The sequence below is a fragment of the Panthera tigris genome, chromosome A3 (genome assembly GCF_018350195.1).
Source record: "Panthera tigris isolate Pti1 chromosome A3, P.tigris_Pti1_mat1.1, whole genome shotgun sequence".
Classification (NCBI taxonomy): Eukaryota; Metazoa; Chordata; class Mammalia; order Carnivora; family Felidae; genus Panthera; species Panthera tigris.
In genome coordinates this window covers 85,026,279-85,097,775 of record NC_056662.1, presented here as the reverse complement: position 1 = coordinate 85,097,775, position 71,497 = coordinate 85,026,279, and the positions used below count along the sequence as shown (strand labels likewise).

Genomic DNA, 71,497 nt, shown 5'->3' with positions numbered 1-71,497 from the left:
TGGCTCAGGTCACGATCTCGCGGTCCGTGAGTTCGAGCCCCGCGTCGGGCTCTGGGCTGATGGCTCAGAGCCTGGAGCCTGCTTCCGATTCTGTGTCTCCCACTCTCTCTGACCCTCCCCCGTTCATGCTCTGTCTCTCTCTGTCTCAAAAATAAATAAACTTAAAAAAAAATTTTTTTTTAAAAACAAAATATATTAAAAACCTAATTTATATGCTTCTTTATTAAAGCATGACATGACGACAGCTAGTGGTGTGCCTAAAAGTTTATGGCAGTGGGAAACATAAATGGTACTTTGAGATACTGGTGACGATTGTGATGCAATATCAAAATATCTGTGACATCTATTGTTCACAATGTCACAGGTAATGCTAATACTGCTGTGAAGCGCTCACTACTTTCAAAGTGAAAAGAAACACTTCATTTCATTTAGCATTCCCTTTAAAAAGGGATTTGTCGATCGTGGAGTCAGTGTAAGGTTAGGTTGTGTATCTGAGACCTTTCTTCCTTCTTTAGAAAGGCCTGGATTGCTATATACTCCCCTCTTATAACTGCCTTTGCTGTGTCCCAGAGGTTTTGAGCTATAGTGTTATCATTTTCATTGGCTTCCATGTACTTTTTAATTTCCTCTTTAACTTCTTGGTTAGCCCATTCATTCTTTAGTAGGGTGTTCTTTAGTCTCCAAGTGTTTGTTATCTTTCCAAATTTTTTCTTGTGGTTGATTTTGAGTTTCATAGCGTTGTGATCTGAAAATATGCATGGTATGATCTTGATCTTTTTGTACTTGTTGAGGGCTGATTTGTGTCCCAGTATGTGATCTGTTCTGGAGAATGTTCCACGTGCACTAAAGAATGTATATTCTGCTGCTTTAGGATGAAATGTTCTGAATATATCTGTTAAGTCCATCTGGTCCAGTGTCATTCAAAGCCACAGTTTTCTTGTTTATTTTCTGTTTAGATGATCTGTCCATTGCTGTAAGTGGGGTGTTAAAGTTCCCTACTATGATGGCATTATTATCAATGAGTTTCTTTGTTTGTGATTAATTGATTTATGTATTTGGGTACTTCACATTTGGAGCATAAATGTTTATAATTGTTAGGTCTTCTTGGTGGATTGACCCCTTAATTATGATATAATGCCCTTCTTCATCTCTTGTTATAGTCTTTATTTAAAGTCTAGATTGTCTGATATAAGTATGGCTACTCCAACTTTCTTTTGTTGACCATTCTCATGATAGATGGTTCTCCATCCCCTTACTTTCAATCTGAAGGTGTCTTTAGGTCTAAAGTGGGTCTCTTGTAAACAGCATAGAGATGGATCTTGTTTTCTTATCCATTCTATTACCTTGTGTCTTTTGATTGGAGCATTGAGTCCATTGACGTTTAGAGTGATTACTGAAAGATATGAATTTATTGCCATTATGTTTCTTGTAGAGTTGGAGTGTCTGCTGGTGTTCTCTGATCCTTTCTAGCCTTTGTTGCTTTTGGTCTTTTTTTTTTTCTTCATCTTTTCTCCCCTCAGAGAGTTCCCCTTAAAATTTCTTGCAGGGCTGGTTTAGTGGTCACAGACTCCTTTAATTTTTGTTTCTCTGGAAAACTTTTACTCTCTCCTTCTATTTTCAATGACAGCCTTGCTGGATAAAGAATTCTTGGCTGCATATGTTTCCGATTCAGCACATTGAATATATCCTGTCACTACTTTCTGGACTGCCAAGTGTCTGTGGATAGGTCTGCTGCAAAGCTCATCTGTCTTCCTTTGTAGGTTAAGGACTTTTTTTTCCCTTGCTGCTTTCATGTTTCTTTCCTTGCCACAAATTTTTTGTGAATTTGACTATGCCTTGTTGATGGTCAGTTTTTGTTGAATCTAATGGGAGTCCTCTGTGCTTCCTGGATTTTGATGTCTTTGTCTTTCCCCAGGTTAGGAAAGTTTTCCACTATGATTTGCTCACATAACCCTTCTACCCCTATTTCTCTGTCTTCATCTTCTGGGACCCTATGATTCTAATGTTGTTCCTTTCTAATGAGTCACTGATTTCTCTAATTCTTAAATAGTGCTCTTTTGCCTTAGTCTCCCTCTTTTTTTCTGCTTCATTATTCCCCATAAGTTTGTCCTCTGTATTGCTGATTGGCTGCTCTGCCTCATCCATCCTTCCCGCCGTAGCACCATTAAAGGTTGCAGCTCAGTTATAGCATTTTTAATTTCATCCTGACTAGCTTTTATTTCTTTTATCTCTGCAGAAAGGGATTCTAATCTATTTTTCACCCCAGCTAGTATTCTTAATTCTAAATTCTGGTTCAGACATCTTGCTTGTATCTGTGTTGGTTAAGTCCCTGCCTGTTGTTTGTTCCTGTTCTTTCTTTCAGGGTGAGTTCCTTTATTTTGTCATTTCGAAGAAAGAAAAGGAATTAATGAGGCAAACAATTTTTTAATTAAAAAAATTAAAACTAAAAAATTAAAATTAAAAAATTAAAAACAACACACACACAAAAAATCAAATAAATGATGCTAGTTCCTAGGTGTGTTTTCATCTGGGTGTTGAAAGAGGCCTGATAGATTAGAGAAAAAAAGGGAAAAAGAAAAAAAAGCGTTTGAAAATTTGAAAAAATGAATACAATGAAATAGAATAAAATGAAATGATGGAAATAAAATAGAATTTGAAGAATTTACAAAAAAGTAAAAAATGTAGTAGAAAAAAATTAAAGAAAAATATTTTTAATAAAAATTGAAAATAAAAATAAAATTTTTCCCTTTCTGTATTCAAGAAAAAGAAAAGAAAAAAAAAGAAAATTGAATAGATGGACCAGCAAACAGACTTGAAATACAATTGAAATTACATTGTTTTCTTCTAGAAGTCAAACTATGAAGCACTTTATAGTCCATAAACCAAGCAGGAGGAGAGATTTGCGGTGTTCCTGAAGAGCCAGGTTGGACCAGTTGGTTGGGCTTAGTGTAATGGTTCCATTCTCCACTAGATGGCGCTGCTTAGCTTACTAGGGTGGATTGTTGTGGCGCTTGTAGGTGTGTGTGCGTGCATGCGCGGGAGCGGTGAAAAATGGCGTCACCCAGCTCCCAGTCTCTAGTATTGGAACTCCGTTCTCTGCGATCAGCAATTGTGCACCCGTCCTCCGTCTCCGGCTTCCATCCACTTCCCGCTTTTCCCGCTTTTACGCTGTCCGCGACCAAGCCGTCAGGTTGCTAGGCAGCACCTCCCTCCTGAGTTTTATCTCAGATGGGGCTGTTTTCCCCACCGGGACTTCTGAGGGACTGCGGCTATGACCCGTTCTGCCCCTCTACAGGAGGGTCTCATCGAGCAATGGGCAGGTGCCAGCCACACCCAGGAACGTTTGAGACTGCGCAGCTGCCAATACCCAGAAACTGCGGCTGGCTGCGAGCCCGCCCCAGAAAAAGTTCACACGATCGTCTGGCAGCAGTCTTTCAGGGATTATGGAAAATCACAACACACATCTGGCACCAGGATTCACTCATAAAAACCTTGTTCCACCACCAACGACTGTGGTTGTTCTCCAGGATCTGCTGGGACCTTTGCCTGTGAGGAGTACTCCCAGAAGAGGAACCGCTTCTCCCCATGTGGCCCAAAGACCCTGGACTTCACTCTGCTCCTGGGGATTCGCCCTTCTCACCAGAGCACCGCCAGGTATCGAGCTGCAGAGTTTCAGACTCTGTGCTCCCCTGTTTATTTCCCGTATTCTCCCCCACCCCATGCCCCCCTCCTCTCTCTGGATGCAAAAACAGCTCCTTGCCCTCAGAGGCTTCTGTCTCCCCCAGTTCACCTCTCTGCGCCACATACCTGCTGAGTTCTGTGGTTCAGGTTGTGCAGATTGTGGTGTTAATCCTCAAACCAGTTTTCTAGGTGTGCAGGGTGGTTTAGTGTTGATCTGGCTGTATTTCATGGATTCGAGGCACAAAACTTCCATGCTGTCCCGCCATCTGGCTCCTCCCCTGATCTTTTTCTTTATAGGACCCTGACCACACCATCTGCCACTTCATGAGTCCATGTATATTATCATCTTGGGCCACTTCTTCTTCCACACAAAGCTCAAAACACTCTCCATTAGGAGGATTACCCTTTGAGGCTGATAGTCAAGACCACCCCTGTCAGATCTATATCGCAGTCTGAAGGCTTTCTCTGCCCAACTCTGATTCTTTTTTCTTTCATCTTGTATGGGATTACCACCTCCCCTTCTCAGCAAACCTCTTCCACTCCTAATTCTGTCTCAATTTCTGCTTCACAGAAAACCCAGCTGATATATTCTCCCTTTGGATGAGCAGTGTTCAGGGTAATGGAGAAGAAAAAGCTGTGTGCATGTGCAGGATGTGAGGCTATACGTTGACTGTGAACAGTAAGTGCTTAATGTCAGGGGCAGGTAATGAGAACAAGATAGAAGGAAGAGTTCAGAACGAGAAGGGGTGAAAGAATGTAAGTCTTCTCTACCCTTCAGAAGTTTTGGAACCATTGGTGAGGTGGTTAGATTTCTCAGGTATACAGGAACAGAGTCGTTTTATTTGGATGCTAAAAGAAAAGGTAACCTTAGAAGGCTGGAGACTTCCTGCTACAGTAGATGTTAAAGGTAGCAAGAGATTTGAATGCCATCCAGAGGAAGGCTGTGAGGAATAAGAGAAAATATAACATTGATTACAAGTGCAAAATCTGGGTTTGAATCCCATCTCTGCTGTTCTAACTAGTCGCGTAAATTTGTCCAATTTACTTCACCCTTCTGAGCCTCGGTGCCCTTATCTGGGAATAACAGAAGGAACTGCCTCAGAGGGTTAGTGTGAAGTTGGAATAAAACAGTGCTTGCTAAGTACCTAGCACGGTGCTGGGCCCAGGCTACCTATTCTGTAAGTGGTTGTTTTTGTATTAAATCCAAGGAAGCTCCAAAATCACATGTGTCACTCCTCAAGGAATTAATGATAGTGTGCATCTTTCTCCAGAAGAATTGCAAAAATGAGGTTAAAACTGTGCTGCCCAAAGTGTACCAACTTTGCCTTTGCAAACAAATCTACCGTGCATAAAATAATTTCAATCCCCCATTTGTTCCCCAGGAAAGACAAAGGATGCAAAGGATGTTAAAGAAGCAAGACCAGGGTTTTTCATTATTCTCTCATACAAAAATATATTAGTGCTGTAGCTCAAGCACAACCCGTAGTTAGAGGGACTTTCAAAAAGAGGGACACACTTAGTGCATTAGAAGGTATGTACTCCTTCAACCTTACAGGTGCCACATGGCAAATTAAATACCTCATATACCCTTGTATGGCGTTATGCTGAACATGTATCATAGCGTTTCATCAGTGCTTTTGAAAATTTTTTTTAATCTTTATTCATTTTTGAGAGACAGAGAGAGACAGAGCACGAGTGGGGAGTAGCAGAGAGAGAGGGAGACACAGAATCTGAAGCAGGCTCCAGGCTCTGAGCTGTCAGCACAGAGCCTCATGAGGGGCTTGAACTCACTGACTGTGAGATCACGACCTGAGCCGAAGTCAGTCATCCAACAGACTGAGCCACCCAGGTGCCCCCATCAGTGCTTATTTAAATATGTAGGCAAGCTACCATGAGAAAGTGGGAGATCTCCAAATTGTTTAACACCCCCCACCCCCAGCCTCGTCAGGGGCATACATTTATGTATGGGCATACGTTTATTTCCTGGTTTTTATAGTTTTGATTTGCAGCTATTAACTGCAAAAGCAATTTACATTGCCTCTGGGGACTAATGGGAAACGGAAACAGAAAGCCCCAAAGTGGAGGAAGCCCCAGGAGAAACCTGTGTTCCATCCCAGGACCTGAAATTTTGCTCTGTTGCTTCTAATTTCCCACACCGAAGTCTTCATGCCTTGTTCCCCTTTGCACAGACCTTGGCTTCCATTCCTGACCATGTGCCTCACATTAGGCATGTATACTGTCTCGTCAGTCCTCCAGGGTTCTTCTCCTGAACTGTCATGCTGATAAGGATCTTCAAATTAGTTGTTTGTACGGGAAGTGGCCCAAAGCACTTGGCGAACTTTTATATTACATGCATTAAAAGTTTGTTTTGCCTGGTGATTTCTCACCCTAGTACATGTAATAATAACTTTTGGGGCTTTTATTAAAGTATTTGCATAAATTTTTAATGTAATATTTACATTAACCCTATGTAGTATTACTTACATACCTATTTTGCTGATAAAGAAATAGGGGCCAAGTTAAGTAACTGGCTGAAGGTCATCTTATGAAGAAACAAATGCTCTGCTGCTAAACTGCCTCCTGGTGATAACTCCCCGGGAGAGACTAAACTTGCAGGGAGCCTCACAGTCATTACTCAGTTTCTTCTATTATTGAAACAGGCCCTAAGAATGTGGCTGGACATTAGTGCCTTCGTACCTGCCCATAGTTCCACTTCTGAAACAGGTGTACATTCTTTTTTAAAATCAGGAAAACATAAAGATCTATAAAAAGGCAAATGTATTAAATTAATCAATAAGAAAGATCCTCTGACCTTCTGCAGGAACACACCATTCTTATTTTTTAAAATGTTTAACCCTTGAAATCCTCATTCCCTACTGCAGCTCATTACAAATTTTAATACACATAGGACATCACCCAGGGAGCTAATTAAATTGCATGGCCTGACTCAGAGATCTGGGTTGGAGCCCTGGCTTTCTGGAACAGATTGCCAAGGGATGCTGAAACTGTGGTCTGTGGATCCAGCTTTTAGCTGCACTTCCACATTTTTATGCTGCTGCAAACACCCAGCCTTTTGCCTACACCAGGAACCTAACGCCCCAGCCCCGCTCAGTGCTCTAGGGTCTTTCTGTATCCCACACATGCCCTCACTGGGTTATTCCATTCAGGTTCCTTGTTCTTGCCTTAGGGTCATTAAGGACTCTGAGGTCAAGGGCTTTTCTCACTCCATGCTCTCTACTCTCAAATGATTCTCCAAAATGTTATTCCAAACCTCCTCTGTCCTCAGGCTCCAACAGTTCCTCTCACTCAAATCCCCCTGACCAGGGACTTCATCTCTCACTTCAGAGAGACATCAGAGGGCATTCAGCCTAAGCCTTGTCTCCTTTCTTCCTTCCACCTCTAAAGGACTCTATTGTTACATGTGCCTTTATTTCCTTTTCTGTATCAGTGGTGTCCCTCCTGCTTTCCATGGAAACCCTCTCTGGGCCAGTGATCGAATCCTTCTCCACCCCCTCCCAAACCCACCTTCCTCATTTTCCTCCTCTCTTCTTCTTTCCAGCATATTCCTGCCCTCAATCTATGCCTTACAAATATACAGCCCTTCACTAGGACAGCACTTGACTCCAACCACTCCTGTGAACTCCACGTCACTTGGATGGCTCAAAATGAGTCCCGTATAAGCACAATGAAACCCCTGATCCCTACCACCATACCACACCCCATATCTGCACCTCCTCCAGTCTTCCCATATCAGGAAATGTTTTTACTGTTTATGTAGTCACTCAGGCCAAAAACCTAAGAGTCACCCTATCATCATTTAGCATACCCTATTGGAGATTCTACCACCAAAACATATCCCAAATCTGACCCCTTCTCCCCATTTTCTGGGCTACCTGGCTGGTCTAAGCCATGCTTACCCCTTTGCTGAATTGTTCAGCACCTTCTCATTAATGTGTCCAAGCTTGAACTCATGCTTTCTTCTACAATCCATTCTTCACAGAGCAGCCAAAGAGAATTTGATAGTTGTAGATCTGATCATGTCACTCCCCTATTTAAAATCCACCAATGGTGTCTGTTCTCGTAAACATGGAATAAAATTCAAAGTCCTTCCCTGTGTCTCTCTGATGTCTCCTATCACTCTCCCCCTAGTGTATCAAGCACTAGACACACAGTCCTTTGTGTTCCTTGAACATATGGTGCTCATTTCTCTTTCCATAAACAGCTATGTGCTTATTTCATGCCTCATTTTATTTTCATCAATACCACTTTCAATGTCTGAAGTTGTCTTCATTGTTTACAGACTGTCCCCCCACACTAGAATGCAAGTTCTGTAATACTGGGGATCAGGCCCACCTTATTCACCTAGCAGTGAACAAGCACATAGTAGGCTCTAATAAATATGGCCCTAGTAAACAAATAAATGAATGAGTTACCTATTATTCCTGGAAACTACAAACCAGTTCTCTACTCTATAATTCACTGTAACAAACTTCTAGAATGAATAGTCTGCAACCACTCCTTCCCCTTTTCACTAGCCCCACCCCATTTTCTCTTTGTGACTTTTCCCTTGGCCTCCTTCTGAAACTGCCCCTTGAAGGTCACCATAGTGCATTAATCACCAAGCCCAACTGCCTTTTTGAGGCCTCAGCCTCCTTAGGCTCTATGCATTTGATACTTTTGACCACTTCCTTTTTCTTGTAGAATTACCCTTCTCCCTAGGCTTCTAACAGTCTTCTATAAACCACACCTTTACCAATCCCTTTACTGGCTCACCTTCCTGCTCCCCATCTCCACCATGGTTCTTCCCAGTTGTTTGACATAAAGCTGTGTCAATTTCCTTTTTTTTTTTTTTTTTATTTACATCCAACTTAGTTAGCATATATTGCAATAGTGATTTCAGAGGTAGATTCCAGTGAATTATCCCCTATGTATAACACCCAGTTCTCATCCCAACAAGTGTCTTCCTTAATGCCCCTTACCCATTTAGCTCACCCCCCCCACAGCCCCTCTGGCAACCCTCAGTTTGTTCTCTGTATTTAAGAGTCTCTTATGTTTGGTCCCCTCCCTGTTTTTATACTATCTTTGCTTCCCTTCCCTTATGTTCATCTGTTTTGTATCTTAAATTCCACATGAGTGAATTCATGATATTTGTCTTTCTCTGACTGACTTATTTCGCTTAGCATAATACTCTGTAGCTCCATCCACATTGTTGTAAATGGCAATATTTCATTCGTTTTGATTGCCGAGTAATACGTCATTGTATATACATACCACATCTTCTTTTTTTTTTTTTTTAATTTACGTCCAAATTAGTTAGCATATAGTGCAACAATGATTTCAGGAGTAGATTCCTTAGTGCCCCTTACCCATTTAGCCCATTCCCCTCCCTGTAATCCTCAGTTTATTCTCCATATTTATGAGTCTCTTCCTTTTTGTCCCCCTCCCTGTTTTTATATTATTTTTGTTTCCCTTCCCTTATGTTCATCTGTTTTGTCTCTTAAAGTCCTCATACGAGTGAAGTCATGATTTTCATCTTTCTCTAATTTCACTTAGCATAATACCTTCCAGTTCCATCAATGTAGTTGCAAATGGCAAGATTTCATTCTTTTTGATTGCCGAGTAATACTCCATTGTATATACATACCATTTTTCTTTATCCATTCATCCATTGATGGACATTTGGGCTCCTTCCATACTTTGGCTATTGTTGATAGTGCTGCTATAAACTTGGGGTGCATGTGTCCCTTTGAAACAGCACACCTGTACCCCGTGGATAAGTGCCTAGTAGTGCAGTTGCTGGGTCATAGGGTAGTTCTATTTTTAGTTTTTTGAGGAAGCTCCATACTGTTTTCCAGAGTGGCTGCACCAGCTTGCATTCCCACAAACAATGCAAAAGAGATCCTCTTTCTCCGCATCCTCGCCAACATCTGTTGTTGCTTGAGTTGTTAATGTTAGCCATTCTGACAGGTGTCAGGTGGTATTTCATTGTGGTTTTGATTTGTATTTCCCTGATGATGAGGGATGTCGAGCATTTTTTCATGTGTCAGTTGGTCATCTGGATGTCTTCTTTGGAAAACTGTCTCTTCATGTCTTTTGCCCATTTCTTCACTGGATTATTTGTTTTTTGGGTGTTGAGTTTGATAAGTTCTGTATAGATTTTGGATACTAACCCTTTATCTGATATGTCATTTGCAAATATCTTCTCCCATTTTGTCAGTTGTCTTTTAGTTTTGCTGATTGTTTCCTTCACTGTACAGAAGCTTTTCATTTTGATGAGGTCCAAGTAGTTCATTTTTGCTTTTGTTTCCCTTGCCTCTGGAGACGTGTCAAGTAAGAAGTTGCTGCGGCCAAGGTCAAAGAGGTTTTTGCCTGCTTTCTCCTTGAGGATTTTGATGGCTTCCTGTCTTACATTGAGGTCGTTCATCCATTTTGAGTTTATTTTTGTGTATGGTGTAAGAAAGTGGTCCAGATTCATTCTTCTGCATGTTGCTGCCCAGTTTTCCAACACCACTTGCTGAAGAGACTGTCTTTATTCCATTGGATGTTCTTTCCTGCTTTGTCAAAGGTTAGTTAGCCATACGTTTGTGGGTCCATTTCTGGGTTCTCTATTCTGTTCCATTGATCTGAGTGTCTGTTCTTGTGCCAGTACCACACTGTCTTGATGATGACAGCTTTGTAGTATAGCTTGAAGTCTGGGATTGTGATGCCTCCTGCTCTGGTTTTCTTTTTCAAGATCGCTTTGGCTATTCAGGGTCTTTTCTGGTTCCATACAAGTTCTAGGATTATTTGTTCTAGCTCAGTAAAGAATGCTGGTGTTACTTTGATAGGGATTGCATTGAATATGTAGATTGCTTTGGGTAGTATCGATATTTTAGCAATATTTGTTCTTCCTATCCAGGAGCATGGAATCTTTTTCCATTTTTTTGCATCTTCTTCAATTTCTTTCATAAGCTTCCTATAATTTTCAGTGTATAGATTTTTCACCTCTTTGGTTAGATTTATTCCTAGGTATTTTATGGTTTTTTGTGCAACTATAAATGGGAGCGATTCCTTGATTTCTCTTTCTGTCGCTTAATTGTTTGTGTATAGGAATGCAACCGATTTATGCATTGATTTTATATCCTGCAACTTTGCTGAATTCATGAATCAATTCTAGCAGTTTTTTGGTGGAATCTTTTGGGTTTTCCATGTAGTGTATCATGTCATCTGCGAAGAGTGAAAGTTTGACCTCCTCCTGGCCGATTTAGATGCCTTTTATTTCTTTGTGTTGCCTGATTGCAGAGGCTAAGACTTCCAATACTATGTTGAATAACAGTGGCGAGAGTGGACATCCCTGTCTTGTTCCTGACCTTAGGGGGAAAGCTGTCAGTTTTTCCCCATTGAGGAAGATATTAGTGTTGGGTCATTCATACATGGCTTTTATGATCTCGAGATATGATCCTTCTATACTTACTTTCTTGAGGGTTTTTATCAAGAAAGGATGCTGTATTTTGTCAAATGCTTTCTCTGCATCTATTGAGAGGATAATATGGTTCTTGTCCTTTCTTTTATTGATGTGATGAACCACATTAGTTGTTTTGCGGATATTGAACCAGTCCTGCATCCCAGGTATAAATCCCACTTAGTCGTGGTGAATAATTTTTTTATTTTTTATTTTTTATTTTAATTTTAATTTATTTATTTTCTTCAATATATGAAATTTATTGTCAAATTGGTTTCCATACAACACCCAGTGCTCATCCCAAAAGGTGCCCTCCTCAATACCCATCAGTGAATAAGTTTTTTAATGTATTGTTGGATCCAGTTGGCTAATATCTTGTTGAGGATTTTTGCATCCATGTTCATCAGGGAAATTGGTCTGTAGTTCTCCTTTTTAGTGGGGTCATGGTCTGATTTTGGAATCAAGGTAATTTTGGCTTCATAGAAAGGGTTTGGAAGTTTTCCTTCCATTTCTATTTTTTGGAACACCTTCAAGAGAATAGGTGTTAACTCTTCCTTAAATGTTTGGTAGAATTCCCCTGGAAAGCCATCTGGCCCTGGACTCTTGTTTTTTGCCAGATTTTTGATTACTAATTCAATTTCCTTACTGATTATGGGTCTGTTCAAATATTCTATTTCTTCCTGTTTCAGTTTTGGTAGTGTATATGTTTCTAGGAATTTGTCCATTTCTTTCAGATTACCCATTTTATTGGCATATAATTGCTCATAATATTCTCTTATTATTGTTTTTATTTCTGCTGTGTTGGTTGTGATCTCTCCTCTTTCATTCTTGATTTTATTTATTTGGGTCCTTTCCTTTTTCTTTTTGATCCAACTGGCTAGTGGTTTATCAATTTTGTTAATTCTTTCAAAGAACCAGTTTCTGGTTTCATTGATCTGTTCTACTGGGTTTTTGGGTTTCAATAGCATTAATTTCTGCTCTAATCTTTATTATTTCCTGTCTTCTGCTGGTTTTGGGTTTTATTTGCTGTTCTTTTTCCAGCTCCTTAAGGCGTAAGGTTAGGTTGTGTATCTGAGATCTTTCTTCCTTCTTTAGGAAGGCCTGGATTGCTATATACTTTCCTCTTATGACCGCCTTTGCTGTGTCCCAGAGGTTTGGGGTTGTGGTGCTATCATTTTCATTGACTTCCATATACTTTTTAATTTCTTCTTTAACTGCTTGGTTAGCCCATTCATTCTTTAGTAGGATGTTCTTCAGTCTCCAAGTATTTGTTACCTTTCTAAATTTTTTCTTGTGGTTGATTTCAAGTTTCATAGCATTGTGGTCTGAAAATATGCATGGTATGATCTCGATCTTTTTGTACTTACTTAGGGCTGATTTGTGTCCCAGTATATGGTCTATTCTGGGGAACATTCCATGTGCACTGGAGAAGATTGTATATTCCACTGCCTTAGGATGGAATGTTCTGAATATATCTGTTAAGTCCATCTGGTCCAGTGTGTCATTCAAAGCCATTGTTTCTTTGTTGATTTTTTGATTAGATGATCTTTCCATTGCTGTGAGTGGGGTGTTGAAGTCTCCTACTATTATGGTATTACTATCAATGAGTTTCTTTATGTTTGTAATTAATTGATTTATATATTTGGGTACTTCCACATTTGGCACATAAATGTTTACAATTGTTAGGTCTTCTTGGTGGATTGACCCCTTAATTATGATATAATGTCCTTTTGTATCTCTTGATATAGTCTTTATTTTAAAGTCTAGATTGTCTGATATAAGTATGGCTACTCCGGCTTTCTTTTGTCGACCATTAGCATGATAGATGGTTCTCCATCCCCTTACTTTCAATCTGAAGGTGTCTTTAGGTCTAAAGTGGGTCTCTTGTAAACAGCATATAGATGGATCTTGTTTTATTATCCATTCTATTACCCTGTGTCTTTTGATTGGAGCATTGAGTCCATTGACGTTTAGAGTGATTACTGAAAGATATGAATTTATTGCCATTATGATGCTTGTAGAGTTGGAGTGTCTGCTGGTGTTCTCTGGTCCTTTCTAATCTTTGTTGCTTTTGATATATATATATATTTTTTTTTTCATCTTTTCTCCCTTCAGAGAGTCCCCCTTAAAATTTCTTGCAGGGCTGGTTTAGTGGTCACAAACTCCTTTAATTTTTGTTTGCCTGGGAAACTTTTACTCTCCCCTTCTATTTTGAATGACAGCCTTGCTGGATAAAGAATTCTTGGCTGCATATTTTTCTGATTCAGCACACTGAATATATCCTGCCACTCTTTTCTGGCCTGCCAAGTTTCTGTGGATAGGTCTGCTGCAAAGCTGATCTGTCTTTCTTTGTAGGTTAGGCTTTTTTTCCCTTATTGCTTTCATGATTCTCTCCTTGCCTGAGTATTTTGTGAATTTGACTATGATATGCCTTGTTGATGGTCAGTTTTTGTTGAATCTAATGGGAGTCCTCTGTGCTTCCTGGATTTTGATGCCTGTGTCTTTCCCCAGGTTAGAAAAGTTTTCCACTATGATTTACTCACATAACCCTTCTACCCCTATTTCTCTCTCTTCCTCTTCTGGGACCCCTATGATTCTGATGTTGTTCCTTTTTAATGAGTCACTGATTTCTCTAATTCTTAAATCATGCTCTTTTGCTTTAGTCTCCCTCTTTTTTTCTGCTTCATTATTCTCTATAAGTTTGTCCTCTATATCGCTGATTCTCTGTTCTGCCTCATCCATCCTTGCCACCGCTGCATCCATCCGTGATTGCAGCTCAGTTATAACATTTTTAATTTCATTCTGGCTATTTTTTATTTCTTTTATCTCTGCAGAAAGGGATTCTAATCTATTTTCGACTCCAGCTAGTATGCTTATTATCATGATTCTAAATTCTGGTTCAGACATCTTGCTTGTTGTTGTCCGTGTTGGTTAAGTCCCTGGCTGTCGTTTGTTCCTGTTCTTTCTTTTGGAGTGAATTCCTTCATGTCATCATTTTGAAGGGAGAAAAGGAATTAATGAGGTAGAAAAATTAAAATTAAAATAAAATAAAAAATTAAAATTAATAGATCAAATATACACACACAAAAGCGAATAAATGATGCCAGATCCTAGGTGTGTTTTGGTCTGGGTGTTGAAAGAGGCTTGATACATTAGAGAAAAAAAGGAAAAGAAGAAAAAAAAAAAGGAAATCATTTGAAAATTTGAAAAAATGAATATACTGAAGTAGACTAAAATGAAATGATGTAAGTAAATTAGAATTTTTTAAATTTACACAAAAGTAAAAAATATAGTAGAAAAAAATAAAGAAAAATATTTTTAATAAAAATTGAAAATAAAAATGAATTTTTTCTCCTTCTGTATTCAAGAAAAAGAAAAGAAGTGTAAAAGAGAAAAAGAAAGAAAGAAAATTGAATAGATGAACCTACTAACAGATTGAAGTAGGACTGAAATTACTTTGTTTTCCTCTAGAAGTCAGTCTATGTAGTGCTTTATAGTCCATAAACTAAGCCGGTGGTGAGACTTGTGTTCTTGCAGAGCGATGTTGGCCCATTTGGGCAGGGCTCAGTGTAACAGCTCCGCTCTCCACTAGATGGCGCTGCTAGCCTACCGGGGTGGATTGTTGCGGTGCTTGTAGGTGCACCTATGTATGCGTGTGCGCAGGAGCGGTGAAAATGGCACCACCCAGCTACCCAGTCTGTTCTCCCAGGTCAGCAATCGTGCACCCGTCCTCTGTCTTCAGCTTTCGTCCACTCCCCACTTTTTCACTCTCCGTGACCAGGCCCCAGGCAGTACCTCTCTCCCGAGTTTTGTGTCAGAGGCGGCTGTTTTCCCCGGCCCCCCAGCCCCTTACTTCTGAAGGACTGCAGCTTTGACCCGTTCCACCCCTCTGTGGGAGGGTCTCACCGAGCAATAGCCAAATGTCGGCTGCACCCAGGAACGCTTGTTGGACCCTGCTGCTCCCGGTGCCCCGAGACTGTGGCCAGGTGCCAGCCCACCCCAGAAAAAGTTCTTGAGATAGTGTAGTAGCAGTGCTTCAGGGATTATGGCAAATCACATCACACATCTGGCAACAGGCTTCACCCTTAACAACCTTGTTCCAGCACCAGCAAATGTGGCCATTTTCTGGGCTCTGCTGGGACCAGGTGGCTTTAACAGTCTCTACCAAATGTCCTTCCAGCAGTGGAACCGCTTTTCCCTGTGTGGCCCGAGAACCTCCCGGACCCCACTCTGTTCCTGAGGATTCGCCCTTCCCACCAGAGCACCGCCAGGTATCGAGCTGCGGAACTGCAGACACTGTGCTCCCCTTATTTACAGGCTTAATGGAATTTAAACCTTCTCCGTTCTCCTGTCTCCCTTTTTAGTTTAGTCCCTGCGGCTGTTTCCAATTTTCCACTTTCTCTCCAGCTGCTTTTGGGGAAGGGTGCTTTTCCCGTATTCTCCCCCCTTCCCCAGTCTCTGTCCTCTCTCCACCCACAAAAGCGGTTCCCTACCCTCCGCGGCTTCTCACTCCCCAAAATTCACCCCTCTGTGCCACGTACCTGCTGAATTCTCTGGTTCAGGTTGTGCAGATTGTTGTGTTAATCCTCCAATCAGTTTTCTAGGTGTGTAGAATGGTTTAGTGTTGGTCTGGCTGTATTTCATGGAAGCGAGACACACAAAAAACTTCCATGCTGTTCTGCCATCTTGGCTCCTCCTATATATACCACATCTTCTTTATCCATTCATCCATCAATGGACATTGGGCTCTTTCCATACTTTGGCTATTGTTGATAGCACTGCTATAAAAACTGGGCTGTATGTGCCCCTTCAAAACAACAAAACTGTGTCGATTTCTCAATTCTACATATTCTCCTTGGAGAAGGTCCAGGAATATCTCCTTAGCTCTTACTTCTTTGCTCATGAGTCTAAGCAGATCTTTGCCTCTCCCCTCTCTCCTTATCTTCAAACTCCTATCCCAAACCCACCTCACTCTATGACCTTCTTTTTTCTGTTAAGGAACTACTCTCCTCAGAGGATCAAGACACTAAAGTCCTTCCTGAGTACCTCTTAATGCTCACCATCTTATTCAGTTGGTACGATCTGTGGATTCTTCCTTTGAAATAGTTGTGTTCATCCTTATCTCTACTACCTACCTACTATTACCTCCCATAAAGGCAAACTACAATAGTCCCCAACTGATTCCCCTGTCCTTTGAGTCACTGTCCTACAAGATCCCTCTGTGCAGGCCCCCTTTAATAAATGGATCCCATTGCCTACAAGGAAAAAGAGAAAGCTCAAATTCTTTAGTTGTTCATTTGACACAAACAGAGCCTTAATTCAATTTTCTAGACTTTCCTCAATGTTTCCACTTTCTTATTTTTTAAGAGATTTTCTACAAATGGAAGTACAATCTCATCACAGTGATCATCTATGCAGTCCACAGGCATTAATCTTTATAAACAGTAAGTCCCAGAGGGCATGATCAGGTCTTGACTTTTCTGTGCCTGCATAACACCTCAGGAGATAGTCGATTAAAATTTGTTTAATCAATTTCTTTTGAAGCATGAGTCTTCTAGATTCATTATTTGCAGTGCAGAACAATCAGATAATGAGAGAAGTGAATTTATTAATAATAAATTTATTAATTTACATTAATAAATATGATTAAACCTCTGCAAACTTTAATAATATTAATAGATATGTGTACAATAAACTTTTAGCTCATTAACAAAAAGCTTTTTTCCAAATGTAGGTAAAATTCAACTACATTTTCAATTCCAGAAAGTCTTTCTCATCCTTTAAAAGTGTTCTCTTGGTTTCCTATCCTATCTAGTTATCAGCTATTGATCACTTTCCCTGAACAATAAAAAGTTTCTTGAAAGAAGAGTCTACACTCCTACATTTTTTAAAAGTACATATCTATCTAAGTTGATGTCACATTTCTTCACTTACCACATAGTGGACTCTCAGTAAATACTGAATGTATGAGTTAATGAATACATAGACTCTTGTTCTCCCTGGGCATTTTCACCCATTATTAGAATTTCAAATACCCACAGACAAGCTCTTGACTCTGAAATCTAAAAGTTTTGACCTTTCTTCTTTGCTCCAGTACTATAGATCTCTAACCACTAATGGGCAGTCATTCCTAGATTCCTAACTAGAACTCTAAACTCATTATTTTTTTTAATCTAAATGCGTCCTTTTTTCCCATTACTAGGCTGTTCTTCTTTTATTCCTTACACTCATCAATGAAGTGACCATCTTCCAGGTGCTAAGTCATAAATGGGAAATCGTCTGAGATTCTTTCTTCTTCTTGATTCTTCCCCCTAAGTATCTTTCAAATCTTTCTCCTACCCTTTTTCCCTGGCAAATCCTATTCATCCTTCAAGACTTCATTCAGTTATCACCATATCTAGGAAGGCTTCACAAAATAGCCCATTTCCCTTTCTTTATCTGCACATCATAGCATTCAGCACTCACTGGATGTTGAAATCATCTCTTTGAGGACAGAGAGTAAAACTTAGCTACCTCTTATCCAGGCACAGTTTCTGATATATGATGCACCTCTGTAAATATTTGTTCGACTGATGATTGAAATGAACTCTTACCAGCCTCACTCTCACTGGTGTGATTCTGTCATCTCTTCCCTGGATTATGACAGCAGGTTTGACTGCCACTGTTCTCCTAGCGATGTCCAATTCTATATGCCTTTCACACTGTCATCAGAATATGTTTGTAAAACCCTAATGTGAATACTTCATAGAGAGGCCCAGGGAGCAAGAGAAACAGGAAGGGAGGCTTAACTGAAAGAGTGGGCTGTTTATCCAAGGATCACTGTGACAGGAAGGAAATGACCAAACTGGGGCATGAGTCTTCTGGCCTTATGTTGACCTCATTTACAAAGGCAAGACAATCAGAAAGCTATCTTCCTTGTGTGTCAAGACACGAAAAAAAAAAAAAAAATCCAGGGCACCTGAATGGCTCAGGCGATTAAGTGTCTGACTCTTGATTTTGGCTCAGGTCATGATCTCACAGTTCATGAGTTTGAGCTCCCCATCGGGCTCTGTGCTGACAGTGTGGATCCTCCTTAAAATCCCCTCTCCCCCACTCTCTCTGGCCCTGCCCCACTCTTGCATACTCTTTCTCTCTCAGAATAAATAATTTTTTTAAAAAAATACTCTAAAAAAAAAAGAAAGAAAAGAAAAAAATCTACACAGTGATATCGGATTTGCCTTTCTCCTTCTGAATTACTCCTAGACCAGAGTCCATCTAAAAGGATAAGGAAAATTTTAAAAGATTCTGATATTTCTGGTTGTCGGTTGTGGAGATGAGGAGTCTAAAGAAGGAAAATAGATATTCGTGGAGGTTTCAGAGAATAGAATATTCAGGAGGTTCACTTCTGCTGCCTTTCCTTTTCCATGTTGACCCAATCAGAATAGTGAGGACATTAATACTACAAACAATCCCAAACCCCAGTGGCTTAAAATAGCAAACATTTATTTCTTGCTCACATTATAGATCCATTATGAATTGACTGTAGGATCTGCTCCGTGTTTTTGACATCTTCACTTTAGGAAGCATCCAGACTGATAGAAGAACTACTATCTGGAACCACATTATCCATAAATACATAATGCAAGCCACAAACGTGTGCCATGTGTACAATTTTAAATTTTCTAATAGCCATATTTTAAACAGTAAAAAGAAACACCATGAGTGCTTGATCATGGGTCAGTGAGAACTTGAGCTCCTGTGCCAGAGACTAGGGAGCTGGGTGAAGCCATTTCCACCTCTCCCCGCCCACATGCACCACACTGATCCACGCCAGTAGCTAAGCAGTGCCACCTAGTGGTCAGTGGAACTGCACCAAGCCCCACCCAGCTGCACCCTCCAAGCACATCCCCTAAAAAATCAGCACAAGTCTTTGCCCCTGCTGAGTGGATGGACTATAGAAGACTTCATAGTTTGAGTTCTAGGGGAAACTAGATGTAACTCCATTCAGGTTTCATTCTGTTTGCTGGTTCATTCATTATTTCAGTTTTTTTGCTTCTGTTTTTGTTTCAATTGTTTTTGTTGTCTTTTTCTTTCTTTTTCTTGGATACAGAAAGAGAAAAATAAATTTTTATTTTCATTTAATTAAAATTTTTAAGGGGCGCCTGGGTGGCTTGGTTGGTTAAGCATCCGCCTTCGGCTCAGGTCATGGTCTCGCAGTCTGTGAGTTCGAGCCCCGCATCGGGCTCTGTGCTGACAGCTCAGAGCCTGGAGCCTGTTTTGGATTCTGTGTCTCCCTCTCTCTCTGCCCCTCCCCTGTTCATGCTCTGTCTCTCTCTGTCTCAAAAATAAATAAACGGTAAAAAAAAAAATTAAAAAAAAATATTTTTACTTTATTTTTTAATTTTTTTAAATTTTCTATTCTATTTTATTACATAAATTTTTCTAATTTTTAAATTTTTTCTTACCTTTTTCCTTTCTTTTCTTTCCCTTTCTTCTCTATCAAGCTTCTTTCAGCAAGCAGATGAAAACACATCTAGGATCTAGCTTCCTTTATTTGATTTTTGTCTTGTTTTTAATTATTTAATTTTAATTTTTTATTTTATTAATTTTTTCTTCCTCCAAAATGACAAAATGAAGGAATTCACTCCAAAAGAAAGAACAGGAAGAAATGACAGTCAGGATCTTAATCAACACAGATATAAGCAAGATCTCTGAACTAGAATTTAGAACCATGATAATAAGAATAGTAGCTGGGTTGAAAAAAAGCATAGAATCACTTTTTGTGGAGACAAAAGAAGTAAAATCTAGTCAGGATGAAATTAAAAATGCTATCACTGAGATTCAATCTTGAATGGATGGCACAATGGCAAGGATGGACAAAGCAGAGCAGTGAATCAGTTTCCAGGCATAATCTACCACCAGCCTCTGGGCTACACAGATTCCATCAGATACAAGTCAAGGTCAGAATCTTCTTGAAGCCCTTTACAGTCTGATTGGGATAAAGGGTACTTCCCACATCACCCCCATGGAGCAGAAAGGAAAATTCCATTGCACTACAACTGCTTTCCCCAAAGAAACAATCTCCCTGATATCCAACAGATCTCTTCAACTCTTTTAGATCTTCCAGATGGGAGAAGAGTAAACAGCAAAAGAACTGGCTGTTGGCCACATGCCTTTGCAACTTTTTTTCCTATGCATGCACCCAATGCTGTCAGTAGAGTTAGGTTTTAAAAGTTTTAAGTACATATACAAGTACACAAGTGTATAAAAATCACATACACCCATGGGGTGCCTGGGTGGCTCAGTTGGTTACACATCCAACTTTGGCTCAGGTCATGATCTCAGGGTTCATGAGTTTGGGCCCTGCATCAGGCTCTCTACTATCAACATAGAGCCTGCTTCAGATCTTCTGTCCCCCTCTCTCTCTGCCCCTTCCCCTACTACCTCTGTCTCTCTCTCTCAAAAATAAATATTTAAAAAAGTCATATATGCATAGGCATATATATACATATACGTGTTAGAGAATAAAATCTTTATGAACCTCAAAACCAATATATCAGTAGGGCAGAGATATTTCCATTGTTGTATCTGACCATGGAGGTTTTCCTTTATACAAAGAAAAGCCTAGAGCCCAGTTTTGTGGTTGGCTGTGGCATGACAGGAAATGTTACTGCAGCTGACAGAGCATGGGTGGTGGGTGCAGTAAGCAGGGTGTTCCTGTGAAAATTAGATAGATAACCAAAAAGTGGTAAGAAACAAATATATCCTCAGTAACAGAGCAGAATGCTTAAGCAGACAGATTCAAATTCAGACCTGGATTTGAATCTTATTAGGCCACTAGCCCAGGGGTCTTGGGTAACTTAATCAAACTTTTTTCCTTTATTTGCAAAATGGGGATGAAACTGCCTTCCATCACTGCTGTATAAACGGTGTACAAAAGTGTACAAACACATTTTTTTAAAGAGGAAAAAATGTGTGTTATGTAGCAAAGTTCCTGACACTCATAGTTAGCACTAATTAAATTCCATCTCTTATTATGAAGAGGAAGTTTTAAGTGGGGGCTGAGCTTAAAACTCTGGGGCCAGCCAAACTGGGCTAGAACCCCCACTCTGACAATTCTTAGCTATGTGACCTTGGACAAGTTACTTTACCTGTCTGTGCCACAATTTCTTCTTCCATTAAATGGGAATAATATAGGGGCACCTGGGTGGCTCAGTTGGTTAAGTGGCAACTCTTGATTTCAGCTCAGGTCATGATCTCATACTTCATGAGATCAAGCTCCACGTCGGGCCCTGCACTGACAGCTCAGAGCCTGTTTGGGATTTTCTCTCCCCTTCTTTCTCTGCCCCTCCCCCACTCATAGTCTCTGTCTCTTTCTCAAAATAGATAAATAAACTTTAAAGGAGAATAATAGGGTATAAATTTCCTAGGGTTGTTATGAACATTAACCAAGTTCCTATTTGCAAAGTACTTAGAATGGTGGATGATAGCAGACCAGAAGTATTTGCTGTCATAGCTGCAGTGATCTTCCTAAGCTCAAGTCAGTGTATAAGGAGGCTCCTGACTGTGACTAACAATTATTACATTCACTAGCCAGCTGTTTATAGAGTACCTTTAAATACAGGCACTGAACTAGGTTTTAGGAGGACCTGAAAAAATTGTAAAACACAAACACTTTTCTGACCCCAAAGACCACAAACCCTAAAACAGGAAGGATGGTTAATGACTTCAACCAACATCGTCCATGACCATTGCTAAATGCCTGGTACGAATAGATGGGAGAGAAATTCAGAGGCATAAGGTCTACTAGGAAGTGGAAGGAAGTGCGAAGAGAGAGGGAATAGCTAAAACATTATGTTGGATCTTTAAGGAAGAATAAGAATTATAGAACCAAAGAGATAGGGAACAGAACACACTAGGCCTTGGAAGTGTGTGAACAAGAGGAGGTTAGCCATGCAATGGTCTTCCCAAGGACCAGTGACAGGGAAGTATGTGTGGAATGAAAGGCAGACAAAGGAAAACTCTGTTAGGGAATAGGTGAGGGCGAATTTGTGAAGGACCTTCATGCTAAGTTAGTGCTTCAATGTCTAAATAGGCAGTGGGGGATTCAGATAGTTTATTGGTAGTTTTTAACTTTAATGTTGACAAAAATTACCCATATATTTTATTTAAAAAAAAAAAGTAGAAGTTCAAACATATAGCCCCCTCTGCACATGAATCAGAATATGCTCTGCATATGTAATCAGAATCCCTGAAGCTGACGCTCAGGCACATGTTCAGCGAGAGAATTCCATCGGCCATTGTGACAGAGACCAAAATTTGAAACCCACTACTAAAGAGCCCTTAAAAGCTGGATGACGAGGACACCTGGATGGTTCAGTCGGTTAAGTTCCGACTCTTGATTTTGACTCAGGTCATGATCTCACAGTTCATGGTTCAAGACCCGTGTAAGGCTCCATACTGACAGTGCAGAGCCTGCTTGGGATTCTCTCTATCTCCCTCTCTCTCTCTGCCCCTCTCTCACTCATGCTCCCTTTCTCTCTCTCTCTCTCAAAATAAAATTAAGTAAATAAAACCTGGATCATCATGAATAGCTTCAAGGGCAGAGGGCTCAGAAGAAAGGAAATTAAGATTTGTTGAGTGCTCACACATGCCAGGTATCTTACAGTTATTTTTCCATTTAGTCCCAAGAACAATCCTGAAAGAAGGACATCATTATTCTCATCTTCAGTCTTAAAAGGCCAATATTTATGTTGCAAATGCAGTAAGACACAGACTGGACATTCAAACACAAGCCCCAGGCTCCAGGACCACTGTGTTTCCCACAGTATCACATAAACCTCCCAATAAACACTCGTGCATTTTCCCCTTGATACTTAACAGCTCAAATTAAGTCAAGTAGCAAATGTGGTATCATAAACACTGCTCCCATCCTCATTGCTCTCCTCCAGTGGTGTCTAAATTTTATCTTCCCTGTGTCCTGAAACTGAGCCCAAACCACTGGGGCTATCATTTCAAGCTGAGTTTATTTTTTACAAAACAAGCTTCTCCTAACTTTCTCTTTCTCCCACCCTTTTCTCTCCAATGTCCCCTAATCCACGCTACAGAGTTTTGAAACTCTTCATTCAGAGTAGAACACAAAAATGGAACCTGAAATCTTAAATAATTCCATTTGTGGTTTTCTTTTACCCTAACGCTGACGTAAAATGGCAACAGGGGGGTATTGTCCACAGTAAGCTTCACACAAAATCCAAAGGAAATGAGGTCTATATTCTGTTTAGCTTTTTCTTTTTCTTTTCTTTTCTTTTTTTTTTTTTCTGTTTAGCTTTTTCTAATGTCTACCACCAACACTGGGAAACTATTCATTATTTTAATCTAAACAAGTTCCTCATTCTGCTTTTGAAAGCTAGCCTCTGCTGGTAGAATTTTAGTCACTGTATGTGTTTATGTGTCCATATGCATCTACAAAAGACACTTAACATCTTAAATTGGTACTGTATTGTCTACGTTCATGTAAAACTCTCACCTTACAATGCTTCTTTCTATTTTTTTCCCAAAAGGGTGTTTGATTTTTCAGATTGAATGCTTTATTTTACTGACCTGCTGTCACTCACATGATGCAAGAAGATATTTCCTCTCTTTATATGCTTTCTTAATTCTTCCACAATTGATTATTTTACAGTTTATTTTTCTCCCACTGTAAATTGGAATCCTGGGTAAATGCTGAGCAGCCTTTCTTTCCAACTTTAAATGTTCTCTAAATGGAATTGACAGTTGGTACATTCCTTCATCCACATCACTAAAGGAAATGTCTGTCAGTCTGGGGCTCAGATGCATGAAGATTTTCCTATTACTATGCCTAAAAGGACCTGAGCATGATTTCTTAACCAAACAGGTTCAGATGTAAATCTATGCCTATCCTCTAAATATCACTTTGGCAAGTGGCTCTTTCATTTCACCAGGAAGAATCACCCATGTTAGGAAGCCATAATGACACTTTGAATTCTCTACATACCACTGGATACAAATCTGCAGATTGTGTAATGGAAATCCAAGGAGTGACAGTCACCTAAACTGCAATGTGAATAGTGTCTTCTGGAGTTGAGTAGTGCACATCCCACTCAGCCATACGGAGCAGCCCTTCAATGGGAAACTTCTTTTCCCCTAATGAAAATAGACTTCCTTAATAGTTAATGGCCACTTAGAGACTCTTTTGCTTGCCTGACTATTATAATCAGGTCTTATAAATTAAAAATTAGTGATACTTACTCTTCATTTTCCCCATATTTGAATTATTTCCTGGAATAGACTTACTTTGGTTTTATTTTTTTTTAATTTTTTTACATTTTATTTATTTTTGAGAGACAGAGCACGAATGGGGGAGGGGCAGAGAGAGAAGGGTACACAGAATCTGCAGCAGGTTCCAGGCCCTGAGCAAGCTGTCAGCACAGAGAAAAAGGCAGCGCTCAAACCCACCAATGGTGAGATAAAGACCTGAGCTGAATTCGGACGTTCAACTGACTGAGCCACCCAGGTGCCCCAGATTTAATTTGTTTTTCAAAAAATGTTCTGGGTCCACCTGGGTGGCCCAGTCAGTTGAACGTTTGACTTCGGCTCAGGTCATGATCTCACAGTTCGTGGGCTGGAGCCCTGCATCAAGCTCTGCACTGACAGCTCAGAGCTTAGAGCCTGCTTCAGGTTCTGTGTCTCCCTCTCTCACTGCCCCTCCTCATCTGTGCACTCTCTCTCTCTCTCTCAAAAATAAATAACTAGGGGCGCCTGAGTGGCTCAGTCAGTTAAGCATCTGACTTCATCTCAGGTCATGATCTCGCGGTCCGTGAGTTCGAGATCTCAGGTCTGTGCTGACAGCTCAGAGCCTGGAGCCTGCTTCAGATTCTGTGTTTCCCTCTCTCTCTGACCCTCCCCCATTCATGCTCTGTCTCTGTCTTAAAAATAAATAAACGTTAAAAATTTTTTTTTAAATAAATAAATTAATTAATTAATTAAATTAAATAAGATAAAATAAAATATGTTCTAAAGTCATTGAGATAACTTGAGAGATGAGAGATGGTATTATCCTCAGGAAGTGAAAGTGTGTTGTGTAAAAGAAGAGTCATCGTGGGAAGCAAAACATCAGAACCATCACACCAAAGAGATGTTAAACATGGTCATGTTTGTTTCAAAACATAAAGTTGACTCCATATCAATAAATACTTTTAACACTGAATATAGAAAAACTGTGCATGTTCTAAAAAGACAGCTTACTAAAGAATTGGAGAAAAGATAGCCTTTTACCTCTAGGCCGTTGATAAAACCATTCAGGAGTAGAAATAACCTCAAGGATATTATGTGGAATTGGGGGAGGGAAAGAGAGGAGTTGATAAAATCAGAAAGAATTTTCTGCTCTCCTTTTCTCACTATAGCCTTAAAGTTAGAAATCTGAAGTTGGAAAATGCACCTTCACATATATACCTGTTTGGGGTTTTTTTGTTTTTGTTTTTGTTTCTGTTTTTGTTTTTCTCACTTTAGGGTTAGAATCACTAATTGGTTGACAGGGTCAAAAGTTGAAACAGGTACTCAATTTGAATCTAGATCAGATCACTCGGGTTGGTAATGGGTTCACAAGGCCCCATGGAGGCCAAGCAGGAGCAGCTACAGCTTGTGTCTAAAGCTCAGGTATTACCACAATATCATTAACTGGAGAATTAAAGGTGCTGTACAATGTTGATGGCCACCTCAGTGAGCTCTGTCTAGACTTAAGTCCTCTCAATGTTATCTTTGTATAAGGCCATCATCCAATCTTCCAGCCTTTGGTCCAGTCCCTGCAGCCTCTAGAACTGGAGGCTATACATTAGCTAGCCAGGCTCCAGACCCCTCACCCATGGAGAGAACCCATGGAGGGAACCCATCTGGCTACTTTTTTCTGCAAACATTCAAACGAAAGAGAATCTCAAAGATTTGGAGCCCACCCCCACCCCCACCCTCAGTTACAGCCAATGGTAGATAGAGAAATGCTCTGGGAAGGGACAAAAATACACCCATCTCAGGTCAGCATCGGGTGGGAGTAGAATATACCTGCTCTGGGTGGCTTCTGGGCATGGAAAAGACCCTCAGCTACTCCTGGCTTCCTTGGGTCATTTTCTCAGAAGGTATAACTCTCCAGGCTATAGTAAGTATAGAAGGCTTCAACCTAAAAGACAGCACTGTGGCACTGGTTTTCAGGAAGTTTCTGGTTAGAGTGAGGAAGGAAGAAGAAAGTCCTCCTTCATTCTGATACACAATCTAATGGCCAAGAGCAAGAGAAGGTGGTGAACAAGAACAAAGGAGATTTATGCCTAGTCCTTTAAGTATAGATTGGGAACAGTTTTAAAGAGCAGAATATATCAGGTTCTGAAGGCCAGGACTGAGCCTAGCAGGGACACTAGCCGGACAACTAGACACACTTCACTTCTATGGGTATTAGAATCACAGGGCTTTTGGTTTTTAAGCTCAGGCCTGGAGAGATTAAGCAGGGAAGCCATGCCACACAGCTTATTATATCTGCGTGGTGGGACACGGAGAGGTTTCAGAAAGCAATGTGATTGGTGCAAGTGAACAGGACGTGGCATGTGGTTAGTTCTATTCAGAACCACTGCAGACAAAAATTTCCCAGCCCTGAGCCCTTTATCATCAGTCTGTTGCCAGAAGTGGACAGGTCCTAGGCCAAGCTTATCCACGGGGTTCCCTTGGGAGAGTGATGATGGGCTGCAGAAACATCCTCACTTCCCAGTCCGAGAGGCCACCTGGATGGCTTTGATCCACTCGGTGCGCTCCTTGGCAGTGGCCGCTTGCAAGAAATAATGAACTTCATCAGCTGTGATGATCTCAAAGAGGTTTTCTTCTTCGCTTTTCCTGCCTGGTGAAAAAGAAAGTGAGCGACAAAGTGCATGCAGAGACACTGCCTGGGCACCCTCCTTTTGCAAGGAATGAAATTTTTATTTTTTTAGTATCCTAAGAAAATTAAATATGTGGCTTTCAAACTTATCATCATTGTATGATCATATATCTTTATTGTATAATCATACATATATAGAGTATGGATATATACTATAATATTCTATAGTATTCTAATACTATATATAGATATCTAGATAGATATAGTATGTATACAGATAGGTACATAGTATGACTGTGTGTGGTATGAGTGTGTGTTTAAGAAATAAGTAAAATACTCGACAGTTTACAGTTTCTTTTACAGTTTATGAGCAAACTAAATTTCCTACTGTTGCATACCAATTAATGAGTACCTCTATGAGAGCCTAATGAGTACTTTTCCTCTGCTCATAATATAAGCCAAAGACTGACCCTAATATATTAAAATTAAAAATAAAAACAAAAATCCAGACCCACTTCCGGTAAAAAATACAAGCTTGAACTTGTTTTTATCAGGGGCTAAGTTAGAGTCTGTTGAAAGATCGAAAGGCAGTTAACTGGCCAATAGCGCGACAAGACTTAAAACATCCACCTCAAATCAAAAATCGTAATTCCATAAGAAGAAGACAATGAGCAGATACAGGAGTAGTCAAAAATCTAAGCTTTTGCAGCTGTAGTGTTTTCCCATCAGCCTTTATAACATCATAAACCCAAAATGACATGGCAAAACTAGGGTTGGGATGTCTAAACCACATCTCCCCAGTGATACCCCTCATCTCTGCATCTGTGAAGTCAGTCAACACCAGCATGGCTATTCCATTCCCCACATCATAGACTTGTGATCTAGGACCCAGAGGTCACTGGTGCAACCCCTCACTCCAGAGGACGAGCTAAGGCCCAGATTCATTAGGTGGTTCACCCTAGACCATGCCACTAACCGACTAGCACAGACATAACTGCAAGCCAAGTGCACTTTCCACTCACTGCACTGTCTCACTGCACAAATGTTCCTTTTGCTGTGGGAGATTTCCTGGTCTGGATATGTAAAAGGTCCCCCTTTAAGGAATGCCGTAGCTCAGTTACAGGCATCAGGAGGTAACAAGTCTCTCCATCCAAGCCAGTTCCAAGGGGAAGGTTTTTCTCAGCATTGCTCAAGGATTTGCTCAAGTCATCCACAAAGCCACTCCTCCTCTCCAAGGCCCAGAGAGACAGGGCAGCATCTGGGAGAAAATAACTCTTGTTTTCTCCCAGGTTTCCAGACAGAAATTCATTCATGCTTAGCCCGATTGATTAAGTCAGTTATTGATTGTTGTTGGCTCAGGATGCCCAGGTGTGGAAAGGAAGCCTGAATAACCTCTCTCAAACAAAAATTCATTCTTACCATCTGGGTTGCTCTCCACTGAAGTCACTACACAGCCTCTCAAGTGAATTGCTCCCAAGGGATCTTCCCCCTAGAGAAGAGAGGAGCCCTCATGTTATGTTTCCAATGTACAATGCACGAACATACCTTATCCTGTTGGTACAAAAGCCATACAGACTCACTCTGGTGTAGATTAGGGCACCCCAAATGGGTAAGAGTAGAAGGAGACTAAAGAAAACCCCTTCCTGCCCTGTAAGCAGGGTCTGTAAGCCCTGCCCTGTAAGCAGGGTCTGAGGACCCAACCCAGATGGGTTTGTCTTTACGCTTTAGAGTAGACTCCTTTTATTAAAGAAAAGGCCCTCTTCTGAATAAACAACAGCCCAAATGGCTGGACTTAAACAGTGCTCTCATCCAAATTGGCCCAGAGGAGGAATTATCACTGTTTTTCATATTAAACCAAGAGCAATGAATTGGACTGGTTGAGTCCCTCTGAAAGTATCAGATCAGGGCAAACAAAAACAAATGAATAACAATATAGTGATATTTTCTTTCATCCCTGAGCTTGTGCTGGCCTCAAAGCCTAAGACTGCAGATCTTTGCAGTTAAGAGGGGAGAGAAAGAGGTAGAGGAGAGCAGGAGAAAAAGAAGTGGGAGGGTAAAGAGGAAATGGGGATATAAACAGAGCAGAAAGGAGAATGGAAAGCCCAGATAGCAGATGCAATGGAGGTCTGAGTGCAATAGATTTGTTGACCACAGGATCTCACCCCAGCAGGGTCATAGTAGTGCAGGTAGGCAGGGTCTTCTCTCAGAATGAACTTCCTCACTTTCCAGTTTTTCCTCCTGTGCCCCTTTATCCAAGATCAACATAAAAAGAGGCATGGTGAGTTCTTAGCATCACTCTGTACATATAGTATCTACATAGTAAGCTTTGTTGAACTGAAAAAAGAAAAAGATGAAATACCAACTTCAGGAAAACGAGGTCCCAACCCAGGTCTTTGTCAGGGAGATAGCACTACGGCCAGTGAATAGTTTGGATGTTATGAAATTATGGATTAATTATTTCTAAGACTGCCTTCCAGGTTTAGTATTACATAAGACAATATTTTATACAATGTACCTACATGGTTGTTAGGTAACATGGAGGATATAAAGAGGTTAAGACATAGCTCTACTCTTTAGAGCTATAGTTTACAGTCTATGTGGAAATATAAAACAGCAAATGTCCAAATCAAGTAATTGGTATAGATAAAAGATTTCAAGGGAATTAAATGTGGGATATGTCACTGTAGGTTTGGGATGTCAAAGAGAGCCTCTGCGCTTAACCACAGAGGGCACACAGGAGACAGATGGATGGGAAAGAGGTGGGTGGAAAGACTTGACAACAAAAAAGCAGCAATGGGAATACACAAGGCATATGCAGACATTAATGAATAAGACCAGTCTGGCTAGAATGCAGGGTTCATGAGGCATGTTTGGGAAAGTGGAAAGAGACTTAAAAGGTGGGGGTTGTTGCTGATGGCTTCTGAGTCAGAGGTGAAAAGATTACAATCACATTTTAGGAAGATTAATATGGCGACCACATGTAGGATGGACCAGCTGGCTAGGTTAAAGATAAGCCAGGGAGAAGATACTAAGGTAAAAAGAAGTTCATTAGGAAATTATTGCAACAATCTAAGCACAGAATTATTAGGAACTAACATCAGGTAGCAGCAATGGAAGCGGGAAGGAATAGTCACTGTGACAGACATGATGAAAACACATAGGAACTGGGCTTTCCCAAAGAATGACACCATCCAGACTGTGGGTTTGTAGGGCAGGATTTATGTTTTGTTGACCTTTGTTCCTCCAAAGCCCAGCCCTATGCCTGATACATAAAATCTCACCCTGGAAGCTGCCATATATCTGCTTGTAATTTCCTTGAATTATACAGTTTCTTCAATCAGCTTATAATAATTTTTTTTAATGTCATGGTAAACCTAATTTCATTATTTCCTCCAGAAAATTCAAATGACTTAAATATCTCCAGAAGAAAAAAAAGTGTATATTAGATTAGATGATATACAGTTTCTGTCTTGCCAATATGAAGCATATCATTTAATTCTAAAGCACCATATATTGACAAGCACATATACAAATTTTCCAATATTTTTTACTGTGCTCCTATAGAAAAAAAAGAAACATTTATGATTTTAGCAAACAGTGTCTCCTTCATGATGCCAAGTCTAAGGAGTTTAAAGGGAGCTTTCAAGAATGAGTCTAAGTTATATTGGCCAAGGAGCTCATCTCCAAAGAGGCTTTTACTTGCTTGAAGGATGGAGCCAGGAATCCTATAGAGTCATATGGGAGAACAGACAATATTTCTATCTGTTATATCATGTGTAGAATGGCTTCTGTATCAATTTCTAAAATTCTTTTTACGAATTCTTGTTCTTTGCCTTAGGTAATAAGATGCTAAAGCTTTTGCCTTACACCATTTCTACCTGACCTGTGAATACACATTTCATGATCTCTCATGCAATTACTGGGTGAATAACAAGTTCTTGTGAATCAGTGGAAGGGGAAGATAATAGGAAGAGGTGAAATCAGCCAACCCTGGTCAACTACCTATTGCCTTTAAGCTCTCATTGACATCACAATGTGACTCACTGAAAAGCTTAATGTTAGTAAGTGGGTCTCTGGCCATCCTTCATGTAATGAGTATTTCCTGGGGGATTTTAAGGAATGTGTGCATGCCCGGGGTTTCTAAGAATTGTTGCTGATCTGCCAGCCACTTATATTCAATTTAATTCTCTCTATAAATGTTTATTATCTATTATAGGCCAAGAAGGATGCTGAGCTCTGCAGAAGATATGAGAAAAACATATGATATATTGTCCCTCCTTATCAAAAAATCTATACATAGTTTTGAAACCAGATATTTTGTTCATTGTCATAACAGAAGGAACTATTTAAAAAGGGATTATATTAAATATAATTCACTATCATTTATCCTCAAATTTACTACATCCCCCAAGTAGAATTATTTTCTCTGGGATGGGAGAAGTGGGAAGAATTGGGTGGGAGGGAAGGACTGGCCTCCAGTTGAACACAGCTACTTCCCGCCTGTGAGGTGTGGGACACAGGTGCCCTTTTTCATGATAAGCCTTCTACACACATTAACCCTGCTAACTCCCAGCAGCAGACACAGAGTGGTTTAGCTTTGTGACACTTGGAGAAATTTTTTTAATTCCTTCACGTGATTGTGATATGAACCAGGGTTATAAACCACCGAGCTAAGAGATTGGAAACATTAAAGGGGGCCATCAATCAAAATAGAAGAGGTTTCTTTTCCCTCTCACTCCTGCCAAAAATTAGAGGAAAGAATATTGTAAAAAAAAACAAAATCTCTGAATGCACATAGATTGTTGTTTTCTTCATAGTAAAAGGAGGCTAAGAGGGATTACTATATTATAGTGGTATTTTGATAGCAGGATAAGTTAGCTTTGAAGAAAAAGGCTGGCTCTGTGGTTCTCAGCCTTGGCTACACACCAAAATCACTTGCAGAGCTTTAAAATCCAGAGACCCAGGTTTAATTGGCCTGGGGTGCAATTTTAACAGATCCCTGGAGGACTAAAATGTACACCAGTTGGGCCAGCTGAAACTAAATTGCACTTATCAAAAGCCAATTAAAGGAAGGTGAGGAAAAATACAGAAGTAAGTCTACTTCAAGTCCCCATTATCTTCAACACACATTCAGATAACCATTACCCTCAGCCAAATTTTTGACCAGGAATATGAGGATGTTTGGCAGAACTAGAGGAAGTTTGCAATAGGCAAACTCTGGCCACAGACAATTGCCAGAGCCTTCTCTATAGAAGGCTGGCCCTGCTCCTATACTTCCCCTTTGATCTAGTCAGTGGTCACCCTGTCATAAAAGTTATTAGAATAGTCTGTGAATTCTTTTTAAATCCTTGCTGAATTATCTTTTAGGATCCTGTTCTCTCAAAACCTAATGTTAAAGTAAGTGTTTCACACTAATGCTCCCCTTCCCTAGTAAAACTCAAAATCTATATCTATACCTAATCTCAACTAGTTCAAATTTCTTCTTTTTAAATGTGAGTATATGGTCAACTTTGGTTCTTCCCTCTTCACCTCAGTTCAAGTTCCTCTCATGACGTAAGTCAAATCTCAGTCCCACAGTTATATACTAAGCAGTGCCTTTAAGACAGATCACAGCACAGCAAGGAAGTTAAAACCTCGGCCTTATGAAGCAGCTTTGGTTTCTATGATACCATATGCTAGTATCAATTTTTTTCACCCCAAATATTCTCATGTCTTCCTGTTGCTTTTTCCTCTACCAGGTGTTGTCCCTGGCTTCCTCACTTAGCCCCAGCCCTTATATTCCCTTACCTCTTGGCATTCTGTGCCTTAGCACCTGGTAACTAACTAGAGCTCTCCGGTTCACCCCTGCCATTGCTTCCCAGACTGACAGTGGCCTGTGACTGTGGAGACCTGGTGACTGCATATGATTCCCACGCCCCCCCACCCAGGACTGAGTGCATGCCACCTGACTGGATCTGACATTTGTCTGCTGCAGCTCCTGCAGAGTTGGCTTCAGGCATGTCCTGGATTTGGTCTCCCCATGACCTACCCACGGTCTAGAATATGACTTCCTTGCTTTCAATGGTATGTAATGTTCCTCTTCTGAGTGTGGCCTATTCCTGTTTCCTGGTCACTTTGCAAGAAGGAGGGATAGGCGAGTGGAAGTACTTTTACTGTGAAACATCTCTGTTTTTTGGATGGCACCTTTTAGACAATTGATTTCTTCCAGCTAATGAAAAGGTCATTATTATTTTTTTTTGAAACATCTCTTTTTCCCCTGATATTCATAAAAGAAGAGTTTCCCCAGGCGCCTGGCTCAGTCCGTTAAGTGTCTGACTCTTGATTTCAGCTCAGGTCATGATCTCGCAGTTCGTGGGCTCTGCACTGACAGTGAGGAGCCTACTTGGGATTTTCTCTCTCTCTCTCTCTCTCTCTCTCTCTCTCTCTCTCTCTCTCTCTCTCTCCCTCCCTCCCTCCCTCCCTCCCCCATTTACACCCTCTCTCTCTATTACAATACACAAATAAACTTAAAAAAAAAAAAAGAAGAGTTTCCCCATTTCAAGGTGCATCTTCTACTCTACCTGCCTCAGTCCTCCTGTCCTAAAGTCACTTTGATCATCTACTTAGCTTTTTGTCTTTCACTCTGCAGGGCTCATTTTCTAGTTGAGTATTGGCCAAACGAACCAAATACTATTTGGTTAATTTAGAAATTAAAAGAAACTGGTAAAGGGGAAAAGACTGAAGAGAATAGTGGTGACCACTCACCTGTTTCAGTAAACATCCTTGCTTGATAACGACCCCTCTGAATTCTTCTTTCAGAATCACATCGTCATCACTGGAATTCTCTTCACAGAAGAACCCGCTGTCTGGCTGTTGGGAAACCAAGCAGTAAGTTTGTTTTACCAGTCTTAGGCATATGGCTACTTGTACCTTCTCCCCTCCCTTTCCCCTCCAGCCACTGAGGTGGTTTCCTTTTCTCCTTCCTACTGTGGTTCATATCCTGACCTAACTTTAAAGGTTGTCCTTGGTTAACTCATTTCCCCTCTTCCTGTTTCTTGTCTCTAGATGCTTGTTTCTTGTTTCTAGATGCTCCACTCAAGAGTGATTTTGTCAATATCCTTTCATCCTCTTGGGTTCTGCAAACTGTATTCTAAGTCTAGCTCAGCACATTTCTTCCTTCAAAGCCTTCCTTCTCTTGGCACCTCATGGCCATATCCTTGAAAGTAGAGTTAGCTAATTTATAAGACACTGCATAACACAATCTCCATTATGACCTTTACCACTCAGCCCCTTCTACTTTGAGAAGACTGAGAACATGATGTGTCCAGCTTCATGTTCTAAGGTCAAGAGCAAACTGGGCCTTGCTCAGCTATAAGCAAGTAATGAACCATACAGAGGAAGAAGAGCCACTCTGGTGGGTATTTTTAGAATCTCACATTTAAATGGCTATAAACAACCAGATCAAAGGTCTAGAAAGAAGAAAATACTGACAGTGGAACTTCCCCCAAAGTGAAATGAAACTCTCTTGGGGATATTCACTTCATTTTTGTAAGAAGATAGTTCCCTTAAATAGCTTCCTACCTTTTATGCCCTGACCCCGAATTGAAACAAAACTGCCAAAATCCCCCTAGAAATCCACTGTCGCTGGTTTTCTTATTTGGCCCAAGTTTAGGTCCATATTGTGCAATATAGTATTTCCCAATCTGTGGTAAGCATACATGGAGGTAAACAAGATGGTTGGGGGAGGGGATGTGGATGAACACATTTTGTGTTAAGAGTAGCGTATTGTAGGGGTGCCTGGGTGACTCAGTCAGTTAAGCATCCGACTTCGGCTCAGGTCATGATCTCATGGTTGAGCTCCACGTCGGGCTCTGTGCTGATAGTTCAGAGCCTGGAGCCTGCTTCGGATTCTGTGTCTCCCTCTCTTTCTGCCCTCCCCCTGCTTGCACTCTGTCTCTCTCTCTCTCAAAAACAAATAAACATTTAAAAAAATAAAAAAATATATATATTTAGAAAAATACAACCAGCACATTGTGATTTTACAGATCTCCCTCTAAAAAGGAAGCTCCCTGAGGGCCGCAGTTTTTGCCCATTATTTTTTTTTTTTTTTTAATTTTTTTTTTTTTTTTAACATTTATTTATTTTTGAGACAGACACAGAGCATGAACGGGGGAGGGTCAGAGAGAGAGGGAGACACAGAATCGGAAACAGGCTCCAGGCTCTGAGTGGTCAGCACAGAGCCCGATGCGGGGCTCGAACTCACGGGCCGCGAGATCATGACCTGAGCCGAAGTTGGCCACTTAACCAACTGAGCCACCCAGGCGCCCCTGCCCATTATTTTTTTTTTCACCACTGTATCTCTTCTGTCTAGGAGAGTGCCTGGAATGTACTAGGACCTAATAGGTTTTTATAAATTAATTATTGCTTAGAATAAGAATAAAGTTTTGGGTGCCTGGGTGTCTCAGTCAGTTGAGCATCCAACTCTTGATTTCAGCTCAGGTCATGATTTCACAGTTTGTGAGATTGAGCCCCATGTTGGGCTCTGTGCTGAGCATGGAGCCTGCTTAAGATTCTCTCTGTCTTTCTGTCTCTCTGTCTCTGTCTCCCTCTGCCCCTCTCCCCTTCAGTGTTCTCTCTCTTTCTCTCTCTTTCTCTCAAATTAAAAAAAAGAATAAAGTTTTAAAAGTCACTTTAAAGGAAACTATTCAAGTAAACAATATTTTTCTTTAAAGTGGATATAGCAGGCATTGCAGAGGTGAACAAGTCTCTACAGGGCTGGGCCCTTTCTTTTGCACACATGGGTATGAACTAAGACCAACCTAGAATCTGTGCAGGGCAGCCCTCATCACAGGAAGAGTAAAGGGGTAGCATTTCTCACTTACAAAGTAGTAGAAGGCATCAGGGTTGTCCAGGAAAGGGTTTTCAGCAGTTCCATCCACTGCATTCTTGGACAGTTCTCCAGCAGGCTGCAGGTACCCTTCATTGAGCAGCGAGGAGGCAATCATGAGGCCTTCCTGGCGATTCCGAACAGATTTATTGGAAACCAGCCAATCAATGACACAGTTGCCTGGATGGGACCATTAGAGGGAAGGTTAACACTCCCTACCAAGTTACCAAAGAACAAGCCACTGATAGTCACCCCTGAAGAGCTCTAGAGCACCCAAGTGTCTCACTTGTCTCATCTTCCCTGTTATTCCAAGAAGGAAAAATGAAATCAGCAGGATAAATACTTCTACATGCTCCTTAAGGAGCAATCCATACATCAGAGAAATAGGTTTTACAAACTCACTCATTTACTCCACTAATGAATTGACACTTATTGAGCATCTACTAGGTGCTAAGTGCTGTGATGGATATTAGGGATTCCCCCTCAGGGAATCTAAAAGGGAGAGATGGGATGTACTTAAGGATTGTAACAAGCATTCTGCTATGGATCAATGCAGTTCAGTGGAGCTACTAGGTCAAATCTGCAGGAAGGTGTGGAAGCGGGTGGGTAGGGCGGGGGGCTGGTCTACGCTGTTGGGAAAAGATTCATAATCTTTTATGGGGAAGTGGCATGGGGCTCGGGCTTAAAACATGAGTAAAATGTTTGCCAAGCACATAAAACAGGGCTGAGAGGAACCAGCACAGGCTGATAAAGCAGCAGCATGGGAACAGAGGCCCACAGGCATGAAGCAGCCCCTTTTGGGGACAGAGGGCAAAGTTGGTGGAAAGAAGGTGAAAGAAGACAAGAGAGAGTGAGGAAGACACAGGGTGAGTGGGAAGGCTTAGATGGCATACTAAGAAATCTGGCAATGAAGGGGCACCTGGGTGGCTCAGTCAATTGAGCATCTGACTTTGGCTCAGGTCATGCTCTCACAGTTGGTGAGTTCAAGCCCAGCGTCAGGCTCTGTGCTGACAGCTCAGAGCCTGGAACCTGCTTCAGATTCGGTGTCTCCCTCTCTCTCTGCCTCTCCCCGGCTTGTACTATGTCCTTCTCTCTCTCTCAAAAAAATAAACATTTAAAAAAATTGTTTTAAAGAAGATAAAAGGGAATTGACCCATCATTTGGATTATTAGCAGGCTACAACTTTGAAGCTTTACATGAAAAATGACATATTCTGTATAAATGTAGACAACCAGGGAGCCAACGTAACAGGCAATAGGTTCCCGGTCATCAAAGCAAGAGCAATAGGATATACTACCTTTGAAACATTGGTTAGTGAGCTTTCCATGAATATCATATATGAGACACTTTTACCCACTTTTATTTTGTAGAAGGATAAACTAATTAATACTGCATTTCTGCTTTTAAACCTCATAGTGACCCTATGAAAGTGCTAGGGGAGTAATTACAGACCTCATTTAACAATGAGAAAATTGAGACTTGGAGAGTTTAAGTGACCTTAGGCCTGAGTTACACCAGCAATGACCCTTCACTCAAGTGTTCTAACCCTGGAGTCCATATGTACTCAGCTGGGCATGCTGAAGCTTGAAAGACAAGTTCAGTCTTCCTTTTGTCCAACATTCAAGGACCTCCATCACTTTTCAGCAGTGCCTGAGTCCCAGTCTCTGCCATAGTCTTGTTTCTCCACTGAGACCACCTGACTCCCACAGAAAAACTTGATCTACCTGAATTTCTAGAACTAATACTGACCTTCAGTGGGGAGGACTTATGAAGTTCTAGCCCTGTACTCTGGGACTCAGTAACATACACAGGAAATAGGTATGGCCTGGACCTTGCCCCCAGACCTATTTCAGAACCTCTTCCTTGTCTCCTTTGCTAGAGGCTCTGTCTTAGTGACATCAATCCTGCTAGAGTTAGGGCCCTGCCTTCCTCTTGTCAGCTTCCCTTACCACTGCCCATGGCTTGGTATCTTGATTCCAAATTTCAGCCCTGACTTTTCTAATGTTAACAGGCTACAACCTTAACTCTCTGAGGCTGATTCCTACGGGACACTACCCTGCTACTGCAGATCACACTTCCTGACTTTGTCCTGAATGGTTTTTGTGAAGTATCTATTGATTGGATATCCCCTCAGATTCTACATCGGTTGTATCTTCTCAGAGATTTTCTCTCTTGATCTTTTCTGTCACCATAAATAAGGCATGCTCAGCTTCTGACAACCTAATCCCAACTGCATGTCCCATTTAGACCCCTAATGAACCATCAGCCCTGCTAGGCTGGTCATTTTCTTCTTCTGGATGCATATTCCGTATATCTCTGCCTCATAACTTTGTCCTCACCATACATAATGAAATGCCACCCAACTGTTTGAGTAAAATTTAAGCCTCTACTTCTATGAGTCTCAACAGCCCCCTGAGTTCTTTCTCTTTTCTGGACTCAGAATTGTCTGTTCAGACATGTGACTTCTTAATTATAAAAACCACCCTGAGAGCTCACACCATATGGTATTTACTGTATACCAGGCACTGTTCTAAACATATTACAGAGAGCCTATGAAGTAGGTGCACTGTGATTATCGCCATTTTATAGACAAGGAATGTGAAGCACAGAGAGGCTAAGTTATTGGCCTAAGGTTTTATAGCAAGTAAGTGGCCGAGCTAGGATGTTAACTAAGGTAGTCTGGCTCCAAAGAATATGTTTTTAACCTCTATGTCATCCATCTAAATTTGTGACACTTAATGCCGGATCCTGTGCAGCCTCACACATCTCTAGTATTGTCACTTAAATCTTACATTGTATACCTTGATTCCTGTTTATCAACTTATTCAACTCTGTGTCTGTTTCAACATAATGCCATTTATTTTGGGTTAGAGGTGGAGAGACCCTTTGACTGATTAGCTGGAACTTCCAAAACTTTAACTTGAACAGCATAGTTCTTTTCTGCCTTTCCTTCTGCTTCCACCCTGGGGACATTCAATTCTCATGTTCGCCAGCCTGAGTTCTATGACCCCGTTCACCCACCATGCTTCATACACCCTCCCACACATAAGGCTGAGCGAGAACTACATATTGCCTTCCCCAGCTGCCCTATTTCAGACCTGCCATGCCTTTTTACCTGTGAAGCAGTGATTAAAAATCTTCTTGTCCTTCTCTAGATTCAGCTCTTTTATTCCTTTTTCAGTGTCTTTCATGGACAGATACAAGGCACTGTGCAGACATGAAAACAGATGGATGAGTGGGGAGCCTTTCAGAATGGCAAGTCCTCTCTGGAAGTCACCACCTTGGAAAGGCCTGCCATGATCACAAGTTTCCCCCCTCCTCAGGTGGCCCCTGAGCCTGGTCTCTCCACTGGATCAAAAGTAGTTAAAGGGCTGGGTTCATATTTGTATAACTCTGTGGCCTATACAGGATTCAGCAAAATGTGCTGGGAAGGTATTTAATGTCTGTTACATTAAGAGACATTAAGCTCTTTGAGCTCTTTGGTGATATAACTCCTAGCGCCTGAAATAGAGTTGCCCCAGTTAGGTGCCAAGAGGAGAGGTTCCTGGGGCCAATTGTTCATACACATTCTAGGTCTTTAATTGCCCTCAATCCTCATGTCTTACTTCTTTAAGTGTCCTTCAAGAGACCATCTGTTGTAGATATTTGCCTCCAAGAAAGAAAATTTGTGCTAAGCTTATCTCTTATTCTAAAAATTATGAGAGATGACAAATTCTCATTTTTGGCCTTGAAGTAATAAACCAAAGATGGCCTTATCAGAGAAATTGCAGACAACAAAACAGAAGACCGTTTTTGTGTATCCTGTGGCACAAACATCATCCCCACATAGCACTGACAGCTGTGGCTGGAAACATGGTCACTTTTCAACCCCTCCCAGCAACTACAGCTGGACTAGGCACTGCCTCTTGGGTCTTTACCAAAAGCTTTATTGGTGAGAGAAGGTGCTCATTCTCACCAAGTTCAAAGCGCAAATTTTATTAAATCCCTGTGATATGCCAAGTCCTGTGGTGGGCTTGCATAAGGGGTTTCTTCAGTCCCCTCCCAGAAACCCTCGCCATTTTGTAAACAGAATCCTTGTTGGACATGTTAAGCAACCAACATGGAATTCTTCCTGGCAGGGCTCCCATTTCAGCGTATGTCCAACACAAAAGCAAAACTAGCAAGAAGTGAAGAGACTCCTAGGGAAAGAGGCTCTTGTGGTAGGAGATGTGAAACATTCAGGAAGGAAGAAACCCTGTTCCCAACCCCTGTCAGAGGCAGAGTTTACCTGTGAGCCTCTAAAAACCTTTAGGTAACAACTCTCGCCTGCAAGTCCAAACCAGCCAACAGAAAAGACCATTTAAACCAAGTCAGGGCACCAATGACTTCTGCCCAGGATGGTTGTTCACCCTGGCTGGCTCTTGCTGGCTGTGTAAATGCATGAACTTGAACTTGAAACCTTACTTGCCTTTTTCTGCCTATCTAGAGATCCTGAACCTTTATTTCAAGACTAACTTATTATAGCTACTTCAAAAATGCAAGTATGCATTCTCTCTCTGTCTCTATCTCTCTGTCTCTCTTTCTACCAAGGTTGCACAAAATGAGGGAATTTATACTGCATTAGGCTCCTCTCCTCAGCTGCTAGACCTTGGAGAATCTATGATCACTCCTTCAGACTCATGTAAACATCTCAGTACACCAAGTGCCAGCATCAACTTGGAGGAGTGGATACAGCCTCCAAAGCAAGCCTTGGAGCAGGATCTGTTGTGAGATTTCCATAGCGAGGGGGCACGAGGGTAGAGTGAAGCAAAGAAAATCACCCTAAGTCAACGGTTTCTGGCAGTCGAATGGACCTCCTGGTAGATTTCCTTGCAAACTTCTGACCTCCTTCAATGCATTTAATGGCCTTCTTGATGTCTCGAACCCAAGCATCTCTCTCCTCCAGGAAGGCTGCCTGGAAGAAGTGGTCCTGCTGTTTGGTCGTAGTGATCTTAAACACAAACTAAAAATCAAAACACATCCCATTAGGAGTGATTCCTTTCAAAGGTCTGAGTTCCCTTAGAAGCACAGTAGTTGAGTCAACCCCATTCTGGAAGTGCTCGGCCAACAGAAACCCAAATGCCTAGGGCTGAGTATGGGTGTTGGTAAGAAGAACAGACCCAGGGAGCACCATTCACATTGTAGGCTACACACAGGCTCAAATGTCAGAGCATTACAAGGTGTTCATCATGGCTAGGAATGTTGACTCACCATCCTTTTGCCAAAGTCTTGACAAGGACTAGTCAGTGTGCTTCCTTTCAGGGGGATCATTCCTTTGGGGCTGTTGTCACTTTTCTTCTTATAGAATTCAATTCCATCTTCTAACAATACAACCCACATGGGTTTCCAGGTGTTGAACACACTTCCCTGTAATGAAACAAAAAGAGCTGTGCCACAGTGTCTTCTAAAATGGTTCTATAGATGGTGCACAGCTTGGTAAATAGCCTAGTTTTGGCCAGTGTGGATTCAGGTGATGCACGTTGGTCACACGACCAGGCTGGTAGGAAAGCAGCCTTCAGGGGAGAAGGGGACTGCCATTCCACTGAAAACTTTAAAAAAAAATTTTTAAGATAAAATATATATACCTCCATAGGCAGGCCTTAAGCTTCGCATGGGCCAATACCAAGGAAATATGGTATGGCTCTCTAACCCCCTTCTTGTGCATTTCAGCCACAGAAAGCCTTATTTTCTGCTCCCAACTCTGCCCACTGTGTTCATTCCACTTAGGGACTGCAAATAGATTCTATCTCAAGTATCAAATCAGTTACTGAATAGTAACTGATGCCTGAGGCCAGACTCACTGGAAAGGTACCATAATCCAATAGCTGTTTTGACTATGGGCATGGAGGCCATAAATGGTATTGGCTAGCTGCGGTTACTGCCATCCTTTGGTCTAATCAGATTTTATCTGAATATGAACATCAAGAAGAAACTCAGAGAGCAGCCTTGTGTATGAGCATAGATAAGCTGTATGAAAATCACTTGCAAAATCATCTATAATACAGTGAGACTACCCATGTCAGTGTGGCCTTAGGAAAATCCTTATTTAAAATGTTGGGGTTAATGCCAACCACCCTTGTAGCAATAAATTAACCATTCTGACTACATCAAGAAAGTCTCTCTTTCTTGTCCATATTTTGGGAGGACTTTGGAAAAGGAAGAGGTTCTTTGCCTCTCATCTTTGAACCCATGGTATCACCTTGTCATGACCACCACAAAATAGAATTATCATCCAGTTCCCAGCAGATCCTGCTGCTTATCTTAAAATACTAACAGCTTCTATATAAAGGTCCAGTTGCCCAAAAGGAAGACTATTTATACAATGAAGATAAATACTTGGGGGACTATCATTTTGCTTGTTCATGTGTTTCCTTTGTTTTAGTTACTGAAAAAAAATTTTTTTTTAATTAGAACACACTATCTCTCTTCTGCACAGGCAGAATAACTGTCCATACTGACACTAGATTATTTCTCTTTTTAAAAAATGGGCAATGCCAGACACTATGCCGATACATGAAATAATGTCAATCAAATGCCTATCAGTTTTACATCTATTTAAGAGAAACTCATATTTGCATTATAAAAAGCCCCTCCTATAAATCAGTAAAAAAATACAAATGACCTGTTTTTTTTAAATTGGCAAAGGACTAAAAGAGGCATTTTATTAAAGAGGATATCCAAAAAGCCTCTGAAAATGTGCTCAAAATCATTTTTTACTAGGGAAATGCAGGTGAAAAGCAAATGAGATACCTCTGCACACCCATGAGTGTATCTAAAATTAAAAAGATTGAGAAGGGCAAGATTTGGAAAGGATGGTAACTGGAACTCCCATACATGACTGGCAGGAGTGCAAAATGGTGCATCTAATAATGGAAAACTATGGAGAATGTCCTAATTCTTAGAAGATAAATGTTGAAGTATTTAGGTGTGAAGTAGCATGATGTCTGCAACTTATTCGCAAGTATCTCAGTATAAAAATATGTGTCTGTATTTATACAGAGATACAGAAGCAGGGAAGAGAGAGCAAAAGCACCCTTGCGTTAACAGGTGATAAATCTAGGTAAAGAACATATGGGTAATCCTACTATTTTTCCTATTTCTCTGTGGGTTCAAAATTTTGCAAAAATTGAGAAAACTTAATAAATAAATGAACAACCCATGACACTAATATATATTAAAATTTGGGGGGCACCTGGGTGGCTTAGCCCGTTAAGTGTCCAACTTGGGCTCAGGTCATGATCTCACAGTTCTTGAGTTCGAGCCCCCTGTGTCAGGCTCTGTGCTGACAGCTCAGAGCCTGGAGCCCCCTTCAGATTCTGTCTCCCTGTCTCTCTGCCCCTCCCATGCTCACGCTCTGTATCTCTCAAAAAAAAAATTTTTTTTTAATGTTTTTAATTTGGGATATACTTTTAGAGAAATATGGGAAGTCTATTTAATAAAGAAGTAAAATAACTAAAAGTAATCAAAGATATATTCACAGAGCTAGGAGTAAGAAGCTGGGCTAGATTAAGGAGAAAATGCCTTTCAAGTACAAAACTTTATATCCTACCTCAGGTCTCTCAAAGACTAATAACGGCCAGTAGTTCAGGGCTTTTGGCCTTGGAATTGGGATAAACTGGGAGAGGTCAGCCAGCATTGCATTCCTTCTGTAGAGAATTAAAATAAAGGTACTCCAGAGCCAACTGTTCAAAATGTATTTGGGCTTTCCTAATTCAAATGTAGCCTTAGGGACTCTGTCAACTTCCTCAGAGGAGAATGTGTCATCTGGGATTTGGGCTCGTTATGCACAGTGAGGAGGCCAATATTCTGTGAAACAAAAGAAATCTGAACATTTTAAAAGTGGAAACTTTCTTCCAGGCTTGGCAGCAATTAATTAGGTGAGGGTGATGAAATTGTGTGTGATCTGTCTCCTCTCAGCTATTACTGCAGCTTCTCGCTGGACTACACTGACAGCATCTCTCCTCAGCCACGCCTGCATTTACCCCTTCTGTCCCCAGGCACCTTGGTGCTCATTCAGTAGCACACCTGGAAGTGTGATCATAGGAACGTCCAGGCCAGAGAGGCAGTCAGGGTCATCTACCAACGCACTCATCATACAGGTAAGAATGTTGAGGCCCAGTTAAATGACTGGGCCTACTACACCTGACCAATTAATGCAGAATTGGGACTAAATCCAGGTCTCCTAATTCTCAATTTTATGCTCTTTCCATTTTCCCTAGATCCCATCTTCCTTTGGGTTCTTGCATAACTGTAGTTCTAGACTCTAAATCAAAATGCTTAGGCTACTTAGCTAGCCATATATATAAGCTCAAATATATATATATATATATATATACACACACACATATATATCATAAATATATAATATAATGTATATTATACAATCATAGTTATATATGAATAATCATAAAACATCTAAACCATATTACATCATGATTTTATAGATGTATAATAGATACGTTTTATGATTTCATACATATATATGGCATACGTGTGTTTTTTCCCATTGTAGGCCAAAACCTAAACTTTCATATCACAATGGGCTGGTTTCAGATGCTGAGTCAGATGTAAAATTTCCCAGTGAACAACTGCTCATTATCATGGGACTGGTATAGTTTAGCGCACAAGAGTCTGACAATGCATGACACCAAAAGAAGAAATCTTAAAAGACAAGAGATTTGGCCATATAAAAAATTAAACTTCTGTACATTAAAAAAAAAAAAAAAAACCTGCAACAACTGAAAAGCAAACATAAATGCATGGCTACTTATAATATATTATAATATAATTAAAGGTTAATATTTTTAATATAGTTTTAAGCCCTTTATAGTCAATAAGAAATATACAAACCCTCCCAATTTTTTTAAATGGGCAAACAATATAAACAGGCAATTCTCAAAAGAAGAAAAGCCTGGGGTGAATAAACATAAAAACGTACTGCTTCAACAGAATTCAGAGAAACACAAATTAAAATTGAAAAAGATATAATCTTTTTATTAGTAACTTTTTTTAAAGATGTATAAAATGTATTGGGGAAGATTTTGGGGAAACAGGCATGTGGAAAAAAAAAAAAGGAGCTCTGTGAGTCAGCAGTTTGATGTAGGCTGCCAAAAAAACTCAAGTCATTGCAGGCTGTATAAATAGAAGCACAAGATCTAAAGTGATGAAAGTAACACTCTAACTTTAAATGGAGCATAACCAGTAGGTGACAATGGATCTGGAGCTGAATAGCCCAGGCTCAAATCCTGGCTCTGCCACATTCTAGTAATGTAACCTGGAGCAAGTTTTTAAACCTCATTTTCTACATCTGGCTAATGGCGATAATGCTACTTATCTATTTCTTAGTGTTATTGTGTTTTTATAAAATACTCCATGTAAATTGCTTTAGGGCAAGATCTAGAGCGCGGTAAACACCCAGTAAATACTACCTATTGCCTGTAATTCTGTGCTTATAGGTGCACCTGGAGAATGACCTTGAGTTCAGGAAACCTTAAAGCTGCAGATGATCGGGGCCTGTTGGCATTTCTCTCTTGGGGAATTGTTGGAGGAAATGCTAGGTTTTAGCCCAAAAGGGGACAGGCAGAGCAGATGAGGACTGTCCTGAAAGGTGTGAAACATTATCGTAGACTGTTTGGAGGCCCAGTAGGTGGAGGTTTCAGAAAAAAATGGTTTGCTGCATACCTTCAGGGAGAAATTTTAATTAGTGAGTTTCCCGTCACAAGCAGTACTACAGCATGCTTGTTAGTGGTTTAGTAAAAGGAATGCAAGCCACAGATGGGAAAGTTCAATGAAATACTTTTTTAAGTATTCCTTTCAACCCTCAGATTCTACACATCTATTCCAAAACAAAAACAAAAACAAAAACAAAAAACCCTGTGTCCCTTCTGTCCCTTATGTCTTCTATTTACAGATGCCCTACCAAACCTTGGGTCTTACCTACAAGCCAAAAATAAATACATCTTAAAAACATTTAACATGACCGTCTAAAACTGAATACTCCATTGAAAATTTTTTCTAATACTTCAAAAGTTACTATGATATGGAGCCCTGATTTCTCAGTTTCCACATGTCTTTTTCCAGGAAATTTCTTTCTTTTTGAGACATGTTCATTCAACAAATCATGATAAAACAGCTCCTGTGTTTCAGACACTGTCCTGAGTGTTGGGGTATAAAACTGACCAGGAGGCAGTCTCTGCTGTCAAACTGTTCCCAGTCTACCCAGGGAAGAGAGTGACCTTGAACGACAGCTCCAGTTCAGTGTGACCAGTGCGCAAACTGGGGCATACTTTGTTTTGTGTAGCTTCACTGAAGATTGCCACAACTCATCGCTGAGGGTTGGGGCAATCTGAATTTGGTGTTTAGAACCCTTCCTAAACACCTCCCACAGAGTGCAAACATCTTGTTTAACTTCTCCTTTCGCTCAGACTTCTCTTTTCATACGTTGACGTGTGGCTGGAATTCAAAGGAAATTACGTTTTGAGCAAAACTGCGTATCTAACTAAAGCAGAACTGTGAGTGAGTAGGTGTCGTCTATTCTCCCACACTCATGGGACATGTTATTTTAAGTTGCTGTTGTATTAAATTAAGTCCTCATTTCTGGTACATCATAAATTGTATCATCTAGTTTTCCAAACTAATCCATGAAATCACTTCTATAACATCCCAGATAAACCTTCATTTTGTACCTATGTAAATTCTTTGAAGGCAAGGAAACTATTCAGTAGTATATTTTTTATATAAGTAAACCCTTCCACGTTGGACAATTTCTCAATAAAAACATATCGGGTGAGCAAAATAGAAATGGCACCGAGTGCTCAACAAAATGATTTCTTGAGTCCTAAGGATTTGGGTTCAAATCTCAACCTCGCCTCTCCCAGAATGTGTGGCTTTAGCCAAGTTACTTAGACATTAGTCTCCTCATCTGTAAAACGGACATGTTGCAAAGATTAAATGAGATAATATACTTAAAGGGCTTAGCACAGCGGCTAGCTTGTAGTAGGTGCTCAAAAATTGGTAACCACATAGACAGATTTCACAGTTTGTAGACAATACCGTGAAATAGTTCTGGTATAAAGTTATCCTGGGCGCCACCCATCCCAGCAACAGTGCTTTGGAGAAGAATATCACTGCAAAATGAGCACAGGAGGGCTATAAGAAACATAGTTAGGCATGGCTCTTCAAGACACTGAGGCCACACTGCTGACTTCAGAACAGCTCTGCCACATAATAGCTGCGTGACCTTGGGCAAGGCCCTCTGCCTCTCTTGTACCTCAGTTTCCTCATCTGAAAGGAAAGGATAATCGCTGTGCCCACTTTGTAGGGTTGTTATAAAGATTACGTGCATTAGTACATCTGGTGCTTATATCTGTCTTTGCTGCACAGTGAGCACAAGTGTCAGCTGTTATGATGGAGATGAGTCAACAAATGAAAATTGCTGGGAATTATTTCACAGTAGCGTGTCCAGAAGACAAGGTAGCTGTACAAAAGGATGCCTGGGCTGGGACTCCTGACCCTTCTGCTCTCTCTTGCACCCGAGTCTTTCACCTTTCCACCACAGCTTTCTGCAGCCTTTTTCTTTCCTGCCCAAACACCCTCGTCCTTCTCTTTCCCACCACTCTGATTCCTGCACTTTCGCCCAGCCTTACAGGCCACCCCATCCCGAAGCCATTCTTGGGATCCGCCCAGCTGCGTGAAGTGCCTGCTAGTTGATTGTCGATCTGTCGACAGCGTGGTTTGCTCCATTAACCTCTAGGAATGAGGTTGATTTGGGACATGACTTAGTGGAGTCTAGGTTATTCATTGCGTGGAAATCTCTCCTCTCTCTTTTTTTAAAGCTATGATTAATAAACATATCCAAATCAGTAGTATGTTTTCAAGGACATCCAATGACATAGGTTTATTGGCTGGAATTAACCCCCAATCAGAGAGAAAGGAAGGTTGAGGTTACTAAACCCAATCTTGCCCACAGTACAGTTTGTCCAGGCCCCACTGTAGCTCTGGCAAATTCGTCTAACCTCCCTTTTGCTGGCTTGGGTAAGCCTGCCTTCAGACTGTTACATGGGATCAATGAGATGTTGGGTTTTGCCGTTACACAAGCCTGGATTTGAATCCCAGGTATTCCTCTTACCAGCTGTTTGACTGTGGGCAAGTCACTTATTCTCTCTGAGCCTTGTTTTTTTCATCTGTAAAATGGGGATAATGATGCTATCTCAGAGGGTGGTTGGGATTGAATGAGATCATGTTCGTACGGTGGCTGGCTGCTATATGGTCAGCTCCACGTGCTGTTTTTTTTTTCCTTAAAGTCAAAAGTGGCAAGACTCTGAGACAAGCAAATCTAGGTCTTATTTAGAATGAAAAGATTGCAAAGTGCCAGAATCATGTATTTTCCTTTCTTCACATAACTATCATTTCTATGATAAAGAACTGAGGCAGGAGTTAAAGGAGGAAACCTGAATTGTAAAATGTGAGCAGTTATCTTGCACAAAAGAACAGCAGGGGTGCGCCTGGGTGTTTCAGTTGGTTAAATGTCCAACTTTTGATCTCAGCTCAGGTTTTGATCTCAGGGTCATGAGTTCAAGCCCTGCATTGGGCTCCACTCAGGAACATTTCATAGTCATTGCCATTGACTGTTGACCCCAAGATTTCGGACTTGACAAAATTCTTGAACCACCATTTCTAATGTTGTATCTTGCCACCCCGAATTTCTTATCTCCAATAAAGTTATTTCACAAAACAAGACATAGGAAAAAAGATATTCTTTGTTACTACCCACATATCTTAAACTGGAGTAAATGGAGGGACTTCATATGTTATTGCTTGTCGTGCTTTGATATCAATAACCATAGTCAAGACATCTAACAGCCTTGTCAGAGAAAGATTTCCATTGTCCTTTCTTCACTATTAACTTGGCAACCAACCCAGGCACCAGTACATATCCCCATTAGCATCTAGAAAAGGACCTTTATTTACTGAAGTGTATATCAATACTGATATTAATCATCATGGTCACATACACATAGCACCTACTATGTGCTAAGTTCCTGACATATATAGTTTTTAATCCAAATGTGTGAGGTAACTGGAAGAAATTTAACATCTAAAAACATTTATAGGAAATTCTGGCTTCAGGTGTAGTTCTGCAGCCAACAAAGGGAACATTTCTGAACCAAGCATGTCTTTAAAATGACAAATAAATGAATCTTACCACAAATACTGTTCAAAAGGTCCCAGAGAAAAATGTAAAAATTATGGAAGATATAAATTGTAGACATGAAAATTATGGAAGATGGAAATTGTGAAAACATCTATATGAATTTTGACTATGCTTTTTTCTAGAGACATTTTCTAGATTGACTTTTATAGGCAATAATCTGAGAGCATTATTCTCACTGACTAAAAACTATTTATTACTATAAGTCTGTAAGCTTGACAAACCTCCTTCATCCCCATTTTCTAGTGGAGCAGCCTCGCTTATTAGAAATTTAGTCTTCTGTATTTTTTGTAATTTGTGGAGTTTAAAATGTGAACATACAAACTTAATAACAGCAATTTTCATTGCAAAATGTTTCCATTCACTTGCTCTTGTCTGAATACTAGCCCCAGCAACCAGGATAGAAATGTCCACATTATTACTGGTTCTCAAAGAGAATGTTGGCACCTATTGCAAAGAATCCACATACACCTCTGTGTGTCAATGTGTGTCTTTTCCGAGGATGTTTCAAAGTAGCTAGAGATGTTCTGCTAGCTAAAGAGCCTATCAGCTGTGGACTCCTTTATTCTCCAGAAGCCACTTATAACTCTCACTGTCACAAATGCATTACAAACCGTATTTCAAGTTACACTTACTCTAGGAAAATCTTGGTGTACTGGACAGAGTTCAGCACAATGAGTCAGAAACCCAAGTCAGAGAGTGGGTTTCTAGTGTCAACCTCTGTCTTAGCCATGTGACCTTGGGTAGTCACCCGGCTTCCAGGTCTCAGTCTCCTCTTCTGGAAATGGGGTGTTGAAGCCAGGTGACCTGAAGTCCCTTCTAGCTTTAAATCAAAACAGAATCAGGCAGCAATGCGTGCTGCTTAACCCCCTCCGAGATAGAACATTTTAGGCTAAAATGTTAAACCAATGAAGGACCTAAAACAGAGTCACTTTAGGTGCTCATTTGATTAACGAGCTGGGCTTCTGAAAGAATGTACTTAATTCAGTTCACTTCTGACACACTGAGCTTGCTTGGGTCATTGTGAGAGCATTTGTTCACGTAGGTGTTGCCCACAGGATACCAGCCCACCCTGTGTGTGAATTCACACAATGACACGACATACACCCAACATTAGGAGAAAAACAGTGCTAACAAAATTCAACTTCTCGATGCCATACCAGAGAGACTAAGTATTTTTTTATTAAACTTGTCCCTATTTCCTAATCTTTAAAATCACTTCCTGCTACCTTAGCAGTACATTCAGAATGATGAATGAAGAGATTTGAGCCCAATTTCAGAAAAAAGATAAGGTTTTTTATGCACCAATTCTAAGAAATTGGCCCAAGAAATAAGCAACAATTACTGTGTCATTATATCATTTCTCTTTAATCCTTTTCTTTTGTCCTCTCCTCCAAAAACAAGTAAATAAATAAATAGGAGGAGGAGGAGGAGGAGGATTTAAGTTACAAAGGAATAGTCTCTGAGTAACCTGCATAGGAGAAGAGGGTGAGTCTTCTAGCATAATATACACATGTGGCTCATGAAAAAAAAAATGCTCTAAGTCATTATTTAGGTTTTGCTTAGGCCTCCACCTCCCATATCCTGCAAAGTGGAACAAACAAGATCAAACTGCTGATGTCTGAGCTAGATTAGTTCACCTTTAAGAAACAGAACGCCGTGGAACATGTGCTGGCTTCCCTTGCAACGGTCTACAGGCTGTGATGCTCTCCTATGTCAGCCCAATAGGTTCAGCATAAACCGTTCCTAAAGTGACTGGGGATGGAGAGTCCAAAGCTGGACACCGATCATCCCCAACGCTATTTTCAGAGATACCCTTGTACATGGAACTTCTGCTTACCCTCTTCACAAGGTAGCCCTCCCTGATCCGCTTTGGCTCCATGCCGGATGGACAAACAGACAGCCGAGTCCACTCTCAGACAAGTGTCGTTAGAAGCTCAGCCTCTTCTGAGAGCTGAGGCAGTTGTGGGCTGCTTTTCTAGAGCGAGGTCCCTTTCACAATTTCCCATCTGCTGGCGATCGCATGATCACATCCTCTTCCTCTCACTGGGGTGGAAGACCAGAATGAGGAACTGCAGAGAGAAATAACCCATTCTTTGCTAACATCGAAGACTTACTAAAAGTGCAGTTGGGTTGAACATTTACCCCAGGTAAATTTTTGTTACCATAAACAAAACCATTCTTCTAAAGAGAAAAAAAATTGGTGAAAGGAAGAGGTAGATGAACAAGAAAACCTCATTTTGTTTAGTTCTTATAAGAAACCCCTGGGGAAGTGATATTATTGTCCTTTTCTTACATATAAGGAAACTCGGGCTCAGAGAAGAAAGTGGTTGTCTCAAGGTCACACAGCAGGTTAAGAGGTGGAACCAGAAAAGTAGGGAGGGATCTCACTAGGTCTACTGCCTCCCATCTGGTCTGAGAACTGGGTGTCACACAGAACACTAATCCACAGTAGGCATGTCAAAGGAAATCCACAAGCAAACGTATGAGAAATCGTCCATGATAGTCCCAGCTTTGTGACTCCCCTTCAGATGAATAAATTAAAGACCCTCCCAAAGTACTACAGCAGAGAGTCCTACTGTAATGATATTCAATCCTGTGTTTCCCAAGCTTATTTGGCCACAGAATCCCTTTTTGAACAATTTGTATTACCATTCATGTTATGGGTTGAATTGTGTTGCCCCAAAAGATGTCCTAACCCATAGTGCCTTAGAATGTGACCTTATTTGGACATAGATGTAATGAGGTGAGATGAAGCAATCTGGAGTAGGTGGACCCTTGATCCAATATGACTAATGTTCTTATAAGAAGAGTGAGACACGCAGAGAGAAGACAGCCATGTGACAGCAGAGGCAGTGATTCATCTACAAGGCAAGGAATGCCAAGGATTGCTGGAAAACACCAGAAGCTGGAAGAGGCAAGCAAGGACTCTCTCCTGGAGTAGTCATAGAGAGCATGGTCCTACCAACACCTTGATTTCAGACTTCTAGTCTTCCGAACTGTGAGACAATAAATTTCGGTTGTTTTAAGCCCCCTTTTTGGTACTTTGTTAAAGCAGCCCCAGGAAATTAATATAATTCAGAAAAACTGGTATTCCATAGAACAAACTTTAAGAATGTTAATTTGACCATGTGAAAACGGGCAGGCTATTCAATCACTCTATGCCTCAGTGCTCTCATCTATGAAATGGGGATAGTAACATCTATTCAATTGAGTCATTCTGAAGATTAAGTAAGATAATATGTGGGGCACCAGACTGGCTTAGTTAGTAGAGATGCAAGTCCTGATCTCAGGGTTGTGAGTTCGAGCCCTACATTGGGTGTAGAGACTACCTAAAAGTTTTTTTTTTTATTAAAAATAAAAAGATAATATGTGTGTTTTTAAAAGTATCCGAAACATAGTAAGTGTCCATAAACGTTATATTCCTCATTTCCAGGGAGTATCCATTACCTTAGGGCTGATCTTTTTCAATGATAAGTTTAATGGAGGTTATGGAAGTAATCATAGGAATAGATTTTTTTTACTAGCTCCTTTTCTTCATTCCACCAGTCACCATTCTTTGGCTGCAGTCAACAGAAACCAACTCCAGCTAATTTACTGGAAGAATATAGGGTGGCTCACAGACTTGAAGAAAAAAATGAAGACTAGGTCTTTGGAAAAACACAAGCCAGGACAGCTATGGGGTTCCACAAAGCAAGAATTAATGAACCACCTCTTTGAGACACAAAACTAAAAGAATTCCAGTGGTTTTCAGGCTCTACAAGTTCCCAGAGATGGGGCCTTTGGTGTAGCTTGGCTTACTGCTTACCTCTCTGCTACCTGAAGGGGGAGCCTGTGAACTGAGAGCCCATCAGCACAGTGCCCAATGGGGCAGGGGCTCATCCCCCAAAGTAAAATTGAGGCACTATTAACAGAAGAAGAGTGAAAGGTCCCTAGGCAGGCAAAACCCACCGATATCCACAGAAGGCATCTGAAGAACCAGGAAAGTTAGGAACAGGAAGAAGAAGATCTGTACTTGGGGTTTTCTCAAAGCCTCCTGATGCGCTCTCCTCCTTCCTTCCAGCTCTGTATCTAACCTACAGTCATTGCTCCTCTATTTTTCAATTTTATGCTGATGCAGATTATGTAGAATTATAGATGGTTTGCCATCAGTTTCTCATTGCACCAAAATCAGTAAGAAAATATTCAAAAATTGGGGGAAGTAGGAGTGGAAGAATCAATGGCACCTGAGTAAAACAGAGACAAATCAAGGCATGGTTTGCCATGTCTGCACCTAAACAAGTATTTTGCTAAGTCTGTATTTGTACAGGCAATGGTCACAGTTCACCGATTTACCAAGTCTGATTCCATGGATAAATTGGTCTCCTTTTGTTTAATTCATCAAGTGACTTCTCATTTATAATGTTTCTCCCTTTGTCTCAATATGACAAGAGGTCTTGAAGAACCCTTACACAGAAATGTCATATTATTTGGATGCCCACGATGTAAAAGCACCCTCTGCCTTCTGAATAATTCTTTTCAAGAAATATGTGTTGAATGCTTGCCATGTACCAGGTGCTGGACTAAGTAAAGATGTCTTGCCACCAAGAGCACCCCAAATTTGTTGGATCTGCTGAATGTACCCTGAATGGATTAGTTGCTGCCTTTCCTGCTTCTCCTCCGCCCACCATAGGTCATGGTGCCTGCTTAGCAACACCTAGTGGTCAGCAGAGGGAACTGTCTGAATCAATGACGTGTTTAGGTCTTCCTTCTCTTACCAGTTAAAGCAAATGCTCTTCTGCCCTGTCAGGTCCCATTTCCAGACCAAATAATTACAACCTCTTTTGATATCTTTTTCATGTATGTGTGTCTAGATTACTTTTAAAAATCTCGTTTTGTCCCCCTGTTAATTCTCACATTTGACCAACACCTTGGAAACATTCTTATAGTACCTTTCATCCCAGGAAAATTTGACTTTGGAATGAGCAAAAAAGACAGCTGCATATCTCCAATGGTCTCTCAAAACAAAATAATATTAAATCTAAATTTTCCCTACTTCCTTTATTTGGGTTCAAATAATATGAACAGGAAAAGAATTTAACCCAACTTTAACTTTGAAATATATAGATCCCTCTTTTTAAGGACAACAAGTAAACAGAAAATTCAGCAGATGTGGAGAGAGTTGATGCTGCAAAGGGAACGCATTCATGAAGAAGCTGGACCCAGTCAGGTGCAATCACAAAGCCCCTACTTTTTCTCAGTGCTCCTCACTCTGACAATCCATTCTTTCTGAGCCCATTGGATGAAATCTTGGTCAGTTTCCACATATTTCCCAAGAACTTTTAGCTTAAAAAAAAATCTAAATCAGTCTAATGATCATATAAGTCTAGTCCAGTGTAATATAAAATACTCCAAGCACTCTTTTTTTAGTTGACAGTCTTCCCTCACTGCCAGTTTGAAAACTGGAATGAAAGAGGAAGATTAATTATCAGCTTCTCACCCTGTCCTATCTCCTTCTCTAACCCTATTTGCTAAGTTGGACTTTCCGATCTCTCCAGGGTCTAAGGGACAGATGTACATGGTGAAAGATACATCATCAGAGGTGTCCCTCAGTAGAACATCTGGGACAGCTGCCTTAACGCTTGTGCTTGGGGGGAGGGGAGAGTCTATTTGCATCGTGTCTTAATTCCTCATTTTTGTACATCGTTAAAATTTAATTTGAAAAATTCTTTTCATGATAACCTAAGGAACCATGAATGATGCCCTAATATGCAGACTCCTTTCAAGTAGACTCGTCCTAAGTAGCCTTACTCATTCAGTTGCCCCAGGTCCATAGCCCATTTGGGTCAGCCCTGAACTAGGTCTTGCCTTGCTGGCCAGCCTGGTGCCCCAGCATGGCAGATGCACCATGGCTGGCACTGGACCCAGCTGCCTGAGCTCTAATCCTAGCTCCACTATTTCCTGGCCACGTGATTGGGCAAGTTACTTGGCTTCTTTGTAACTCAGTTTCCTTGTTTATAGTACTAGGGTAATAATAGTCCCCACTTCATAAACTTGTTATGAGAAGTAAATGAAGTAAACTATGTACAGCTCTTAGATGAGTGTCTGGTACATACTAAGTGCTTACTAAATACTAGCTATTATTAGTTTTTTTTTTAACGTTAAAGTATAAATGACAACCTGAAAAAAATATTTGGAATAAGTATAAAATACAAAAAGTTACTATTCATAACATAGGACAAACTCTTATAAATCTAATAGAAGAAGGAAATCGAGGGGCACCTGGGTGACTCAGTTGGTTGAGCATCTGACTTTGGCTCAGGTCATGATCTCATGGTTCGTGAGTTCGGGCCCTGCATCAGGCTCACTGCTGTCAGCTCAGGGTCTGCTTCATGTCCTCTGTCCCCCTCTCTCTCTGCCTCTCTCAACCTCTCTCTCTCTCTTTCAAAAATAAATAAACATTTAAAAAGAAGAAGAAAATCCAAGAGAAAAAATGATCAAAAGATATGGAAAAGCATTTTACAAAATAACTGAAAATTACTAATGAAGAAAAAAGTGCCCACCTCAGTTGTAATAAAAGAAATGCAACTTAAAACAATTACGATGTGCCATATGTTGCTCTCAGACTTAAAACCATTTTCATATTGGTGAGAACATGAGGGCACTCCCATATACTGTTAGTGAAAATAGAAATTAGCAAAAGTCTCTGTGGAGAGCAATGAGCTAGTACCTCCCAAATTTTAAATACATGCTACGAGACAGACTAACTACATATCCCAAGGATCATACACTTCCTATATTTGCTTATCCCAGAGAGGACCATTGACCCTTCTTAAAAAATGCCCACTCAGTCTCCAAGATTTCATTTGTGGTCTGCACCTCAAATTCTCTAATTCCTCTCTAAAACCTATCAGGAGATCATGCATCTTTAAATTAATAAACAGATTTTCCTGCTTATTAGCGAAATTAAATCTATCTTTCATTTGAAAATCTAAATCCGGGCATGGTCCACTTTTTCTGTAAAAGGCCAGACAGTAAATGTTTCCAGTTCTGAGAGTCATACAATCTTTGTCACAATTACTCAACTTTGCTGTTGTAGCACAAAAGCCACTACTGACAATATGTAAATGAACGAGTGTAGTTGTATTCCAATAAAACTTTATTTGTGCACGTTAAAATTGAGCTTTGTGGGGCGCCTGGGTGGCTCAGTCAGTTGGGCGTCTGACTTTGGCTCAGGTCATGATCTCGCGGTCCGTGAGTTCGAGCCCCGCGTCGGTCTCTGTGCTGACAGCTCAGAGCCTGGAGCCTGTTTCAGATTCTGTGTCTCCCTCTTTCTCTGACCCTCCCCTTTTCATGCTCTCTCTCTGTCTCAAAAATAAATAAATGTCAAAAAAAATTTTTTTTAATTGAGCTTTGTATTATTTTCATGTGTCACAAAATATCATTCTTCTGATCTTTTTCAACTATTAAAAAGTGTAAAAAAGGGGGCGCCTGGGTGACTCAGTCGGTTGGGCGGCCAACTTTGGCTCAGGTCGTGATCTCCCGGTCTGTGGGTTCAAGCCCCCCGTGGGGCTCTGTGCTGACGGCTCAGAGCCTGGAGCCTGCTTCGGATTCTGTGTCTCCCTCTCTCTCTGCCCCTCCCCTGTTCATGCTCTGTCTCTCTCTGTCTCAAAAATAAATAAACGTTAAAAAAATTTTTAAAAAAGTGTAAAAAAGACATTGTAAGCCTGCAAGTCATACAAAAACAGGAGGCAAGCTCAATTTAGCCCACAGGCCATTTTTTGTTCTTTGTTTTTTTGACCCCTAATCTGAAAGATAGAACTGCATTTAATCTGGTAAATGAGCTACCATATGAGCCTTTGTTCCCAACTCTAGACCGCAACAGAAGAATTCTCAATAAATTTCTAACAGTTTTCTCAATACCTCATGGTATGCATATATTACATATAAATTACAGTAAATACCACAAATGGCTCGTGGTTTGAGGAAATGGGTGGCATTCCTTACAGGTTATTCCAGTTCTAATGTACTTATGAATATACTTGTGGATTTTTTGGATCATCAAAATATATGAACTTGTGAACATTTCAAAAGGTACAGAAAAGACTGAAATAAATAGGGAAATGAAAGAGGGTGAATTAATGTTTTCCATTAAAACCAGTAATTTTGTATTTCAGTAGGGTTGTTTTCATTACATCAGAGCGGATAGATATCAAAGTCTCATCTCAGAACTGTGTCCTTCCACTGGCCCCTGCACAGAAGAGTGTCTGGAAGCATGCACCAAATATTTTATGAAGTGGGGAAGAGGAGTAATGAAGAGAGCTTTCACTTTATATTTTAATGACTTCTACATCATTTGAACATGTTGCCATATGTATGTATTACTACAATAATTTTAAATTCAATAAGCATTTATTTTTTAATGATTTACCCAGAGTTGTCAAGAATATGCTAGGAGAATACATCAGTCCCACCGTTTGAGAGGGCAACTAGATAGTGTGTATCAAAAGCCTTAAAAAATACAACCCCTTTGACTCAACAATTAGAATTTTCCCTCCTAAGAAAATAATTATAGTTGGCGCGGGGGGGGGGGGGGGGAGTTGTGGAATAGCCATGAGGATTTTCTTAACAGTATGGGTCATAATAATGAGAAGTTGAGGGGGTATCTAAATATGCAAGAATAAAAGCTTGGTTGACTTATGAAGCATGTGTAGAATAAAATAAATGGCTTTTAATAGGAATAAGTGGAAAAAAGCAGGACAAACTAGTTGGAGATTGTATGTGCTAGTTTTTATATAGTGAACATGGAACTTTTTTATTGGGCTGAAAATGGGTTGAGTCCTGTGATGATCTAGGTGCTGAGGGATAAACTGTCAAATTTTTCACACATACTTGTTTCAAAATGGCCCACAAATATTTCAGTAGTTATAGGTACAGAGTATGGTATGGCTTTGGTGTCCAGTTAACAGATGAATGGCATTAACGAATGCCAAGGTGCCCACAGTTTTGGTGTAGCACGCCCAAGGCTCCAGAAGATTCAGCTCAGCTTTTCAGGGGTTCTGGCCCATCAGCACTTCTCCTGGCAGCAACACCCTCAGCTGGACTCAGCAACAGAGGATGTGCTCCCAGAGCAGACAGCAGAATCCTTGATGTCAGGCATTCGCAGCCTGGATGCAACAGACAGCACCAGACATGCCCACCCCACCCCCCACCCTCAGTGCAATGGCCCCCCGGGGTTGTCGGAGAGAATCTAAGGAAGGCCAACAGGGAAAACCTACAGTAACTGACAAGGCCATATCTGTGAGTCCACGTGAGTCATCTCCTGCAGAATCTTCAAAATACGCAGGGGACCAGGGAAGGGGGCCAGAACTCCCATCACAGAAGGTATATGCACAGCTGAAAAATACCATGTGCAACTGACAATGAGATCTGGGTTTCCCCCTAGATTTGCTGGGCCCTGGACACACAGTTTCTATATCTGCATCACGGTCACTGGATACCAAGGGTATCTTCAATCTTCATCTTGTTCAAACAAGTTCTTTCCTAAAATGGGCCTCTGAAGATACAGCTGCTTGGAGTTCCAGTTGTCACCCATCCTTCTTACATTTCCTAACCACTTCCAGATGAGCTAAGTGGCATTAAGTGTAGCTGAGGTCACCGAAGAGATTTTTAAATAAGCTATTTTAAAAGTTACTGACATCAACAGCTCCGAGCTGTTATTTCTGGGTCAGCACAACGTCTTCTCCGTAGCAGCGACAGTCGTGGCTGAGGACCGCCTGACTGTGCGGGAGGCAGTCGGTCCGAGCTGGGTGGAGCTCCAGCAGGGAGGCAGTCGGTCCCGAGCTGGGTGGAGCTCCAGCAGCGTAGTGACGTTATAGGCCCTCTATCGGCGACCTTCTGTAAAAGGTGGAGGAAACTCCTCCCAGTGGAATTTAAACCAAATGAAATATCTGATCATCACTTGGTTCTGAAAATTTTTTTGACACTTTAAAATTTAGAAATAAGATGCATATATTTCATCCTATTCAGACTTTCCATTTCTTTAAAAATAATTTAGTCTCACTTATAGAGAAAAAAAAAAGATAAAATTTGGGTTTATTTAAATGTTTACCAAGTGACCCTGGGAAGGGAAGCTGGATCCAACAACACCTAAATTCCAACACTTAGATTCTACAATTCTATGAAATAAATGGGATTCACTCAGATTTGGTTTGTTTTGGGTAGTTGGATCTTTTTCAAGCCCAGAGCTTCTAGGATATTTTCAAGCCCCTGGTTTCTAGGATATTAAGAACAATAACAAAAGAGAAATGATTCACCTCTTTATGAGAGGCACAGATGTCAGTGCATCTAAGGATTGTGTTAATCTTCCAAATGCTGTCGATTGTTTTTTAGATGGCATTCTTCTTAACACCTTGATCAACATGAATCCACAATAATAAGACCTTACATTTATTGAATGCTTACTATGTCTTGGCACTATACCAAATCCTTAATTTTAAACTCATTTAATCCTCCCAATGTAACGAGGCAGCTCTTATTATCATGCCTGTCTCACAGATGAGGCAGCAAGCACAGAAAAGTGAAATGACTTGCCCAAGTCAGCTCAGTTCATGAGGACAGCGGGCTGGGATTTGGTCCTAGGTCTGTCTCATTCCAGAACCTGCAAGCTCCTCACAATACCTGGCATACCACCACCTCTAGGTTGTGGTGTGTGACAGCCATGAGAAATCAATTAAATTCACATCAACCCCAAAAGAGAGCTACCATTTCCACAGATGAAACAAAGCTTCCTGATCTTTCATTCTTAAAAAAAAGAAAAAAGAAGCTTTTATATAGATGCTAATAAATAAATAAAACATCCCTATGATAAATGTAATCTTGGATTTTGTATAGCAACTTCTTAAAATCTCTTGACAAATCTGAGGTAAGGAAATAAACACTCAATTTGAAAAAGGCTTTTCTTCTGATGGGTGTTAAAACAATAGGAATCATATATAAAACTTTCTAATCATCTATCTTAATCCAGAAATAAAACCTGGGATAAATAAACACACACACACACACACACACACACACACAGGCATATATACATATATATAATCTCAGATGAATATCCTTTCCTTTTTTTTTTTTCAAGAGAGAAAGAGCAAACAGGAGAGGGGTAGAGAGAGAAAGAGAGAGAGAGAGAGAGAGAGAGAGAGAGAGAGAATCCCAAGTAGGCTCCATACTATCAGCTCAGAACCCAACGAGGGACTCAATACCACGACCCTGGGATCATAACCTGAGTCCTGAGCTCTGAGCTAAAATCAAGAGTTGGGCACTTAACCAGCTGAGTCACCCAGATTCCCCATCAGATGAATATCCTTTAAACAATCCTCCCTGTAAATCATTTTTCATCCCAGCACGCAAGATAAAAGTTGAGCAGCAAAAAGTCTGAGGGTATAGTCTTTGGCAAAGGCCTAAAGTGTGTATATTCTAGGTAGCTAATTAAGAGCAGATATATATGCTCTGAAATATTATCAAGTTCTTATTCAGTAAAGAGTGGTGTAATGGAGAGTAGCCCATGGGAGAAAAAAAACCAGATAAATTTAGATTCTACATCTCACACCATATATTAAAATAAATTTCAGATGGATCAAAAATGTAAATATTGAAAATATGAGGGGGTGTCTGGGTGGCTCAGTCAGTTGAGCATCTGACTCTTGGTTTCGACTCAGGTCATGATCTCATAGTTTCATGAGTTCGAGCCCTGTGTTGGGTTCTGCGCTGGCAGCTCAGAGCCTGCGTGGGGTTCTCTCTCTCTCCCTCTCTCTCTGCCCCTCCCCCGCTGTCTCTATCTCTCTCAAATAAATAAATAAATATTAAAATTGTTTTTTAAAAAATATCAAAATTCTATCAGAAAACATGAACTAAAAATAATTTTTATAATTCTAGAATGAAGATGACATAAGAGATTGATAGATTAAATTACATAAACATAAAAATTTTGTATGAGAAAAATACCACAAACAAAAAGCCATGTCAAACTGAAAAAAATGATTATATAATCACAGACAAAAGGCTAATTTCTTTAGTGTACTAAGAATACATATAAAAAATATGAGAAAAACAGAAAATGGGTAAAGAATATGAACCAACAGTTCATAGAAAAATGAGGCCAAATGATTCTTCAACTTACAAAAAACAGGTGAACCCATTCATAATAAAGGACTGTGCAAAGGAACAAGATGATATTCCTTACCTATCAGATGGCTCAGAGTCACTTCATCCATTCACTTCATCACTCTTTGTGGATGAAGGTGCAGGGAAATAGGCATATGGCTGGTGGGACTGTAAAGCAGAACAAACTCTACGGAGGAAAATCTGGCAATGGTCGTCAAAATTATAGAAAGCACATAATCTTCAACCCAGAATATCTGCTTCTGAGCAAAGATCCTTGGATATACTTACCTGTATGGAAATAACAAATATACAAGGACTCCCCTCTCTAAGGTACAAAGTAGTATCTCTCATCATCTTCCATTTCTTTCTTATGTATTGGTCATAACAGCACCAATACTGTCCTGATCTGCTTATTTGGTTCGACTGTCTCCCTCTAGAGTGTGCGTATGAGTGAAAGGTAAGCTGCAGGCCTGCTTGGGGAGGTGATCCCCATCTGCCTTCTCACGGCACCACTTCCTTGTGTAAATGCGGATACCATGAGTTGGTTATCTGTCCTGTTTACTGGGAGAGCAGTATATGGGCATTCAGGCAAGCCACGGGCCTACGCGACTGGAATCATATAGACAGGTGGGGACTAGGGCAGTACACTCTCTGTTTCAGAATGAAGCACCCATAGCTTGACCTCGTTCATGGAAACTCTGTACGATCCACAAGGAGCTGCTGGATCACTGATAAGATCAAATATGTTTCACATGCTGTTTTACCTGACCTGTTTCAATCTACAGAGTAAAACTTAGTGCTAGACTTAGTTCAACTGAATACTACTAGCCGCATTGCTAGTTTGAACCTAGAACCACTCCTGGTGGCCGAACAGTGGCCGAACCACTCCTGGTGGCCGAACCACTCCAGAAGGTGGGCTGCATCCCCAGAATCCAGAACAGGGTCTGGTACATATGAGCAACCCTGTAAATAATATTTAAATGATAAATTAATGAATGGATGAATATTGTTACATGACCAAGATCAAAATGCACAAGAGTAACACTGCATGTTACCATTTGTGTAAAAAGATAATATTGCTTCCATTGGCACAGGCTAAGTCTGGTCAAAGGCACAAGTAATTTGCCCCTCAGTAGATGAGTGCACTTCTATGTTTGGTAGATACAGGATTTCTTTAAAGATTTTTATTGGAAAATGGTTGTTGGTCTGCTTTATAATATATGTAAATGTATAAATGATTAATCAAAGTTGTATATCATAGGCAATAATGATTTTGAACTGGAATATCTTCAAAGCAGACATTACCAAGGAGCTGGAAGTGGTATATAGTAGATAGGTGGATGTTAAGCAACGTAGAACCCTACTGATCCCATAGGATAGAGAAGCTGGAAAATAATACAGTGTAAAGTAATTAATCGGATTGATCTTCCCTATGAAGTTGGTGAAAATCAATACGTTTTGAGATAAGAAATGCTAAAGAGATGCTTGAGATAAGAGATGCTAAAAAAAATATTAACTTGCATTGTAAGGACTTTGTATTAAGCTTTCTCATCATGGTTAGATAATAGTAAAAATTGCTATTTCATTACAACTAAAATAAATGTATATATACATGTTATAACAAATACATAAGATACATTATATATAAATACGTACATATACATATATAAAAAATTATGTGTATACATATATATATGATTATATGTAAAGAAAAATACATGTTTTCTATCCTCTATGTAATAATTGGAACAGATGACAAGTTTACAGATAACCCAAGAACTATTAAAAATTTTTAAGAAATAAACTTAAAAAATGGATAGCATTGCCTATCTTTATGCCACTCAGAATTATCATGTGATGTAATAAGAGACTGTTCCTGCTATCTGGTTATCACAGCATGGGCTCTGTATCAGGGAGTCTATACTAGACAATATCCATCTACCTATGTTTTCTATATACTTTATCCCATTAACAGCTTGTTTCCCCCAAGTCCAAGGTAAAGTCTGCAAATATTGCAAGGTCTTTCCACTCTGACTGGTAGTGCAAACAATTCCCAGTCCTACTGCTGTGAATTATTCAACCTACTGCTTTCAGGTGGTTCTTTCCTGGCCTGGTCGAATTTTGCCCCATGTGTGCACAGATCAGTAGTTAGCCAAAGATCCGAGCGGACTGCTCTGCAGATATCCAGCACATTCTCAGTCTCTCTATTCCATCCCTCCCCACTAATAATCTGCCCTGAATATTCTTACTAGTCTCCTCTTCTCATCTCTGCCTCTCAGTTCAGTGAGGTTAATAGGCTCTGTTTCAGTTCTCCTCTATGCCCTGGAAATGGCTTCAGACAGTCAGCTGGGACAACCGTAGGGCTTGCCTTATTTATTTCCCTTCTCTTGGGTTTCATGGCCCTATGCTACCTGCTGTCCACTATCTGAAAACAGTTGTTCTTGCTGTTTGAATTTCTAGGTGTTTATTACAGGAGGGAAATTCTAGTTGCAGTTAAACCTTCATGGGAAGAGGTAGAAGTCAATAATTTTATCCTTCATACTTCTCCAAGAGTGATAAAGAGTATCTCCAAGGTCAGTTTCAATGATATTGTAGTCATGTTACACACACACACACACACACACACACACCTGCAACAACAATAATCCTTATCTTTCAGTGGTTCTACTGAAATATTTGTGGACTAAGTGATATCATTTCTGGAATTTGCTTCAAAAATACAGGTGAGGGTAAAATTGCATGGAGATACACAATGGCCATGAGTGGATAATTATTGAAGTTGGGTGATGAATACTATCTGCTTTCTTATGTTTGAAATTCCCCATAACAAAAACTTTTCTGAGGTTGTGCCTGGCTGGCTCATTTGGTGGAGCGCGCGACTCTTGATCTCAGGTTTGTGAGTTCAAGTCCCACATTGGGGGTAGATATTACTTAAAAGAAATCTTTAAAAATAACTAATTAATTAAAAAATAAAAACTTTTCTAAAATCAATTATAAGGAACTCTATGTTTAATGCCCACTAAACAACCTCTGTGTCAACTTCACAAGAATGAATGATCTGAGGGCCGGGGTTTGCTGGTAGAAAGAGGCCAAACATGAAAGCAGGCAGTGTGAAAAGAGAAACCACAGGGAAGGGAAACTGAAAAGCTAATGGCAGTTCTCAGCCACTGTATCTTATCCGTTCAGGTAATGGCCCTCCCTGATAACCCGAATAACCAGGACCTGACACTACAGCAGGCTAACCACAGCCCTCCACCTACTGTGAGAGGGGGCGGAAGCCCTGTCCAGCTCCACGTAGTTAGTGCTGTCACGGCTTGGGCTCTATTTTAGAGAGTGAGATTTCACAAGTCACAAAACCAATCTGTCCTGCCACAAACTCTGGTTAAATAGAATCTGGATTGCTATGGTAACAGCGAAGACAGGCAGGAGGGACCCATGCTTTGTCACAGTGACAAAAAAGGAGGTGAAAAGCAGAAGTCAGAGAAAGCAACCTGTTCATCACTCAGGACCTAGCCAGGAGCTCTCTTCAGTAAATGCTCTGGAGAATGTAAATGCTGCCTCCTCTCAACCCTCAATGACGTCCTCTATGGCCTCCTCTATAGAGCTATGTTTATAAAACACAGAGTCTGTGCATCTGGGGAAGGTATCATTATTTCCATTTTGCAGAAGGGAAAACTGAGGTTCAGAGAGACTAGGGAAATCTCTAAAGTTCAGTAAGTGCCAAAGCTTGGATTGAAACCCAAATCTATCTAATGCCAAGGCCCATGTTCTCCCATCTCTGATCCTGTAGCATTTAGCCATTTGTGAATGCTCATTCAGAAATTATCCATGTACACCTGTCTGTCATCAGTTATAAAATAAACAGAATAAACAATATCATAAAGGCAAAGGGAAACATAGAAATAATGTTTAAGTATTTAAAGGTCCAGGGTGTTTTGAGAACTCATGTTCCGTCCCTCTCCTCTCCCAAATTTCAACCAAATTAAGAACACAGTGCTAGCCTATAATAATGGGGGGAAATCTCTTTCCTTTATGGAAACCTGAGAGGAGACAAATAAACAGAGACCTGCATTAAGGGAGGGGCCAAACAAGCAATATTCTAGAACATCAATCTGTATGTCAACCTAATATCATTGGGGTAAGTGATAAATTATTTATTATAATTAATAAATAATATAATTATTATAATTATTGGGATAAATAAAAATTATACTATTCAGGTTTCTTCACATAACTTCTCAAATAAACAGTACAATGTAAATCAGTCTTATTCTTGTTCAGGGCCTATAATAAAGCCTCTACTTGAACATTTTTCTTTTTTTAATATTCTTTTTTTAAGTTTATTTATTTATTTTGAGAAAGAGAGCATACAAGCAGAGTAGGGGCAGAGAGAGAGAGGGGGAGAGAGAGAATCCCAAGCAGACTCCATGCTGTCAGTGCAGAGCCTGATGTGGGGCTTGAACTCACGAACCGTGAGATCATGACCTGAGCTGAAGGCAGATGCTTAACCGACTGAGCCATGCAGGCACCCTGGAACATTTTTCAATGTGGTAGATAAAAGGGTATTTACCATCTCAAACTCTTTTTTAAGGAAGGTGTTTTTATTTGTCGGTGGTGTTATTTGGGGATATCGTTTGTGTTTTGTTGAACACAAATACCATTTTTATCTACAGCATGGTTACCTTGTCATAGGTGAAGACGGAAATCAAGGGGACTCTGATAGGAATACAGCCATGAGGCTGTTGCTGCTGCTACACAACACGCACCATGAACCACCACTTCCACCAATGAATTCTAACTATATTTTAGTCTTTGCGTTATTCACTCGAGACTGAAAGTCCTAAAAAAGACACGCACCTCACACCTCATACAAGCATTAACTCAAAACGTGTAAAATCCCTAAATGCAAAATGTAAAACTAGAAAACTTGCAGAAGAAAAATAGGAAAAAATTGGTGTGGCCTTAAGTTAGGCAAAGATTTCTTAGACATAACAGTAAATTCATGATGCCTAAGAAAAACAAATCAATGAATTGGAATTCTTTAAACTTAACAACTTTTCAGGACCCCTGGGTGGCTCAGTTGGTTGAGCATCCAACTCTTGGTTTCAGCTCAGGTCATGATCTCACGGTTCATGGGATTGAGCCCCACATCAGGCTCTGCACTGACAGCACAGAGCCTGCTTAGGATTCTCTCTCTGCCCCTCCTTGACTGGTGCGCTCTCTCACTCTCTCTCTCTCTCTCTCTCTCTCAAAATTAAATTAAAATTAAAATTAAAAAATTTTTTAAACATTACATAAATAAAAATTAAATTAAATTAACTACTTTTCTCCTTTAAAAAAACACCTCTAAGAAAACAAAAAGACAAGACTCAGACCAGGAGAAAATATTTGCAGATCAAATTTCTGTACTGTATCTAGAATATATGAAGAACTCTCAAAACTTAATGTTAAAAAAATTAACAACCCAATTTTAAAAAAATTTTTTAAATGTTTATTCCTTTTTGAGAGACAGAGACAGAGCGTGAATGGGGGAGGGGCAGAGAGAGAGGGAGACACAGAAGGTGAAGCAGGCTCCAGGCTCTGAGCTGTCAGCACAGAGCCCGATGCAGGGCTTGAACTCACGAACTGTGAGATCATGACCTAATCTGAAGTCGGACACTTAACCCACTGAGCCACCCAGGTGCCCCTAACAACCTGATTTTTAAAAAGGCCAGAAAGGACATCAACAAACATTTCAAGGCTGAACAATGCCCCCCCCCCCAAAGATGCTCACATCCTAATTCCTGGAATTTGTGCCTATATTACCTTACACAACAAAAGAGACTTTAAACATGATTAACTTTAGGATCTTGAGATGGGGAGATTACTAGGGATTATCCAGTTGGGCCCAATGTAATTACAAGGTTTCTTATAAAAGAGAGACAAAAGGGTCAGAATCAGAAAAAGACAGTATTATGACAAAAGCAGAGAGAGATTGGAAGATGCTATGCTGCTGGCTTTGAAGACAGAAGTTGAAGCCATGACCAAAGATTGAAGGTCATCTCTGGAAGGTAAAAAGGCAGGGAAAGAGATTTTCCCCTGAAGCTATTAGAAAAAGAACACAGCCCTGTCAAGTCATTATTTTAGGTCTTTTGACCTCCAAACTGTAAGATAATTAATTTGTGTTGTTTTAAGCTCCTAATTTGGTTGTAATTTTTATAGTAGCAGTGAAAACTTAATACATATATATATACATATATACACATATATGTATATACAGTTAAAATTGTTTTAATGTTTATTTATTTTTGAGAGAGAGACAGAGAGCAGAGAAAGAGGGAGACACAGAATCTGAAGCAAGCTGCAGGCTCTGAGCTGTCTGCACAGAGCCTGACATGGGGCTCAAACTTCCCAACTCTGAGATCATGACTTGAGCTGAAGTTGGAGGCTTAAGCGACCAGCCACTTAGGCTCTCCCAAGAGTTTAAAGAAAACAGTTTTTAAAAAGATAAAAACGTATATATGCATAAAACATACAAGCAGGTTCTTTTTAATTTGTTTATTTATTTTGAGAAAGAGAGAGAGGGAGAGAAAGAGAATCCCAAGCAAGCTCCATGCTGTCAGCACAGAGTTCAACACTGGGATTGATCTCACAAACCATGAGATCACAAACTGAGCTGAAATCAAGAGTCAGACGTTTAACCAACTGAGCCACACAGGCGCCCCCATATTAGCAGTTTAAAGAAAAATTATGAAGTAAATATATGTGTAACCATCACCCAAGTCAAGAAATAGAATATTCCCAACAGCCTACACACCCCCATGTTCCCTTCCCCTTTATATATTTCTCCCTCCCCCCAGAGATTACAACTATTTGACTGCATGGTAATCATGATTTTCCTTTATAATTCATGTGCATATATAAATGTACACAAAGAAGTGTATTTCTAAACAGTATAGCAATTTTGCTTATTTTGTAAATGTTTAAATTGTGGTAACATTTGCATAACACGAGAGAGACAGAGCACAAATGGGGGGAGGGGCAGAGAGAGAGGGGGGACGGAGGTTCCAAAGCTGGCTCTGCACTGACAGCAGAGAGCTGATGCAAGGCGGGCACTCAACGACTATGAGATCACAACCTGAACCAAAGTCAGACGCTTAACCGACAGAGCCACCCAGGCGCTCCACCATCATAAGCATTTTGAAGTGTGCATTTCTACAATGTTTAAGTACATTCACATTGTTGTGCAACAGATCTCCAGAACTTTTCATCATGCAAACCTGGAACTTTATACTCATTATGTAACTCCCATCTCCCCCTTCCCACAGTCCCTGATAGTGAAGCTTTCTGTTTGTATGAGTTTGACTAACTTTAGATACATTATCTAAGTGAAATCATACAATATTTTATTTCGTCTTTTTGTAGCTGGCTTGTCTCACGTCACATGTCTTCAAGTTTCATCCATGTTGTAGCATGTGTCAGAATCTCCTTCCTCTTTAAGGTCAAATAATATTCCACTATATGTATAGACCACATTTTGTTTGTCCATTCACCTGTTGTGGACACCTGGGTGGCCTCCACCTTTTGGCTGTTGTGGATATTGCTGCTGTGAACATGAAAGTACAATCATTTCTTCAAGATCCTTCTTTCGGTTCTTTTGGGTATATATCCAGAAGTGGTATTGCCAAATCATACAGTAATTCTATTTTTAATTTTTTGTGGAAACACCATACCGTTTTCCATAGCAGCTGCACCATTGTACATTCCCATAAACAGTGCACAAGTGTTCTAATTTCTCCACATCCTCTTCAACACTTGCTATTTTCTGTTTTTCTGTTTGGGGAAGGGGGGGGTATTTTTTTGTGTTTTTTTAATTTATTTTTTCTAATGTTTATTTCTTTTTGAGGGAGAGAGTGAGCGAGCAGGGGAAGAGCAGAGAGAGAGGGAGACACGGAATCTGAAGCAGGCTCCAGGCTCTGAGCTATCAGTACAGAGCCTGATGTGGGGCTCGAACTCAAGAACCGCAAGATGATGACCTGAGCCAAAGTCGGACACTTAACTGACTGAGCCTCCCAGGCGCTCCTTGGGGGTTTTTTTGGTAGCAGTCATCCTAACAGATGTTAGGTGATAACTCATTGTGGTTTTGATGTACATTTCCTTAATGATTCACGATGCTCAGCATCTTTTCATATGCTTGTTGGACATTTGTATACCTTCTTTGGAGAAATGTCTATTCAAATCCTTTGCCCATTTTTTAATAGAGTTGTTTGGGATTTTTTGTTCTTGTTGTTAATGAGTTGTAAAAGTTCTTTATATATTCTGAATATCAACCCCCTATCAGAAACATGATTCTCATTTTCTCCCTTTTTATAGATTGCCTTGTTATTCTGTTGATTGTGTCCTTTCATGCAGAGTTTTTAATTTTGAGGTAGTCCAATTTATCTATTTTTACTTTTATTGTCTGTGTTTTTGACATAATAACCAAAAAATAATTCCCAAATTCAGTGTAATAAAGATTTCCCTCTATGTTTTCTTCCAAGAGTTTTATAATTTTAACTGTTACATTTAGGTCTTTGATCCATTTTCAGGTTTTTTGTTGATGTTTGCTTGTTTGTTTGCTTTTATGGTATAGGGTAAGGGTCCAACTTCATTCTTTTCCATATGGCTACCCACTTTTCTCAGCACTGTTTGTTGAAAAGGCTGTCCTTTCCCCTACTGAAAGGTTTTGGCACCTTGTTGAAAATCATTTGACCATATATGCAAGGTTTTATTTCTGGGCTTTCTATTCTATTCCATTGGTCTATATATCTGCCTTTATGCCAATGCCAAATTGTTTTGATTACTCTAGCTTAATTATGCCTCTTTTGGAACTATATGGAATCCCATTTGTACTCTTGAGGGTCTTGGTTTTTGTTTGTTTGTTTGGCATTGAGAGATGCATTTCTGTTATTGCATAGAGCTCTAATTTGTTCATTTTCATTGAAGTATGATATTCTTTTGTCAAAAACTTACCCACTTGATTGCTGATAAATATTTAATTATTTCCCAAAATCTATGGCATTTTTTGGAAATAGATTGCCTGTTACCTGGTCGCTTCAGGTTTGAAATTCTTTTTCATAGCTACCTGAGTATATTTTATAGTCTATTTTGAACTAGATCAACTTTGTGAATTCATCTTTTGTGTTTTTAAATATTTCATCCATAGCTATTTCATATTTCCTATCTGTTATTGTAATACCTAAAGTTCTTGGTGGTCTAAGTTTGTGCGAAATCTCATTCTTCTCTTTTTTCTTTTTTTTTAATAAATTTTTTTAAAGTTTATTTATTTATTTATTTATTTATTTTCATGATTATTTATTTATTTATTTATTGGGGGGGGGGGGCTCATCCGGGATATGAACATGATTATTTATTTTTGAGAGAGAGAGAGACAGACTGTGAGTGAGGAAGACACAGAATCCAAAGCAGGCTCCAGGCTCTGGGCTGTCAGCACAGAGCCTGATGCGGGGCTTGAACCCATGAACCGTGAGATCATGACGCTTAACCAACTGAGCCATCCAAGCACCCCAATGTTTATTTATTTTTGAAAGACAGACAGACAGACAGAGCATGAGTGGGGGAGGAGCAGAGAGAGAGGGAGACGCAGAATCCGAAGCAGGCTTCAGGCTCTGAGCTGTCATCACAGAGCCTGAAGCAGGGCTCAAACTCTCCAACCATGAGATCATGTGACCTGAGCCAAAGTCAGGTGCTTAACCGACTGAGCCTCCCCAGGTGCCCCTCATCCTTCTCTTTTTTCTGTGTGGTTTTGGTGATCTTTGATTATATGCTGATGTTTGGTTGATATTCATCTATTGAAGCATGTGTGGTCTAAGTTCAGCATGTTTCCTCCAGATATGATTTTTATTCACTTCTGGGAGGAGTCAGGGACTGCTGCAAATCTACAACTACTTTTAATCTCTATTCAGAGGATGAGGAGCCCCAAACTCATTCTCCTCCCCTCCTCCCACCAACTTGCCACTGGCATAAGAACTTAGTTTCTGGATTGCAGGGCTGATAGTGCAATTTCATTTGTTCCTGCTCAACTCTGCCTTCTCAGGGACACTGAGATCCATTGGATTCATGTTGGTTTTTTCCTTCGGAAAGTTCCCTATTTACTGTGATAAAAGCAATGTAATAACAGTTGTTTTATGTAAGTTCAAGTTGTTTTGTTAAGAGGAGGACTCTCTCAAGACTATCTGGTCCAACATCAGATCAAAAGCAGAAGTCCTTCAGATGTCATTTTTTGGTAAGCTGGTAAGGCTTTAAGGG

At 40.3% G+C, this 71,497-nt stretch overlaps 1 protein-coding gene across 1 annotated transcript; it reads right to left on the bottom strand.

Moving 5' to 3' along the window:
* Positions 1-25,254: 25,254 nt before the first annotated feature.
* On the bottom strand, positions 25,255-51,045 carry PLEK (pleckstrin). Its single transcript, XM_007083382.3, has 9 exons — positions 50,910-51,045; positions 41,071-41,226; positions 40,641-40,822; positions 38,957-39,048; positions 35,837-36,021; positions 33,720-33,824; positions 29,138-29,221; positions 28,395-28,464; positions 25,255-26,996 (listed from the first exon to the last, which is right to left on the bottom strand). Exons 1-9 carry the CDS (start codon positions 50,949-50,951, stop codon positions 26,860-26,862), a joined length of 1,053 nt encoding a protein of 350 aa, XP_007083444.1. The 5' UTR covers positions 50,952-51,045; the 3' UTR covers positions 25,255-26,859.
* Positions 51,046-71,497: the final 20,452 nt, after the last annotated feature.

Excerpts from the sequence above, each read along its gene's own strand:
- PLEK (XM_007083382.3), bottom strand. The coding sequence starts at position 50,951 with ATGGAGCCAAAGCGGATCAGGGAGGGCTACCTTGTGAAGAGG. Across the intron at positions 39,049-40,640 it reads CCAGAAACCGTTGACTTAGG|TGCCTTGTATCTGTCCATGA; the intron begins GTGATTTTCTTT and ends ATGTCTGCACAG. Across the intron at positions 36,022-38,956 it reads TTTTAATCACTGCTTCACAG|GCAACTGTGTCATTGATTGG; the intron begins GTAAAAAGGCAT and ends GGTCCCATCCAG.